This window comes from Triticum urartu, chromosome 7A (assembly GCF_056163025.1).
Source record: "Triticum urartu cultivar PI428250 chromosome 7A, HENAU_Tu73, whole genome shotgun sequence".
Lineage (NCBI taxonomy): Eukaryota > Viridiplantae > Streptophyta > Magnoliopsida > Poales > Poaceae > Triticum > Triticum urartu.
This window is the reverse complement of record NC_141879.1, coordinates 524759398-524830973: the sequence shown is the minus strand read 5'-3', so window position 1 is coordinate 524830973 and position 71576 is coordinate 524759398. Positions and strand designations below refer to the sequence as shown.

The following is a 71576-nucleotide window of genomic DNA, read 5'->3' as shown; positions in this document are numbered from 1 at the left end:
TTTTTTGAAGTATAATAAAGAGATAGATGATGGCACAAAGTTGCATTACATGCACGGGCTGTACTGACTCCCTCAGCGTGCATCCTCATACACTGCAAAATGATACATACCCCCGTGTGAGTATACAGTAAACTAAAACGAGTGTGTGAAATATTCGTGGATATTTCTCGGAAAACAAAACAAAATCTTTTGTAGATGTGCCATTAATAAGCTCAACGATCCCCACCCTCGTCATTCTTGAGCCTATGAAACAAAGAAGACGGCTTGAGGATGGAGAAAGGAACAGAGACAATAATCGCTGCTTATCCTCTTCGTCTGCACTAAACCTGAAACCAAATAAACTCCAGGTAACGTACGCACATGCAGGGGCACGCCACACGTCAAACGCACGAACACGTGTGCCCGGTGGGTGCATGCGCCAGGACCACGGCCAGAAATTTTACCAGTGCGAGGTTTCCCCACAAAAAGCAACGCGTGGTGAACCTGCGGTGTCACAGTTCCATGGGCAAAACTTTTGGATCTCCTGATCCGTGATGATCCTTTCTGAACACTGTCCCTGAGGTTTCTATAAATTGTCTGTCAGGCTTTCATCTATCACAACCTGTACGAGAAAGTAAAGGAGCAAACCCCTTTAGAAAGATCTGGGGCCACCAGGAAAATTGCATGTACACATAAAAAAAATTGGCACACAAATACATCTCAAGTACTCTAGGACGATCTTTTATCTCCACTTTATGTGTAAGAGAAATGTTTATAACCGTCCGACCGGCTACGTCTGCCGCAAGTCGCCTCCCATTGACGCACGTGCTCGGTCGGCCACAAATCACTCACATATTCCCTTCTTTTTCTCCGGTTGCTCGCTCTCTCTCCCTCCGGCAGGCAGCAGCCATGAATCTTCTCCTCTTCTCCAGTTCATCCCAACATCCCATCACGCCGCCCTACTTATCCCTTCTCCACTAGCTTAAGGCACACCGCTGCTCTCCCCTCCCCCCCACTGCGGGTAGCTCCATGAAGCGCACAGGCTACGTCGAATTTGGCACCGCGGGCAGAGTTCGCCAAGGCTACAATACAAGCGGCACACACATCTATGAGATGAGTCGTGTCCCGCGACAAGGACGACGGGGCGAGTGGTCTACCAATAGAGCAACCATCGATGATGCAACCGGCGAGGCGCATGGATGCGACCTGTTAGAAATAATCCTTTAGGATTAATATAGGATCTTGATCTCTAAATTAGAACACCTCTTATGCCAAAAATTAGAGACTGGCCTTGACTCGCATAAATCATTAGTGGATAGTCCTTGCTGGTTGCCGTGAGTCTCTAGCGATGTGGAATCCTTCGGAGGAGAAAGGCAGCAGCAGGGATGCAGGAGCGCCGTAGTCGAAGAGGAAGCCCATAGATGCCGGCAGCACTCCTCTCCTAGTGGCCACAGGTAGACATCAGTCCTCCAGCCCCTTACAACTTTAGGATCGGGCAGTTTCATCGATAGCCATAGTTTCTGTTAGTATCTCTTACGTGCTATCATTTTTAATTTATAAAGTGCTGGGTCTGGGGACCAAGTCCAAAACTATTGGTTTAGAGGCCTCCGATCAAGACTCCTACATGAAAAGTATGGGGTCAAAACCTCGTGCTTTCTCTCGGGTTGTTACCTGAGATCAAATTCCAACATTCTCGCCCTTGATCGTAAGGTTAACAAACATCATAAACCCACGCGTAATAGAAATAACATATGAAAGTAAGGTGTCACAATGACCTATCAAATGTCATTGACCTCAGTACTTGTAGTACATCATTCTATCTTGACATGGGAAACATAACACTTTATTGGAGTTGGATTATTCGATTGTCCTTATTTCCAGGTTCAACAAGACTTTCCAGCAACCCATGTTAGCAACCTAATCATTCAATTGGTTGGTAAGTCTATGATAAACGGATCTGTAAAACATTCAGACGTACTCATACGCTCAACTTCAATAGCTTGATCCTAGTTTCTATCGTTCACAACACGGAACATATTGCCAATAGTCTTGGCAATGCCATTTGACTTGTTGTTACTCGCATAGAAAACTGCATGTTCATATTGCAGTAGATGGTTTAGAAATGCTGTCTAACACCATAATTTGGGGAAGAAAACTTATTTGGCATACAACCTGCTTCGTAGCCTCTTAGCATGCCACATAATAAACTGCATCATTACTGTTGCCATCAGTGTCATTATGGAGCTTTTCCACGATATAGCTCCATATGCGAGGATGTTGATGTAACATAACATGGAAACCCTATATCCACACACCTCACAAAAACAATGTCTGAATAACCTGCTGTCGGTGTCAAAACCAGCGGATCTCAGGTAGGGGGTCCCGAACTGTGCGTCTAAGGCGGATGGTAACAGGAGGCAGGGGACACGATCTTTTACCCAGGTTCGGGCCCTCTTGATTATTCCTGATAATATGAGTAGTACAAGAGTTGATCTACCACGAGATCAGAGAGGCTAAACCCTAGAAGCTAGCCTATGGTATGATTGTATGTTGTCCTACGGACTAAAACCCTCCGGTTTATATAGACACCGGAAGGGGCTAGGTTACACAGAGTCGGTTACAAGGAAGGAGATCTACATATCCGTATTGCCAAGCTTGCCTTCCACGCCAAGGAGAGTCCCATCCGGACACGGGACGAAGTCTTCAATCTTGTATCTTCATAGTCCAACAGTCCGGCCAAAGGATATAATCCGGCTGTCCGGATACCCCCTAATCCAGGACTCCCTCAGTAGCCCCTGAACCGGGCTTCAATGACGATAAGTCTGGCGTGCAGATTGTCTTCGGCATTGCAAGGCGGGTTCCTCCTCCGAATACTTCATAGAAGATCTTGAACACGAGGATCGTGTCCGGCTCTGCAAAAGAAGTTCCACATACCACCGTAGAGGGAATAATATTTACACAAATCTAATCTGCTGACGTACCCTGTAGTGTGACATCACACCACAGCCAGGTCTTTATTCGAATCGTTTTTCATAACCTATCTCAGCGTGTTTCACGAGGCGGTTTCCTTGGCATGTCTTGTCGAAGCAGAGATCGTGTCCCCTTGTTACGGGATCCTCATTAATACGGACGTGGGTAACCCAACCGCGCCTATTAGTAGGACTCCTAAATCTTAGGCAAGTCCCAAACGGCCACGAGGAGGACGCTTGATATTCACCCTCTTTATAAAGGGGACAAGGCCTTTTCCTCTCAATTTTAATTGAATCCGCCTCTCGCATCGAGTTCCAACACCCGAAGCTCAGGTCTAGGCACTTCGGACCTTCAACTATGTCCGGATCCAACCTTCAAGGTCGGTGGATGATATGTCCATTTTGCATCATGCTTTTATATCAATATTTATTGCATTATGGACTGTTATTTCACTTTATGTCACAATACTTATGGCTATTCTCTCTTATTTTACAAGGTTTACATAAGGAGGGAGAATGCCGGCAGCTGGAATTCTGGGCTGGAAAAGGAGCAAATATTAGAGACCTATTCTGCGCAACTCCAAAAGTCCTGAAACTCCACGGAACATCTTAAAATAAATAAAGAAAAATCCTTGCCAAAGATGAAGGCCAGGGGGCCCACACCCTGCTCACGAGGGTGGCCCCCCCTAGGGCGCGCCCCCCTACCTCGTGGGCCCCCTGGTGGCTCTCCGACGTCCATCTTCTCCTATATGAAGTCTTTCAATGAGAGAAAAATCAGAAGGAACTTTTCGGGACGAGACTCCGCCACCACGAGGCGGAACCTTGGCGGAACCAATCTAGAGCTCCGGCGGAGCTGTTCTGCCGGGGATACTTCCCTCCGGGAGGGGGAAATCATCACCATCGTCATCACCAACGCTCCTCTCATCGGGAGAGGGCAATCTCCATCAACATCTTCACCGGCACCATCTCATCTCCAAACCCTAGTTCATCTCTTGTATCCAATTCTTGTCCCAAAGTCCGGGATTGGTGCTAGTAGGTTGCTAGTAGTGTTGATTACTCCTTGTAGTTGATGCTAGTTGGTTTATTTGGTGGAAGATCATATGTTCAGATCCTATATGCATATTATTACCCCTCTGATTATGAACATGAATATGCTTTGTGAGTAATTACGTTTGTTCATGAGGACAAGGGAGAAGTCTTGCTATTAGTAGTCATGTGAATTTGGTATTCGTTTGATATTTTAATAAGATGTATGTTGTCTAGCCTCTAGTGGTGTTATGTGGATGTCGACTACATAGCACTTCACCATTATTTGGGCCTAGAGGAAGGCATTGGGAAGTAATAAGTAGATGATGGGTTGCTAGAGTGACAGAAGCTTAAACCCTAGTTTATGCGTTGCTTCGTAAGGGGCTGATTTGGATCCATATGTTTCATGCTATGGTTAGGTTTACCTTAATACTTTTGTTGTAGTTGCGGATGCTTGCAATAGAGGTTAATCATAAGTGGGATGCTTGTTAAAGTAAGAACAGCACCCTAGCACCGGTCCACCCACATATCAAATTATCAAAGTATCGAACGCGAATCATATGAACGTGATGAAAACTAGCTTGACGATATTCCCATGTGTCCTCGGGAGCGCTTTTCCTTATATAAGAGTTTGTTCCGGCTTGTCCTTTGCTACAAAAAGGATTGGGCCACCTTGCTGCACTTTATTTACTTTTGTTACTTGTGGCTCGTTACAATTTATCTTATCACAAAACTATCTGTTACCACTTATTTCAGTACTTGCAGAGAATACCTTGCTGAAAACCGCTTATCATTTCCTTCTGCTCCTCATTGGGTTCAACACTCTTACTTATCGAAAGGACTACGATAGATCCCCTATACTTGTGGGTCATCAAGACTCTTTTCTGGCGCTGTTGCCGGGGAGTGTAGCGCCTTTGGTAGGTGGAATTTGGTAAGGAAAAATTTATATAGTGTGCTGAAATTTACTCTCACTTGTTACTATGGAAAGTAATTCTCTGAGGGTCTTGTTCGGGGTATCTTCACCCCGTCCAGTAGAGCAAAGAGTTGCTCCTCAACCTACTGAACCTATTGAAAATGAAACTCCTTTTGAATTTCCTTGGGGTGTGATGGAAAAACTGCTAGCTAACCCTTTTACAGGAGATGGAACAAAGCATCCTGATGAGCATTGAATATATGTGGATGAAGTTTGTGGATTATTTAAGCTTGCAGGTATACCCGATGATGTTGCTAAGAAGAAGGTCTTCCCTTTATCTTTGATGGGAGACACATTGATATGGTATAGGCTATGTGATGATATGAAATCATGGAACTATAAAAGATTGAAGTTGGAATTTCATCAAAAGTATTACCCTATGCATCTTGTTCATCGTGATCGCAATTATATATATAATTTCTGGCCTCGCGAAGGAGAAAGCATCGCTCAAGCTTGGGGGAGGCTTAAATCAATGTTATATTCATGCCCCAATCATGATCTCTCAAGAGAAATGATTATTCAAAAATTTTATGCTCGACTTTCTGAAAACAATCGCACCATGCTCGATACTTCTTGTGCTGGCTCTTTTATGATGAAGACTATTGAATTTAAATGGAATTTATTGGATAGAATTAAACGCAACTCTAAAGATTGGGACCTCGACGAAGGTATGGAGTCAGGTATGACACCTAAGTTTGATTGTGTTAAATCTTTTATGGACACCGATATTTCCCATAAGTTTAGCACTAAATATGGACTTGACTCTGAGATAGTAGCTTCTTTCTGTGAATCTTTTGCTACTTATGTTGATCTCCCTAATGAGAAGTGGTTTAAATATCATCCTCCCATAGAAGTAAAAGTAGCTGCATCTATTAAAGTTGAAGAAAAGACTGTCACTTATAATGATCCTATTGTTCCTACTTCTTATGTTGAGAAACCACCTTTCCCTGTTAGAATAAAGGATCATGCTAAAGCTTCAACTGTTGTTCGTAAAAGCAATATTAGAACTTATACACCCCCTGAGCAAGTTAAAGTAGAACCTAATATTGCTATTGTTAAAGACCTCTTGTCTGACAATATTGATGGGCATGTTATTCAGTTTGAAGGTGAAACTGCTATAATTGCTAAACCTTGTGCTAAAGATAAACATAGACCTGTGGTAGGCGTGCCTGTTATTTCTGTTAAAATAGGAGATCATTGTTATCATGGCTTATGTGATATGGGTGCGAGTGCTAGTGTTATACCGCATATTTTATATGAAGAAATTAAGAATGAAATTGCACCTACTGAGTTAGAAGGTATTGATGTCACAATTAAACTTGTCAATAGAGATACTATTTTACCAATTGGAATTGTTAGACATGTTGAAGTCTTGTGTGGGAAAACTAAATATCCTGCTGATTTTCTTGTTCTTACTTCTCCGCAAGATAGCTTTTGTCCCATTATATTTGGTAGACCCTTCTTGAACACTGTTAATGCTAGGATAGATTGCGAAAAGAATGTTGTTAATATTGGCTTGGATGATATGGTTCATGAGTTTAATTTCTCTAAATTTAGTAAACAACATCGTGAGGAAGAATTACCTAGTAAGGATGAAATTATTGGTCTTGCTTCTATTGCCGTACCTCCTAGTGATCCTTTAGAACACTATTTGCTAGACCATGAAAATGATATGTTCATGAATGAAAGAAGGGAAATAGATGAAGTATTCTTTAAACATGAACCTATTCTGCAACACAATTTGCCTGTTGAAATTTTAGGGGATCCTCCTCCACCCAAGGGTGATCCCGTGTTTGATCTTAAACCTTTGCCTGATAATCTTAAGTATGCTTATCTTGATGAAAAGAAGATATATCCTGTTATTATTAGTGCTAACCTTTCAGAGCATGAAGAAGAAAGATTATTGAAAACTCTGAAAAAGCATCGTGCTGCTATTGGATATACTCTTGATGATCTTAAGGGCATTAGTCCCACTCTATGTCAACATAACATAAATTTGGAAGCAGATGCCAAACCAGTTCGTGATCCTCAACGATGTTTGAATCCTAAAATGAAAGAAGTGGTAAGAAAAGAAATACTCAAGCTTCTGGAGCCAGGTATAATTTAGCCCGTTGCTGATAGTCAGTGGGTAAGTCCTGTCCATTGTGTCCCTAAGAAGGGAGGTATTACTGTTGTTCCTAATGATAAAGATGAATTGATTCCACAAAGAATTATCATAGGTTATAGGATGGTAATTGATTTCCGTAAATTAAATAAGGCTACTAAGAAAGATCATTACCCCTTACCTTTTATTGATCAAATGATAGAAAGATTATGCAAACATACACACTATTGCTTTCTAGATGGTTATTCTGGTTTTTCTCAAATACCTGTGTCGGCTAGAGATCAATCAAAGACTACTTTTACATGCCCTTTTGGTACTTTTGCTTATAGACGTATGCCTTTTGGTTTATGTAATGCACCTGCTACCTTTCAAAGATGCATGATGGCTATATTCTCTGACTTTTGTGAAAAGATTTGTGAGGTTTTCATGGACGACTTTTCCGTCTATGGTTCCTCTTTTGATGATTGCTTGAGCAATCTTGATCGAGTTTTGCAGAGATGTGAAGAAACTAATCTTGTCTTGAATTGGGAAAAGTGCCACTTTATGGTTAATGAAGGTATTGTCTTGGGGCACAAAGTTTCTGAAAGAGGTATTGAAGTTGATAAAGCCAAGGTTGATGCTATTGAAAAGATGCCATGTCCCAAGGACATCAAAGGTATAAGAAGTTTCCTTGGTCACACCGGATTTTACAGGAGGTTCATTAAGGACTTCTCAAAAATTTCTCGGCCTCTGACTAATTTATTGCAAAAGATATACCATTTGTCTTTGATGATGATTGTGTGGAAGCATTTGAAACACTTAAGAAAGCATTAGTCTCTGCACCTGTTGTTCAGCCACCTGATTGGAATTTACCATTTGAAATTATGTCTGATGCTAGTGATTATCCTTTAGGTGCTGTTCTAGGGCAAAGAGTTGATAAGAAATTAAATGTTATTCATTATGCTAGTAAGACTCTAGACAATGCTCAAAGAAATTATGCTACTACTAAAAAAGAGCTTTTAGCAGTTGTATTTGCTTGTGATAAGTTCAGACCTTATATTGTTGATTCTAAAGTAACTATTCACACTGATCATGCTGCTATTAAATACCTTATGGAAAAGAAAGATGCTAAACCTAGACTTATTAGATGGGTTCTCTTGCTACAAGAATTTGATTTGCATATTGTTGATAGGAAAGGAGCTGAGAACCCCGTTGCAGACAACTTGTCTAGGTTAGAAAATATTCTTGATGACCCACTACCTATTAATGATAGCTTTCCTGATGAACAAGTAAATGTTATAAGTACTTCTCGTAGTACTCCATGCTATGCTGATTATGCTAATTATATTGTTGCTAAGTTTATACCACCTAGCTTCACATACCAGCAAAAGAAAAAGTTTTTCTATGACTTGAGACATTACTTTTGGGATGACCCACATATTTATAAAGAAGTTGTAGATGGTGTTATTAGACGTTGTGTACCTGAGCATGAACAGGAACAGATCCTACGCAAGTGTCACTCCGAGTCTTATGGAGGACACCACGCTGGAGATAGAACTGCACATAAGGTATTGCAATCTGGTTTTTATTGGCCTACTCTCTTCAAGGATGCCCGTAAGTTTGTCTTATCTTGTGATGAATGTCAAAGAATTGGTAATATTAGTAGACGTCAAGAAATGCCTATGAATTATTCACTCGTTATTGAACCATTTGATGTTTGGGGCTTTGATTATATGGGACCTTTTCCTGCCTCTAATGGATATACACATATTTTAGTTGCTGTTGATTACGTTACTAAGTGGGTAGAAGCTATTCCAACTAGTAGTGCTGATCATAACACTTCTATTAAAATGCTTAAAGAAGTTATTTTTCTGAGGTTTGGAGTCCCTAGATATTTAATGACTGATGGTGGTTCACACTTTATTCATGGTGCTTTCCGTAAAATGCTTGCTAAATATGATGTTAATCATAGAATTGCATCTCCTTATCACCCTCAGTCTAGTGGTCAAGTAGAGTTGAGCAATAAAGAGCTCAAATTAATTTTGCAAAAGACTGTTAATAGGTCTAGAAAGAATTGGTCCAAGAAACTTCATGATGCATTATGGGCTTATAGAACTGCATACAAAAATCCTATGGGTATGTCTCCGTATAAAATGGTTTATGGAAAAGCATGTCACTTACCTCTCGAACTAGAACATAAGGCGTATTGGGCTGTTAAAGAGCTCAACTATGATTTTAAACTTTCCAGTGAGAAGAGGTTATTTGATATTAGCTCACTTGATGAATGGAGAACCCAAGCTTATGAAAATGCCAAGTTGTTTAAAGAAAAAGTTAAAAGATGGCATGACAAAAGGATACAAAAGCGTGAGTTTAATGTAGGTGATTATGTATTGCTATACAACTCTCGTTTAAGATTTTTGCAGGCAAACTTCTCTCTAAATGGGAAGGCCCCTATGTTATCGAAGAGGTCTATCGTTCCGGCGCCATAAAGATCAACAACTTTGAAGGCACAAATCCGAAGGTGGTAAACGGTCAAAGAATTAAACATTATATCTCAGGTAATCCCATAAATGTTGAAACCAATATTATTGAAACCGTAACCCCGGAGGAATACATAAGGGACACTTTCCGGAGCGTTTCAGACTCCAAAAAGGAATAGGTATGTGGTACGGTAAGTAAACCGACTCCAAAACAATTTTAAGGCAATATTTCTCCGTTTTGGAATATTTAGAAAAATAGAAAAATAAGTAGCAGTCCGGGAAGGACACGAGGGCCCCACGAGGGTGGTGGGCGCGCCCTACCCCTATGGGCGCGCCCCCTACCTCGTGAGCACCTCGTGTGCCTTCCGGACTCTGTTTTCTTGCACATTACGTATTTTGGTCGGTAAAAATTCATTATATAACCTCCCGAAAGTTTTGACTCCCGTATCACGCAAACCTCCTTTGTTCTTGTTTCGAGCTGTTTTTCTGACAGATCTAGGTTATCATGATGGCCCCAAGCGCCTCCAAGGACAAGTTCTTCGAGAAGGTCATCAACCCTTACCTCGCGGAGGTGCTGCAACACCCTCAAACCATTGAGTTGCGTGATGGGTTGCTGCACATCCGCGATGAAGAGGGACCAAAGGGGACCGGAAGCATGGAGACGAGGCTCGAAGCAGTGGAGCAACAAGTTTTCAAATGCCAAGGGATGGTGGAACGTGGACCCAACTCTAACCACGTGATGATCGCGGAGTTCACTAGCAACCACAAGTTGGATGCTGACAACATCGGGGAGACTATCTTCAAGCTTCATGAGAAGATCGAGCACCTCCAAGCCCAAATCTATGACCTGCAAAACCTATGAATATAGATTCAAAAGGATGAGTTTGGCTGCAGATTTGAGGATCCCGGAGACTCGATCATCTTTCTATGATGGAGAATCAATGCCTTGGAAGGTGGACGCAAGGCCCGCATCATCTACAACACCTCCACCTTCTTCACCGACAAAGGAGACATAATCACATGGGTATGGGCACTCCCCTTGGCAACTGCCAAGCTTGGGGGAGGTGCCCCGGTATCGTATCACAATCACAACTCCTATCTTTACCGTTTTTCTTAGTTCGATCCTATTAGTAGTATCTTGATCTAGTAGAATAAAGTTTATGACATGATCTAGTTTTGAGTTTGCTTTATGATCTTTCTTTGTAATCGAGACCGTGAGCTATATATAATAAAGATTAGTGTTGAGTCAAGGGCTTGATTATTTTGCCATGATCTTGGGTGAATAAAACAAAAGACAAAAATAATAAAAAGAAACAAAAAGTTCATATTGATCTTATTGAGAGTAATGACTTCACATAGAAAGAGTATGATGATTAAAAGTTGTTGGGAGTTGGCAGACATAGCTTTGGTCATTGTTGCAATTAATAGGAAGTAATAAGGAAATAGAGGTTTCACATATAGATATATTATCATTGACATCTTTTATGATTGGGAGCACTCATTAAAATATGACATGCTAAAGAGTTGATGTTGGACAAGGAAGACAACGTAATGAGTTATGTCTTTCTTATATCCGAGATAAAGTATGTTGTCATGGATCCTCTAACTTGTTGAGCTTGCCTTTCCCCCTCATGCTAGCCAAATTCTCAGCACCAAGTAGAAATACTACTTGTGCTCCCAAATACCCTTAAACCAGTTTTGCCATGAGAGTCCACCATATCTACCTATGGATTGAGTAAGATCCTTCAAGTAAGTTGTCATCGGTGCAAAGCAATAAAAATTGCTCTAAATATGTATGATTGATTGGTGTGGGAGAAATAAGCTTTATACGATCTTGTGATGTGGAAGTAATAAAAGCGACAGACTGCATAATAAAGGTTCATATCACAAGGGGCAATATAAAGTGATGTTCTTTCGCATTGAGATTTTATGCATCCAACCATAAAAGCGCATGGCAACCTTTGCTTCCCTCTGCGAAGGGCCTATCTTTTATTATTATCTTCTACCTTATGCAAGAGTCATGGCGATCTTCACCTTTTCTTTTTCATTCTATCCTTTGGCAAGCTCAGCATGTTGGAAAGAACATGATATATATATATATATATATATATATATATATATATATATCTAATTGGATGTAGGGGAGCATGAACCATTATTGTTGACATTACCCTTGGGGTAAAAGGTTGTGGGGCAAAACTATAAGCCCCTATCTTTCTCTGTGTCCGATTAAAACTCCGTAACCACAAGTATTGCGTGAGTGTTAGCAATTATGGAGGACTAAATGATAGTTGAGTATGTGGACTTGCTTTTTAGCTCTGACATAGAATCTTTCCGATGGTATGATAAATTGCAATTGCTTCAATGACTGAGATTATAGTTTGTCAGAGCCCAATAGGGTTTATGATTTATACTTTTGCATTGTGAATAGATCATCACTTGAACATAAATAATCATATGACAAAATCTATATATGTTGCTGTTGTGAGAATAATCATGATGCCTTCATGTCCGTATTTTATTTTTATCACCACCTCTACCTCTAAACACGAGGACATATTTATTGTTATCGGCTTTTCGCTTGAGGACAAGCGAGGTCTAAGCTTGGGGGAGTTGATACGTCCATTTTGCATCATGCTTTTATATCAATATTTATTGCATTATGGACTGTTATTTCACTTTATGTCACAATACTTATGGCTATTCTCTCTTATTTTATAAGGTTTACATAAGGAGGGAGAATGTCGGCAGCTGGAATTCTGGGATGGAAAAGGAGCAAATATTAGAGACCTATTCTGTGCAACTCCAAAAGTCCTGAAACTCCATGGAACATCTTAAAATAAATAAAGAAAAATCCTCGCCAAAGATGAAGGTCAGGGGGCCCACACCCTACTCATGAGGGTGGGCCCCCCCTAGGGTGCGCCCCCTACCTTGTGGGCCCCCTCCAACGTCCATCTTCTCCTATATGAAGTCTTTCAATGAGAAAAAATCAGAAGGAACTTTTCGGGACGAGACTCCGCCGCCACGAGGCAGAACCTTGGCGGAACCAATCTAGAGCTCCAGCGGAGCTGTTCTGCCGGGGATACTTCCCTCCGGGAGGGGGAAATCATCACCATCGTCATCACCAACGCTCCTCTCATCGGGAGAGGGCAATCTCCATCAACATCTTCACCGGCACCATCTCATCTCCAAACCCTAGTTCATCTCTTGTATCCAATTCTTGTCCCAAAGTCCGGGATTGGTGCTAGTAGGTTGCTAGTAGTGTTGATTACTCCTTGTAGTTGATGCTAGTTGGTTTATTTGGTGTAAGATCATATGTTCAGATCCTATATGCATATTATTACCCCTCTAATTATGAACATGAATATGCTTTGTGAGTAATTACGTTTGTTCCTGAGGACAAGGGAGAAGTCTTGCTATTAGTAGTCATGTGAATTTGGTATTCATTTGATATTTGATAAGATGTATGTTGTCTAGCCTCTAGTGGTGTTATGTGAACGTCGACTACATAACACTTCACCATTATTTGGGCCTAGAGGAAGGCATTGGGAAGTAATAAGTAGATGATGGGTTGCTAGAGTGACAGAAGCTTAAACCCTAGTTTATGCGTTGCTTCGTAAGGGGCTGATTTGGATCCATATGTTTCATGCTATGGTTAGGTTTACCTTAATACTTTTGTTGTAGTTGCGGATGCTCGCAATAGAGGTTAATCATAAGTGGGATGCTTGTTAAAGTAAGAACAGCACCGGTCCACCCACATATCAAATTATCAAAGTATCGAACGTGAATCATATGAACGTGATGAAAACTAGCTTGACGATATTCCTATGTGTCCTCGGGAGCGCTTTTCCTTATATAAGAGTTTGTTCCGGCTTGTCCTTTGCTACAAAAAGGATTGGTCCACCTTGCTGCACTTTATTTACTTTTGTTACTTGTTGCTCGTTACAATTTATCTTATCACAAAACTATCTGTTACCACTTATTTCAGTATTTGCATAGAATACCTTGCTGAAAACCGCTTATCATTTCCTTCTGCTCCTCATTGGGTTCGACACTCTTACTTATCGAAAGGACTATGATAGATCCCATATACTTGTGGGTCATCAGTGGATGCCTTCCTCCGTCACAGAGAAGGACATCAAGAAGTTGAGAGAGGCCAGATATCTGACCGCCGAAATTTCGCATCGACTGCCTGCCCGAGGGCAGGTCGTCCCTACTCCCAAACCCAACGAGAGCGTCGTGTTCGTCTCCCACTTCCTCCGAGGACTAGGCCTTTCTCTGGATCCCTTTGTTAGAGGTCTCATGTTCTATTACGGGCTAGATTTTCATGATTTGGCCCCGGATTCCCTTCTTCACATCTCGACATTTTATGTCGTATGTGAGGCCTTCCTCCGCATCACCCATCACTTCGGTCTATGGCTCAAGACCTTCGATGTGAAGCCGAAGATGATCGAGGGGCAGCACGCAGCGTGCGGAGGCGCTTCAATAAGCAAAATTGTTGATGCTCCATGGCCTGAGGATTACTTCCCAGAGTTGTCTGAATTATGGCAGCGGGAGTGGTTCTACATCACAGCCCCCCGATGTGCCAAGTGGGTAGCTGCCCCCGCCTTCCGCTCAGGCCCCCCACCACAACTGATGTCATGGATCCGCAGGGGGCTGAGCTGGGGTCCAGCCAAGGACGTGCCAATACTGCAAAGCCGTATCCGAGATCTCCTCGAGAGAGATATCGGTCTGGTTATGGTAGTGCAAGTTATGCTAGTCCGTCAAGTCCAGCCTTGCAAACGTCGGCCCCTTCGCATGTGGGAATTCAAACCGGAAGGACCACGAGCTATCCAACATTTCCTCGGCATGACGCACGAAGAGATGTACAAATTTTTCTTCGGACCACAAATAATGAGTCCGGACATCACTGAGGATGCAGGTCTGAGCTGCAATCGCCCGGATACCCAAGTAAGTAACCCTGCATCCAAACACACTGTCCATTTTATTTATAGAAACGTTGCCCTAAAAAATAAAAACCGCTCTTGGTCCAGGATTGGATAGCGAAGGCAAAGTTGATCAGGTGTTCGGCCCCCCTCCCTAAGACCTCACCAAATCCCGTGCTAACCAGGATTCTGGAGATCGCGCCTTATCAAGCGCCCTTGGGAGAAGATAAAGGTGGGAACAAGGAGGTTAGCGCCTCCGCGAAGGAGGTTAGCCGGGGAGCAGGGACTAAAACTTCCTCTCCCCAGGAAAGGAAGAGGACCGCCTCCGAGGACCCGGAGACAATGGTCTCCAAACGGGGGAAGAAATCTTCGCCGGAGGGTCCTGCCTCGGGGGCTACCCTGGCCGCACTATGCCCTCAAGGGGATCAGCCCTCCACCGAGCTGTAAGTAAAAAGGGTACTTAATAATTAAAATATCTCGCTTTACTTCTGAGGAAAATAACCGAAGCATTTATCTTGCAGTTCGGATCTTAGCCCTTCTCAGCAGAGCTCGTCTTCAGGGGATCTTCTTCAGGAGATGATGGAGAGCGAAACGCCTCCCCCTGCCACACCGCCTCACGAGGCGGGCGACCCCGAGGTGTCGTCACGGAGGGTTTCTCCTGATCCGGCAAGGCCAGAAGGTAATCCTATGGCCACCCGAAGTCCTCAGTATCCGGCTCTTGAAGAGAGCAATCAAAAGAGTCCGGCACCGTCTAGCGTGCGGTTGGACGTACTGAGGGATCTGCTAGAGCAAGCGGCTATCTCAGAAGAGCACCGTACATTGATGGTTACGGTGATTGAAAGGATTTCGTCCGCCAAAAGCGGGTTGCATGAAGCCTGACGGGTTTTGAGGTACGTGAAATGATGTACATTTTTGACAGTACCGCACATTTTTAGATGTGCCCTGTGTAGATAGTAGCCCCTGAGACTCTGGTTGTCGTCGAAAATGGCGGCAAGCAGAGGATCATAGTCCCGGTAATAACCAGACCGCCTGTATGCGCAGGTGGTTGAAGCTCCGGTGGCTAGCCGGACTGATGGGTTTGCCGAACTAAAGCGGCAGCTAGATGCAGCAGATGCCAACATCGTGCTTGTCAACAAGCGGCTTGACGAGGCACAGGGTAGGTGATTTTTCTGGTGATTGTCACGTAATAAGAGCAGCATGATGCCAGTATCTTTAATATGTTGTGACTGCAGATGGAGCTGCCACTGTGGAGACCCTTCGGGCCGAGCTTGCCCGAGCCAAGGAGCAAGCAAGGAGTAGCAATGCGGTCGCTTTAAAGGCGGCTAGAGAGTTAAGGGCCGAACAGGCCGCGCATTGCGAGAGCAAGGAAAAAATAGCCAAGATGGCTGTAGAGTTAAAAGATGCTGCTGACCGTTACCAGCTTCTTGAAGAAGAAAACCGGGCGAAGGCGATGGACCTGGAAAAGGCCCGGGGAAGCCCGCTCCCAAATTAGAGCGACGAAGGAGGAGCTGCATCAAGCTGCGGATATTGTATCCGGGAAGCCCTTCTTGTTGCGGACTATGTTCGGGGATCCGAAGTATGCACCTCTGGACCGGCTATGGAGTTCTGCGGACGCCTACGTGGATTTAGCTGCAAGTGCTGCTGATGCGGCCGAGTACTTCAAGGATCAGAAAGATCACGAAGTTGAAAATTGTTTTGGTCACAGTTTCATGCTCCAGCCCGTCCGCTGCTGTTGAATGAGCAAATGGCCGAGTGGGCCGAGCTCCATAGATTATCTGGACTTGCTATGAGGTCCGTTGTGGATCATCTGTGGCCAAGAGGGCCAAGGCCGAATAGCTACTTTAGCTTAGTGCAACAATTCCTTGGTGTTGTGCCACACATCGATGCTGTAAAGAGGTCGGCATGCATAGAAGGCCCGCGGATGGCCCTTGCCTGTGTCAAAACATACTGGGCGGAGATGGATGCCACCACTGTTGTGGCACAGGGTTCAGCCATAGGCCGAGTGGCTGCCGAGCACTACTTTGAAGAAGTTCTTGAAGGCGCTCGTTCGATAGAGGCTCAGTGCTCGAAGAATGTTATGTTTGAGTGACATGTATTCCCATTGTAAAAACAATGTTTTATTGAGTTTATCAAGGCTGTATTTATACTTTTGCCCGAAAGTACTATGATGCCTCATGTGCGGCCGTTTATGTATATATGTATATAACCTGAAAGATGGCAGTCGTCGGCTGCAGCCCCCACGCATATAATGCGGGGGTGTTCGCAGAAGACGCATGTTCACACTTGATCCAACGTCTTGGTCCATTAATGAGGTGATAGCGCAGCGAACTAGGCAATCGGACTATAATGCTTTAACACTTTCACTTAGCCAGAGGAGTTTGATAACTCATCCGAATTCGGGGTGCGTACATGCCTGGCCGGGAAACGGCCCCTCGTTAAGGCGGAGGAATCCCGAAGATTCCGCTAGGTCATCGAGTGGTTGACCAGTCTCACGCTATATCATGACAGTCAGTTTTCGGCTTTGTCTACTGAGGTGCTCGTCCGGATGAACCAGGGCACAATCGTAGTAGTTCTCCTGGTGCCGCCTTAGCCGATAGAGCGGAACGTAAGGCAGCAAAACACAGGAGCCGGGCAAACCCAACATTTGACCAAAGACATGATTCGGAGCTGATGCATATAAGGCCAAACTCGCGACGCCGAACACTCCCTAAGGTATTCGGTATTTATGATGTAAACCGGGCTTAAGCAGTGCCCTTTGTAATAAGCCCCTGGTGTCCAGGTACATGCAATATTATGACGTGGACACATGCCAATACGTCAGCATTCTTCTCAATTGTACTGAGAATTCGGGGAATGTGTATCAACAAGAGACAGTAAAAAAGGTTTACGCGGGGTCTTAATCTAAAAAGAATCTTTGGAACGGGTCCCTGCTGCACGTATGCGCCTGTGTCTCCGTTGTGCCGTATCTTGGACGGGTGTAGCACGATGGTCATCTGTAAAAGAGAGGAACTTAGTTGAAAAGTTGTCGTGCAAAAAGGTAGGTTATACTAAATAAACCATATACAGTTCAAGATGAGTAAGGTTGAGCCTAACTGCCACTTGTTTGCGCGCGTTGAGCCCCTTGTATTGTAATAGGGGTATGGCCATCAAACCTGTATCAATTACATATAGCTGCACCGGACTCGTCCAACCGCGTCCGTGGTCTTAACGACCTGTCAGATGCTTTAGTTGGTGAGGCCGTTTAGTGTGCGGCTGCCAAGGCAGCCGCACGGTCTTTCGCGCGCAAGGAGCGCTCAATATTTCCATTTACTGTAATGATGCCACGTGGACCGGGCATCTTAAGCATGAGAGAAGCGTAATGTGGTATTGCGTTAAAGCGAGCGAAGGCTTCGCGTCCGAGTAGTGCTTGATAACCACTTTGGAACGGAGCGATGTGGAACGTTAAATTTTCGCTGCGGAAGTTATCGGGAAAGCCGAATATAACCTCTAGTAGCAGGGAGCCCGTGCAATGGGCCTCTGGGCCTGGCGTTACTCCTTTAAAGGTAGTATTGCTGCAGCTAATTTTTGTTGGGTCTATCCCCATTTTGCGGACTGTGTCCTGATATATCAGGTTTAAACTGCTGCCGCCGTCCATCAGGACTCGTGTGAAGTGGCATCCGTCAATTATTGGGTCTAATACCAAGGCAGCCCATCCTGCACGCCGAATACTTTCCGAGTAATCCCGATGGTCAAAGGTGATCGGTTGGGACGACCAGTGGCAGAACTCCGCGGTGATAGGCCCTAGGGCATGTGTCTCTAGGAGTGCTGCTTTGTTTCTCCCCTTTGTCACGTGTAACACGTTTACTGTTTTGACTTCTGGTGGGAATTTCTTCTGTTCCCCAGTGCTTTGCTTGCGAGGCTCGTCCTCGTCTTCGCTTGGTGTATCCTGCCCCTTATGTTCGGCGTTGAGCTTGCCGGACTGCTTGAAGACCCAACATTCCCTTATGTTCGACATATTTTATCCAGAATCTTGTTTAGGTTGGACAGTTCGTCTCTGTTGCCTTTGGAGGGCAGCTTTTGTTGACCTGGCCGAGAGCTTCTAAATCCGGCGTTTACCGCCATGCTCTTTGGACTGTCTTCTTTATTCCGGCGCTTGTTTTTGCTGCGACGTGGTTTCCCGTTTCCGTCCCTGACTTCGGACATACTTGGGTCACTGGTGCTGCATCGGGCTAACTAGCTGTCCTCGCCCGCGCAAAAGCGGGTCATGAGGCTTGTTAATGCTGCCATTGTTCTCGGCTTTTCTTGGCCGAGGTGTCTGGCAAGCCATTCGTCTTGAACGCTGTGCTTAAAAGCTGCTAAGGCTTCGGCGTCCGGGCAGTCGACTATTTGGTTCTTTTTAGTGAGAAACCTGTTCCAAAGCTTTCGGGATGACTCGCCGGGCTGTTGAGTTATATGACTCAAATCGTCTGCATCCGGTGGTCGAACATAGGTCCCTTGAAAATTTGCCCGAAAAGCGTCTTCGAGCTCTTCCCAACTTCCAATGGAGTTTTCGGGGAGGCTTTTAAGCCAGTGCCGAGCTGGCCCTTTGAGCTTGAGGGGTAAGTACTTGATGGCGTGGAGATCGTCTCCTCGAGCCATATGGATATGGAGGATGTAGTCCTCAATCCAGACCTCAGGGTCTGTCGTTCCGTCGTACGCCTCTATGTTTATGGGTTTGAATCCCTCTGGAAATTCATGGTCCAGCACCTCGTCGGTGAAACATAGGGGGTGTGCGGCACCCCTGTATTTGGGTGTACCATGGTGTTGGGATGTTTGTTGTGTTGCATTGCATGCTGGAGCGCGCTTGCGTGGCCCGTAGATGGATCTGGTTGCGCCGTCCTTTTGATGCGAGCCCTCACGTGGATCGCGTACTGGCTTATGTGCGGTGTCGCTTGCCGCTCTATGTTGGCCACGAGGTCGTCTATCCGACCGGATGGCCGTTTTGTTTTTGTTGCGGGGGATCTAAGGCCTCCTCATCGAATTCAGGTAGCAACTTTTGCTTTGGGTAGCTCTTGGTGTGGCGATTACCGCCGTACTTCGCTGCAGTGTTGAGTACTTCACTCCATATGATTTTGAGTGTGTCTTATGCAGCCCTGAGCCTTTGCTTCTGCTTTTTCAGACTCCTCGCAGTGGCAACAAGCCTTTGATGAGTATTCTGTTGCTCTGGGTGCCTGTCCGGGGTGATGTCGTCCGGACTGTTATCTTCGACGGAGTCGGGTTGTTCGGTTTGATTCTCCGTGTTGCCGTGGTCGGGCGATGGTTCACCCTGCTCTATCGCTGGGTCTATATGATCGTTGTTTCTGCCGAGGCGGGATTTGGGGCGGCGCTTACGCCGCCGCTTTGACTGCTTCTCGAGGGAACAACCCTTCGCTGCGTCCTTCCGTTCCTTGTCGTCGTTTTCTTTGGGTGTGTCCACCATGTATACATCATATGATGAAGTGGTCGTCTGGTGCCCTGTGGGCAGTGGTTCCTGTTCGTCTCATGCATCATCGTCCATACTGTCGATGTCTTCGGAGTCGAAGTCGAGCATGTCGGTCAAATCATCGACAGTGGCTACTAAGTGGGTGGTGGGTGGGCAGCAAATTTCTTCATCATCCGCATCCCAATCCTGCCGAACATAGTTCGGCCAGGACTCTCCAGACAGGGAGAGAGACCTTAGTGAGTTCAGTATGTCGCCGAAGGGCGAGTGCTGAAAGATACCTGCGGAGGTGAACTCCATGAACGGCGCCCAGTCGGATTCGATAGGCACGGGCGCAGGCGGTTCGGAGTCCGCGGCCGGGGAAGAATCCGGCAGTTTGGCGTCACGGCTCTCGTGAAGGGTAAGGTCGATACTCGGCTCGATCACCGATGAGAGTGCGGCCTCCGTGGCGGGGTCTATCCACCCGTCACTGGATGGCGCAATTGGCTCCGATTTGAGGGTCGGAGCGGTCACCGGTGCGATCTCCCGAACACTGTCCGATGGTGGAGCTAAGTCATGCTTATCGTGACCATGTGGCGCGCTCGGCAAGGGCTCGAATCCGTCGAACATCAAGTCTCCGTGGATGTCGGTTGTGTAGTTCAAGTTTCCAAATCTGACCTGACAGCTAGGGGCGTGGCTCTCGATCTGCTCCAGATGGCCAAGCAAGTTGGCCCGCAGTGCGGAGCCGTCGAATACAAAGATCTGTCCGGGGAGAATAGTCTCACCCAGGACTGCATCGCTATCGATGATCAAAGGAGCCATCAAGCCTAATGGTGACAACACAGAGGAACTCTCAATGAAAGCACCAATGTCGGTGTCAAAACCGGCGGATCTCGGGTAGGGGGTCCCGAATTGTGCGTCTAAGGCGGATGGTAACAGGAGGCAGGGGATACGATGTTTTACCCAGGTTCGGGCCCTCTTGATGGAGGTAAAACCCTACGTCCTGCTTGATTATTCCTGATAATATGAGTAGTACAAGAGTTGATCTACCACGAGATCAGAGAGGCTAAACCCTAGAAGCTAGCCTATGGTATGATTGTATGTTGTCCTACGGACAAAAACCCTCCGGTTTATATAGACACCGGAAGGGGCTAGGGTTACACAGAGTCGGTTACAAGGAAGGAGATCTACATATCCGTATTTCCAAGCTTGCCTTCCACGCCAAGGAGAGTCCCATCCGGACACGGGACAAAGTCTTCAATCTTGTATCTTCATAGTCCAACAGTCTGGCCAAAGGATATAATCCGGCTGTCCGGATACCCCCTAATCCAGGACGCCCTCACCTGCGATATTGAGGTTACAAGACTTCTTATTAGTGAGCATGTAAAATTTATTGCCTTGATTTACTACAAGACTTTTCGATGGCCTTTCCAGTGGCCCATTTCTGGACTTGTACATCTGCCAATTATCCTGGTCATAAATAGGGAACATTCATACTTGAATACTTATATTGCTTCTGACAGCTGAAGCATAAGTAACTAACATCATATGATCATTTCATAATGGTTCCTTACACAATAAGATGTCCCTTTTATCGCTCTTAACTTTAATAGCAGGTGAGACAGAGTAGTAGTACATAATCCTTTTTTTTCTTTCGTACTCTATTGATGTATGGCATAATAATAAGACTTATACTCCTTTTGGCCCAATATCTTGATGAAAGTCAATACAAGCAAAGTATGAGGCATCACAAAGACTCATACTTCCATAAATAGAAGATAGAAATTTCTTGGCTTGCCAAAAATATTCCATCTTCACAAGGTAGTGAGCTTACTCCCCCTCGACTTCTGGTATGAGTGTCCAATGCTTGTCTTATTTCATAATTGTATTTCTTTGAACAACATGCCTCATGTCAACTTTATCTTCATAAAGAAACCATAGGGTTGAGTCACACATACATTTTTTAACTAAGCCAACACAAGAGCATGTTATAACAATAACACAAGTGTCACAACAACTCACTGAGAAAACTCTATTGAGTTATGTCATTAGATCTCATAACTTTCATCCTATATGGCAACGAGGAGCTATGATGATCACTCACACACATTATCAATCGCAGGGAAATTGTTAAGGCTCAACACTAAGCGTTGCATTAGGAATTTTTTTCCTCAAATTGCCTGATGCATATGAACAAAGATCGAATGGAGTTATCCTTAGTATTCCTATTCATATGCTCTAGGTTCCCTGATAATCACTTTGGAAGATGGAAAACATAAATCCAAAATCTTGATGACAATCATCTTAGCTCTAAACCACAACACCGTTGGGCACAAGATGGAAAAGAACTTCATGAGTTGCCACACATGATTATAAAATGTTGTTGGTCATAAGTATAAACATGAGCCACATGATACCGATAAACTTGCCACTTCAATGAAGTGTGACACATGATTATAAATGACGTTGGTAAAAAATATAACCACGAGTCACATCATAATCAAAATTAGATTAGAAAGCTTGCCACTTTAATTTTCATGTGTGCTTAAATAATTATCATAAGGGAGTAAGTGCATATAATTCTCATAAAAGGAGTGAGGACATTCATGTGATTTTGCATTCACTATAATCATTTATTCTCCAAAATAAGACTTCTCTTTGGTTCCATCCTACACGGAGAATTAATATATTCATCATTTCCCATATTCAATGAGACATTCCATTCTCTACCATGAAAGGTGGTAAATATGACCATAATTTTGACGAGGTCTCATTATTCACTTACATCTTAAGAGTGACATGTCACATATCATTATTACAAACAATTAATCATAAATATTCTCATTACATGGTAATACTATCATCGGAAGGTTGAATTAAGAAGAACAAAAGGTTCATATGAATAAACAAAATATCTTCTAATGCTTATTCTTTATTGTCCTCGTAGCAAAAACCCCTTAAATCTCATTTTCAATGGGGTAATACATCTTTAAAAATGTTCCTCAATAGAGGCCAAGTACTCTGTGGCATATACGGAGTCGGGAATTGTTTTTTATCTCAGAGGAGATGGCATGCTTCGTCATAAGAAGTGAAATAGGGTTCAATTTCTCCCACTCAATTGCTTTTAGGTCATACTTTTCATTCCCGTCATTAGAGTTCACAAAAGAAACTCTAGGAGCTTCTTCATATAGTCCGCAGTGAAGGTCTAAAATCTCTATCATGAAGAGATCCCTTTCCTTACATTTGTGAAGATCAACTCCATTGTTCAAAGAATGAACTCAACTATGTGGCCCATTGCTAAACAAGGACGACAATTTTATGAGCATCATTATTAAACGTCAAACAAAATACTTGAATGATCTCAATCAAAACAAGTTAACATGTTCAAATCCGTATCATCGTTGGGTTGAAAACGAAAAAAGAGCACTTTTGATCCAAAATGGGACATGACAATGATCAACGTTGGTCAGAATACTGTCATATACCATAAGACATATGCTCATAAATGAAATCTCCAACTAAAACTTCCTGTTTTGACTCTAGAAACTTCGAAACATATAATAATCAACAAACTTATTTGCTAAATTAATAGCCAACATTAACATAAAGCACCAATACATGATTCAATCCAATGTGTTATCAAACACATGGATTCATAATTTATCACAGATCATCTTGCATTGAACTTTAACATTATAATGTCAGTAACATCAATAGAATATGTCAAGGTTTATCATTAAAAACTTCAATGACATGATAACAAAATATCATTCATTTTGAACATTCTCATGATGTCATTTCATAGAGCAAACAATAGATTGACATCCTCTGTGTAATGACATCATAAACATTCTCCCAACAAAATTTAGATATTACACCTTGCTTTCATTGAATAATAACATTTGGTAAACTTTTAATATTTAATAAATGACAACTTATCACCATGATATGACAGTTAAATTCTCTAAATATTCTTGTTTAGTGAATCATCATGTTGAGCCTCCATCACCTTCTGTCAGTGCATGCCAAAAGACATAAAATGCACGTGACATAATAATTTAGCATTATGATCATCATCATTAGACTGCATAGTGCGGTGCGGAAAATCTGAACCACACGGTCACTAACATTCCTTATGATGGCATCAACCAATTTTAGATGATCACAACATAAACTTCATGCTCAAATAGAATCTCCAAACAAGATGTCCAGAAACTTTAGAATGTTAAGCATAATCATGCTAAAAAACGACATCATCTCATAACATCCATAATTCAATATTAAATGGCATCAATAGTGATCTTATAGCACAATACCCCTTTTAAAATTCAGAAATTTTCTGATATAAAAAATTCATAAAACATTATTTAAAAAACTCCATAAATTGCACCTAAAGACCCTAGAAAAGTCTGAATACTTCATATTACAAATGGGCCACATCATTCTCGGTATTTAAATGATTTCAACATAACATATTTTTTTATCATCATTAACATTAAAATCACATAAGTTTTCCAAGTAAAATTTCTCGGTGGTTCCATTTTACTTAGAAAACTCAAAGATAACTTCTAACATGATTTTCAGGCAATTTTAAATTTATTTAATAGGGCAAATCATTTTCAAAATAAACATATTTTTATAGATAATGCACTGAAAAATAAATAAAATAACCAAAAACTTTCTGGCCCAATAATTTACAGCAATCCGTTAACTTTCTAGCCCAGCAAGATGAAAATTTCTCCAAAAGAAAAATATTACTGGATGGCTACCTTAACTTGGGCCTAAGCCCATGACCAAATATGACCCATTAGTGCCCGAAGGTGTGCCATCCATTCAACACAACTACTAGCCACATTGCTAGAAATAATCCTTTAGGATTAATAGGATCTTGATCTCTACATTACAACACCTCTTATGCCAAAACTTAGGGACTAGCCTTAACTTGCAGAAATCATAGTGGATGGTCCTGGCTGGCTGTCGTGAGTCTCCAGCGATGTGGAATCTGCCAGAGGAGAAAAGCAGTAGTAGGGTGTGACGCCCCGAGACCAATGCTCGAGAAGACTTCCATATGTTTCGGGTTTCGCCGGTGTGTTTCATTTGTGCCTGCCCTTTTATTTTTGCATTGCATCATCTCATCATGCCATCTTCTCATAAATCTTTTGCAACTCAACTAAATAAATTGCATAGATCTTTGATCTATTTAAATTAAGGGAAGTCACCTGGTGATTTATCTATATAAATTATCCTCCCAATATTTTAGGGAGATATTATAAAGTATTCCATTAATTTGGAATTATCCGCAACCCACTTGCTAGATAAATCCTTGACCTTTCCTTCTTCCGGTTTTCGACTCTCAACTTTGTCGATAATTCTTTTACCTTATTCCGGAGCTCCACCAAAAACCTCAACATTTTTGGACCTCCCTATCACCTACTTCCTATGCAAAACTATTTGAATTAAATTCAAATGAGTTCGTTTCAAACTTCACCCATGTGTTCATTTCCATTTTTCTTGGATCAGGCTCATTTTTGTGACTCTGAGAAAATTTACTTCATGTCCAAACTCCACTGCAATCCCTCTCGGCCTTTCTTCAAGTTTATATAGTTTTAAAAAATAAGGGAGAGAGAGAGAGCTTAGCCAGCAGGCCTCTCTAGGCCCAATCCTCCACCCAACCGGGCCTCCCGTGCCGGCCCACCAAGGCCTCCCGCAGCCTAGCCACCGAACCCTAGCGCTCCCTCACCCGATTCCCACTCCCCTTGTTCTCTCGATCCCTCTCGTCCTCCCACGCCGCCGCCACACGCACGCCCTCACGCACCGTGCCAGAAGGCCGTGCTCGATCCCCTTCTCTCCCTCGCGGCCTCGATCCTCTCACTCGTGCCCGATCCCTTACCTCCTCCCGTCGACCCTCTCCCTCTCATCTCCTAGCGCCGCGCATCACGCCCGATCCCTCCTCTCACTCGTGTCGTTCTCCAGCCACGGGACAGCGTCGCCGTCCTACTGCAGGAACTCCTCCGCCGCCCCTTGTCTCGTCCACACGTCGCCCGGCGACCTCCGCCACCAGTCGCGCCTTCTTCTGCGGCGTCGCCTCGCCATGGCACCGTGCCTCGCCGCCTCGGCCTCGCCAACCTCGCCGAGACCCTGCCTCTGTCTCTGGTCGCCACCAGCGAGCAACATCGCTGGAGCCACGCTCCCAGCTCCACCACGAGCGCCCGCATCCGTCGTCCTCCGTGTCCAACAGGAGCCCCAGCAACAATCGCCATCGTCCTCGCCCTGTCGACCAGCCGGCTCCGCTTCCTGCATGTGACGCCTCTTGCCGAGCTCTCCGTCACCTACGTCATCTACATGTTGCTGCCCCGCTGCCTTTTTTATCGTTGTCAAGGTCACCGAATCCAGGGACGCAAGGCCGCCTCCAGAGATCCCTTTCGCCAAGTACCACTACGGCCGGAGACCTCGGACATGCCAAGTACCCCTTCGTTTCGACGAGACCAGCAAGTCCGAAGAACGCCAAGTTCGACGACGCTCTCCGCCCGAACGACTACCGCCGATTCGTGCCTCTCCGTCGCCGTGGGTTTCGTCAAGTTCAACGGTGAACCCTGAAGCCCTCGGATTCGTCAAGTCCGAAGATGCAAGTACCACTCCGAACCATGTACGACGACCGTCGCCGAAGACCCATGTACCGCGAACGTCAAGTTCGACTACCGTCGCGTGAACCACTACTTCCACTATGAACGTGAACGACTACCGCCGCGGAACAACTACTTCCTCTACTTCCCTCGACGAACTCGAACCGTCCCGTTTGCACGCTTCGAAGGTATAACCTCGAGACGACGTCCGTGTACGAATGCTTGCGATGTTTGAGATGCTCATGTTTGCACCGTGTCCAATTTGTCACTCGTTTTCCTTGTCGCCAACTCGTGGGACACCCGGTATCCGGGAGCGCCCCACCATCTTCGGCATGCAACCGCACACTTCTCCTTTGCATCGGTATCTCAATCGAGTTACCGGAACCGGAACGCTGTCGTGGCACCGTTTTCGTTATCGTTGCCGTGGCACCCCTTTCCTTTCCACCATGGTGACAAATGCTTCATAATGCTCTTATCAAGTCTTAATAAAAATTGCTTAAACTTGTTCATGTCATCCGCATCATGATAACAACAATTAAAATGTTTAAATTGTTGTTGCAATAAATTACTAAGGCATATGGGGATTTACCGGATTCGTTATTTGTTATATTCGGCCCCATTTAAATTGTTTAGATGGTGTAGTTTTGGTATGCCTCACCGCTTGCCATGTTTAACAACATTTAATATTGTTGGGTCCCTAAATGAGAGAGAACCAAATAATTGATGTGGTGTTCCGTCAATATGCAACCCGTTGCATATTGAGCTCCACTTAACTTGTAGTTTTGTTTGTGCACTTTGCCATGCCATGCATATTTAAACCGGACATGCATCATACTTGGTTGTGCATCATGCCGTGTTTATGTGATGGTTGATTACTATGTTGTTTGCTTCTTTCCGGTGTTGCTTCTTCGGGTTAGTTCCGATAACGTCGCGTTTGTGAGGATCCGTTCAACTTTGTCCGTTTGTCTTCTTCATGGACTCGTTCTTCTTCCTTGCGGGATCTCAGGCAAGATGACCATACCCTCGAAATCACTTCTATCTTTGCTTGCTTAGTTGCTCGCTCTTTTGCTATGCCTATGCTGCGATACCTACCACTTGCTTATCATGCCTCCCATATTGTTGAACCAAGCCTCTAACCCACCTTGCCCTAGCAAACCGTTGTTTGGCTATGTTACCGCTTTGCTCAGCCCCTCGTATAGCGTTGTTAGTTGCAGGTGAAGATTGAAGTTTGTTCCTTGTTGGAACATGGAGATGTTGTTCCTTGTTGGAACATGTTTACTTGTTGGGATATCACAATATCTCTTATTTAATTAATGCATCTATATACTTGGTAAAGGGTGGAAGGCTCGGCCTTATGCCTGGTGTTTTGTTCCACTCTTGCCGCCCTAGTTTCCGTCATATCGGTGTTATGTTCCCGGATTTTGCTTTCCTTACGCGGTTGGGTTATAGTGGGAACCCCTTGACAGTTCGCTTTGAATAAAACTCCTCCAGTAAGGCCCAACATTGGTTTTACCATTTGCCACCTAGCCTTTTTTCCCTTGGGTTAGGCCAGCCCAAGGGTCATCTTTATTTTAAACCCCCCGGGCCAGTGCTTGTCTAAGTGTTGGTCCAAACTAAAGCCCCTTGCAGCGCCACCTCGGGGAAACTCGAGGGCTGGTTTTAGTTGTACGGATTGCTTATCCGGTGTTGCCCTGAGAACGAGATATGTGCAGCTCCTATCGGGATGTCGGCGCATCGGGTGGTCTTGCTGGACTTGTTTTACCATTGTCGAGGATGTCTTGTAACCGGGATTCCGAGTCTGATCGGGTCTTCCCGCTAGAAGGAATATCCTTCGTTGACCGTGAGAGCTTGTGATGGGCTAAGTTGGGACACCCCTGCAGGGATTTGAACTTTCGAAAGCCGTGCCCGCGGTTATGGGCATATGGGAATTTGTTAACGTCCGGTTGTAGAAAACCTAAAGTTGACCTTAATTAAAATGCATCAACCGCGTGTGTTACCGTGATGGTCTCTTTCCGGCGGAGTCCGGGAAGTGAACACGGTGTTGGAGTAATGCTTGACGTAGGTTGTTCTAGGATCACTTCTTGATCATAGTTGTTCGACCGTGCTTTTGCCTTCTCTTCTCGCTCTCTTTTGCGTATGTTAGCCACCATATATGCTAGTCGCTTGCTGCAGCTCCACTTCATACCTTTTACCTTACCCATAAGCTTAAATAGTCTTGATCGCGAGGGTGCGAGATTGCTGAGTCCCCGTGGCTCACAGATACTTCCAAACCAGCTTGCAGGTGCCGAGAGTCCGTGCATATGACGCAACTAAGCTCAGGAGGAGCTCAATGAAGATCTTGTCCTGTGTGTTGTTTCGTTCTAGTTGATCAGTAGTGGAGCCCAGTTGGGGTCGATCGGGGACCTTGTCGCATTTGGGGTTCTTCTTTTATTTTGGTTCCGTAGTCGGACCCTGATGGTATTTGGATGATGTAATGCTTTATTCATGTATTTGTGTGAAGTGGCGATTGTAAGCCAACTATGTATTTCTTTCCCTTATGTATTACATGGGTTGTGTGAAGATTACCTCACTTGCGACATTGCTTTCAATGCGGTTATGCCTCTAAGTCGTGCTTCGACACGTGGGAGATATAGCCGCATCGAGGGCGTTACACAGGGTAGACGACAGCAGGGACGCAGGAGCGCTGTAGTCGAAGAGGAAGCCCATGGATGCCAGCAACACTCCTCTCCCGGTGGTCATCGGTAGACATCGGTCTTCCAGCCCCTTAGCACAACTTTAGGATCGGGCAGTTTTGTTAATAGCCATTGTTTCTATTAGTATCTCTTATGTGCTATCGTTTTTCTTCATATCAAGTGGTGGGGCCGGGGACCAGGTCCAAAACTGTTTGTTTGGAGGCCTTCGATCAAGGCTCCTACATGAAAGGTATGGGGTCAAAATCTCCTGCTTTCTCATGGGTTGTCACCTTCGATCAAATTCCAACACGACCCATAGTGTGAGATGCTGGGAATGGCGAGTGGCAGTGCTGGAACCAACCATGTGAGTGCGTCAGTCACCGCAACCTAGTCGTTATGGTCTTGCACACCCATCCCTCGCTCCTTCACCAGCCATGATCAAAGCTACAACCGATGAGCCCTGGTGCTGCAACCCACATTGGCGCTTGCTAAGACCGTGAGGGCAATTGCTACTACCATTCATGGCGATGCTGCGATCCGTGATGATGATTTTCCTGCAACTGTCATCTACTTTTGCTATGATCGACAACGACAATTGCTACAAAAATTTATGGCAATGTTGCAACCCATGATGGTGACGTCGGTGTTTTGCTGCAACCGTCCTCGGCTTTTGCTACGATTGGTGGCGACAGTTGCTACAACCATTTGTAGCGATGTTACGACCCACGACGACGGTGGCGACGATTTACTGCAACCGTCGTTGGCTTTTGCTACGACCGGTGGTGACAGTTGGTACAACCATTCATAGCGATGTTGCGACCCACTACAGGAACCATGAGATTTTGCTACAACTGTCATCGGCTTTTTCTACGACAATTGCTATAACCTTTCATAGCGATGTTGCGACCCGTGATGGCAGCGACGACGATTTTGCTGCAACTATCATGGACGAGTGATGCTACAACCAAGTGTACATGGTGCTACCATGGGGAGCACTGCGAAAATGACGATGAGCTCAAGCTTCAACAGAGGATGGCAGGGGGTGCTACGACGCGGGAGCTACAAAGAGCGCTGGCGCGAGAAGGGGTGCGGGTGCTGGTTCCCTCACCGAATGGGCACACACATGAGGGTCGGGGCACAGATTATCATGTCACGTGGGGGGGGGGGATTTTTTCCGGGTGCGGTGACCAACGGGGGAAGAGACAGTTGGGGATAAGGGTCATCCAACGTCTACAATAGGCACATATTTGGCACACAATGCTGCAAACAAATGTCTGCATCTGGCTAGTTTTGTGCATGACAATGTCAATTGTGGTGCATGCGCCATAACGTGACGTTTTTGGAAGCTTCTGCGATTGTCGGGACTCCCCTCGATCATAAATACGTCGGGTGGAGGGCTCTTTCCTAGCTACTCTCACACTGGATTTTGTTTTGTCGAGAGGAAAGTCCATGCTATCAAACTAGTTGCCCCTAGTAATGCCGAGTGCATTGCCTACTTGTGATGTATTTCAGGATTTTTGGACTCCTAGTTTCCTGTATTTTCTCTAACATTGTCTTGTCTAGGACCCTCGTTCCACTAGCAGTAGTACAGTGTAAGGAGTTTAGTAAGATCACATCGCTAGTGGACCCCTTTTCACTAGTAGTTCAAGGGTATCATAATCAATGACTTGCTTGTCGAGTGTGAAAGCCGACAAAATAAACAAAAAACTTGTCAAGTGCGATATGTAGCCACACAATCCCGATTCTAGGATTTCAGGACTCCCAATCCCTTATAGTTTCTCTGTATTGTTTCAAAATTGTTTGCCAGGCTTTATTGGCTTTCATCTATCTCTAGTCTCAAGTGTCCTACCACGATCTTATATCTCTATTTTATGAGTAATGCATATTTGGCACACAAATACCATGGTACAACTAAATAGTGTCGCAAATCACACATCTGCATCTGGCTAGTTTTGTGCATGGTAGTGTCAATTGTAGTACATACTCCATATCCGTGATGTTTTTGGTGCCTTCTGCTATTGTCAGGACTTTCCTCGGTCATAAAACGTTTGGTCGAGGGCTCTTCCCAGCTACTCTCAAATTTGATTTTGTTTTGTCATGAGAAAAAGTATGCGCTATCAATCTAGTTGTCCCTAGTGGTTGAGAGCATGGCCTCCTCTTGGTGTATTCCATGATATTCGGACTCCTCGTTTCTCGTAGTTTCTCTATCATTGTCTTGCCCAGGCCCCACTTCCACTACTAGTGCGTAAGGACTTTAGTATCATTGTCGCCAAGCGTGAGAGCGACAAAAGAAAAGAAAAAGAAAATAAAATAAAGCTTGTCAAGTACTACCTCCGTCTCAAAATGTAAGACGTCTTTGTAGGCTAGCCCACAATTCCAACACTTGTTCGCATGCTTATTGTTTTTCTTTCCTAATGAAAGAACAAGCGCCGGATAGAAAGGAAAACAAATCACATAGACACAAGTGGAAAGCAAATAAAACACCAAAAGGGAGCCTCCACAAACGACCATCTTTCAGCGAAAACCTGAGGTGGTTCGTGCAAATTGCAAGATCACCGGTCCAACGCCGACAGTCACCTGATGACCCGAGCACCACGGCGTCATTTCCCCCCACCCATCCGCGTATATATTTTCGCCCGTCGTCTCCCCGGAGGGCCGCGGATACACAGCGGTAACACACCCGCCCGCCGCGATTCACCGTGGCATCAAGATCGGCTCAGCAGCTCCTGCCCTACCCAGCACCCACCAACCACCGGCGCAGCACCACTCCACTTCACTGCGCGAGCGCGCGTGCCGAGTGTCGGCGGCGTTCGGAAGAATTCGAGGGCATGGGGATGGAGTACGAGCCGGCACCGGGGCAGAAGAAGCCGGCGGCGGGCGGGCGGGCGGCCCTGAAGCTGCTGCTGGCCCTGCTCCTCGTCGGCCTCGCGATGCGGCTGCTCGCGGACCGCTGCGCCTCCCGCCTCCTGCCGCCCCCCGCCCCGAAGGAGGAGGCCGCGGAGCTCGCCGTGACGGCGCCGCCGGCGCAGGAGGCCGACGGCGGGGACGGGGTGCCCGTAACTCCCAACGGTGAGCTGGTTCTTGGCGTGTTCTTCGTTCGTAGCCATTTTCTACTTTCCGTTTCTGCCCCCCTCGGAAAAATACCTCCCGTTTCTGTTTTGCTCTTCACTACCGACAGATAGATGGATGGAATGGACAGCGGCAGCCTTTACTGGAGAATTAACATTGCTTCCAGTACAATTAATTCCGGGTTTAGCATGTAGTGACCGCAATTTATACTCGGACTTGCAGCATAATAAAAGGGTGTGCCTTTTGTTCGTTGCTGAAAATCAGCAGTTGATTGGAAGCTGGATAATGGGGGGATATTTGCATACATATATTTTTTTTATGTGGGAGAAGATTTGCCTTTTCCAGTGAGGGATGATTTGAACCTCCAATGTGATAGTATATGATTCACATATGATCGAGTTCTTGGTTAACAAAAAGGAAAACAATGCATGAGAAAGAAAAATAGTAAAATTTACTCGGGTGAAATGATCTAACTTTCCAAGCTCAGAAAGTTCTGCAGTGTGGTTATCAGGTTCAGAAATCTCAACTTAAAATAGTGCAGTTTATTGCTACGTGGGGGGCGTGTGGATCTCGTCTCGTTCCATGAGCTTATTATTTTGTTCTGTGTTTTGACCCCAGATGCATGTTTGCTACAGTATCGCTTGATCTCCGCCATGTGGCACCTGCATTAATTTTTTGGGGGGAAGTGAAAGAAGATTGTGATTCATTCCTTCATTGATCCCTATCATTAGTTTAAGTGAAACAAACGATGCGATTGGACTAATATGGATCCTCTGTGAACTGTCGGCGTTGCCTTCAGAACAGTGTGTCAGTGGTACCAAAGGGTACTACCAGTGACTTGATTGGTAATGGTGTTCTCTTTTGTTCCTTCACAGGTGCAGGGAGGTGTGATCTGTTCCATGGGGAATGGGTCCATGATTCCACTGGCCCAGCTTACACCAATGCAACCTGCCGGTTCATCGAGACTCCACAGAACTGTATGTCGAATGGAAGGCCTGACGATGGTTATCTTTACTGGAAATGGAAGCCGTATGGCTGTGACGTGCCGCGGTTTGAGAGCAAGACGTTCTTGGAGGACATGAGGGGCAAACACTGGGCACTAGTCGGCGATTCGATCCTCCGCAACCATGTCCAATCGTTGCTCTGCCTTCTTTCCAAGGTAATTCCATGAGATTTTCTTAAGGGTGTTGCATGATTAATTCTTCGTATTGTGCACATTTAGTATGAAGAAAGGATTGCCATCTTGCATATTACCTCTGTTTGGAAATAAGTGACGCTGGTTTAGTTCAAATTTGAACTAAAACATCGTCACTTATTTCTGAACGGAGGGGGTACTAATATGAACATTTTAATTTAATATAATTGCGCGTGTTTATTTTAGTCATTGTTTCTGCTTTAGTAGTATGTGTAACTAACGGTATCAAGCTTTAGAGAACTTGAGAAGGATATAAAATGCCCAAGAATGATGTGTTTATTTTGTCGTCGTTAATAAGATGGAATACTTTGTTCTTCCGTTACCATCAGTTAGGAAGGGGCATGAGGCGACATATTAGCATACTACCCTCGCAAAAAAAAAAACTAAAGGTTCTTAGAGGTGGCATTTTTTGCTGCAGCTTTGACAGGCCTTGCGCATTGTGAATTTATCGCCTTTTGATCGGACATTTGACCTTGTTTCTTTAATTGTGTCTGTTCTTATACTTGATGAAGATCCACTGATAATTCTGGAGAATCTTTGATGAAACATGTTCTTGTTAAGGATGATGGATCAGCTATCGATGTGTCGTTTTAATACCTAGCAAGAACTACAGTTTCTAAAATCCATCATGCCATCTCCCACATTCAGATTTGTGTGGTACAATACTCTGTCTGGGGATGCTATCAGTCGTGCTTGGCTGAATTTTGTAACAACATAACAGGATTTATCAGAAGCCAAAAATCTTTCAGCAAGTAGATTGTAGATAAACAATTCTGTTACGTTTCTTCAGGTTGAAGATCCTACAGAGGTGTACCACGACAAAACCTACCAGTCCAGGCGATGGCACTTCCCGTCGCACAACTTCACGCTGTCCCTGGTGTGGGCGCCGTTCCTCGTCAAGGCGGAGATATTCGAGGACGAGAACGGGGTCTCGTCGGCGGAGCCGCGGCTGACCTTCGACGTCCTGGACGCGACCTGGGTGAGCCAGTGGGCCAGCTTCGACTACGTGATCATCTCGACGGGGCAGTGGTTCTTCAAGAAGGCGGTGTACCTGGAGCATGGGGCGGTGATCGGCTGCCACTTCTGCCAGGACAAGAGCCTGAAGGAGGTGAGCATCGACTACTCCTTCCGCAGGGGGCTCCGGGAGGCCTTCCGGTTCATCACGGCGTCGCCGCACCGGCCGGTGGTGTTCTACCGGACGTGGTCGCCGTCGCACTTCGAGGGCGGCGAGTGGTTCAGCGGCGGGCGGTGCGACCGGAAGGCGCCGTTCAAGCCGCGGGAGGCCGGCGACCGCGCGCTGGACAACCTCATGTGGCGGGTGGAGCGCGCCGAGTTCGCCAAGGCCGCCGCGGACGACGGCGGGGCGGGGCGCCTGAGGCTGCTGGACACGTACGAGATGTCGCTGCAGCGGCCCGACGCGCACGCCGGGCCGTACCGGACGTACCAGCCGTTCGCCAAGGGCGGCGGCGTCGCCGCCGGCAAGGTGCAGAACGACTGCCTGCACTGGTGCCTGCCCGGGCCGATCGAGGCGTGGAACGACATCATCATGCGGATGCTGGCCGAGGACTGACCTCGCCAGCGGGTTTTTTGACGTGCCGCGGGATTGGGTGTGGGGGGGGGGGGGGGGGGGGGGGGGGGTGTCAGTCAGAGGCTTGAGTGATGTTGTTACCAGGGGTACGTTGTGGCTTGTGAAACTGCATGTGTTGTCAGTCACCGGTTACGGCACGAGTGCGCCTGGTTTGTGCTTGGACTTCAAAATGCCGGCCTTTCTATGGACATTTTGTGGCAAGCATACATACTAGAATAATGACGCAAGAAAGAAAATCTTAGAGCATCTCTAACAGACTCCTTAAATCGCCGACCCATATCGCCTATTTACAGTTTACAGAAAACGCATTTTGCGAGCTCGCGCGGGCTGCGGCCGAGCAGACCTCGCATGGCGGAACCATAAATATGTTTTGCGGTTCCGCTATGTGGGGTTTGTTCGTCCGTAGCCCAGGCGAACCCATAAAACGCGTGGTTTTTCAGAATTTGACACATATCTCGCATACGATAGTAATATGAATTCAAATAACATAAAATGTGAATATTATGAATCCAAATTATAATGATTATTCAAGTCACTGAATTAAACTAATAATTCAATACAACAATTAGTCCAAATACAACAATGACACCGATCACACATGAATTAAATGAAATGAATGTAAGGCCTTTGCCAATGGTGCTCAATGCCTTTGGCCATGCCTCTGCCAATGATGCTCAATGAGATCCTTCTGGAGCTGATGGTGGGTGTTTGCATTTTCAATCTGCCGGTATGTCTGAAGGAATGCTTGTATGCGGTCAGGGTCTCTGGCTGGCTTCACATGGCTACCGACATTGTCATAGAAGAACTCCAAGTTCAAGTCCCCCTCATCTTCGAAGATCATGTGAAGAATCACACAACATGTCATGATGTTGCTCAGGGTTTTCTTGTCCTAAAAAACGAGCAGGACCACGACAATGGCAAATCTAGATTGCAAAACCCCGAAGGCTCTTTCTATATCTTTTCGGGCAGCCTCTTGCACCTTTGCAAATTCAATATGCTTTCTAGTTTTGGGCTTCTCGATGCTCTTCACAAATGTACACCAAGAAGGGTAAATACCATCTGCTAAATAGTACCCCTTTGTGTACTCATGCTCATTCACAGTGAAGTTGCAAGCTGGAGCATCACCACTAGCAAGTCTAGCAAACAAATGAGACCGTTGCAACACATTGATATCATTGAGAGTACCCAGCATACCAAAAAAACAATGACAAATCCATAAATCCTCGGATGCTACGGCCTTTAGCATAATTGTTGCATCGTGAGACTTGTCACAATACTGCCCGTGCCATGCCTTCGGGCAGTTTTTCCAAGTCCAATGCATGCAATCAACGCTTCCTAGAATGTTAAGCCAACCTCGCTTCTCATGCTGCCATAAATTTTATTGTGTCTTTCTTGTTGGGTGCACGAAGATAGACAGGACCGAAGACTCGGATCATCACTTTGGCAAACCTACGCACTAACTCAATTGTAGTATCTTCACAATTGCGAAGATACTCGTCGGCATAGTCAGTCGGAATACGATATGCAATCACACGCATAGCTGCGGAGATTTTTTGGTAGGCGCTAAAACCCAACAAGCCCGCGGTGTTTCTCCTTTGATTGAAAAACCGGCAATTGGCCTCGCAAGCTTGCACAATTTTTACGAAGAGTGATTGGCACATTTGATACCTTCTCCGAAAGAGGTGCGGCGGATAGGTTGGACTATTCGCGAAGTAGTCTTGCATCAACATCATATTCCCGAGATGGCAGTTGCGAGAGATGCAAAGACGGCCGACGGTCGAACCTCGTCGTCTCTTGCGGTTTCGATCCTCCACCTCCTTCACGGCTAGGACCGCCACGACCATCTGCTGACGACGGCGCTCGAGCATTCCATGTTCGAGTCATCGGACGAGGATGAATCCTCGAGCAAAAATTGCTTGCACCGCCTCAAAACCATCTACAAAGAAACCGCATTGACGCTCGCATCAACGAAATTTTTGCGACCGAGCTACAAGGGAAAGGAAAGAGGCTCACCGGGGCGGCGATGACCGGTGGCGGCTCGGTGAATCCGGGGCTGGAGCCGACCGGTGGCAGCTCGGCGAATCCAGGGCGGGTGGCGGCTCGAAGCGGTCGATCCGGGACGGCGACGACGTCGCAGTGGCTCCGCTGGGCGGATTCGGGGCGGGCGGCGCGATTCCGCTGGCGGGAATGGTCAGAATCACAGGCGGCGGGTGGCTGCGGGAGGGGATGCAGGGAGCGGGCACGCTGAAATGTTCCTCCCGCTAACCGCTTTCACAGAATACAGGGCACCCTCGGGGCAGAGGGGGGCTATGTTTTCTCGAGTCGAAGGGAAGATTTTACCGCGCCCCTTAAAAAAATTACGGGTCAGACGCTTTTAGGGTTTCTATTCGGACGCTTTTACAGTTAGGGGCATTTTAAAGGGGTGTACTAGAGAGATGCTTTTACACCCCAGTTACCTCTAGCCTTGTCCTCTTACCTAGAGATGCTCTTACACCTGAGTTACCTCTAGCCTTGTCCTCTTAACTGAGTTTGTCGGGTTGGCAAGGAGTTTCTCTCAGTTTTTTGTTGATAAAAGGGGTTCTTTATCCCGGTTACATTAGGGAAACCATGGGAATCCTTCCACAGAAAACAGACAACAGAAGAACAGATATAACAAGAAAACAGGTGAGCTGATGGAGAAACAGAGATACTGCCGACGTCGAGGGGCTTGCAGCATGCTCCTCGACCATCATGGGGCCGATGATTCTTCTGCCCACCGGCGCGGCGGCGCCCATCCACGCTCTCTACTATACAGCTTCTGTCTAGAGTATGAATATACTCCAGTTAATTTTACTAGCTTCATATCAGCACAGTTTTGTGGCAAGTTGGATGATAACTGTAGCAATTTTCTTGTTTTACCAGCAGATCCATCGCTTATGCAAAGATGCATTGCTTAGAAAAAATCCCATAAGCCTAATGAACAGTACGTACACCAAATCATATATCATGCGCTCCACGTATTATTATTTTTAACTCAAAACACACATATATGTACAACATATGAAAATTCCCAGAGAAATAAAACTTTGAAAAAGAACTCTTCTATTGCATGAAATCATCCACATCTCATCATATTTACATGATACTCCTGAGCTTGGAGTACGAAACGCACCATTATTTTGCAGACTTGATCAAAATATACTACAGCGTATGAGCACATAGCTGGTCAGTTTGGAACATGCAGAATTTCTTTTCCAGCTATCTTCTGCACAAATGGGAAAAAAGTATTGGCAGTAAAAAAAACTTTATCAATGAGATGTCAATAGAACGAAATTTATAGAATTTCAATGAGCATGCAATACAAAAATTACAGTATATGTGACAAAATGCAAAAGATAAATACATTTTTAATCATGCTTCGGACCAATTTTGACCATCCTACACAGGTCCACACACATCCATAGGGAAAAAAAACATAGCCGTGTGAAGACATCAGTTCAATATCTACATAGGAAAAAAAAAATAGCCGTGTGAAGACATCAGTTCAATATCTACATACTCTTGCTGTCTACAGACTACAGATATAGCTAGTTTCCTTTTTTATCTTAATAAGCTCAAGCAGTCTATGTTAGAAAAAATATATCTAAATTAAATAATTCCCACTGCTTTCACATGTTATAGCAGAGTCTTTTTCGCTTTGGCATAATTTATTTGGTTAATTCCTTGGCTAATATAGTGTTACCTCTTGCAGAAAAACCTTGGTATGAGAGCTCAGAGCAAGGAGCTCAGTTTTTGAATTTACTTTGGTTATTACTGACTTACTACTGAAATATATTTTTGCAGTTAACCATATGCCTCACTTTTGGTGTGAAGTCTGTATAATTGTAAGTAACTTATTCTAGTGTCTAATGTATGTGCTCATTTAGTGCTAAATTTTCAGTTATATAGAGTTTCCATGTCCATTGATAAAAGACTGATTTCAAAATAGTACAGACAGTTAGTTCAATAAGTAGCATAAGCAAACAGTACAAAATAACTTCACTAACAAATTGATTCTCATCTACCAAGAAAACCTAGTTGGTTGTTTTCCACTCCCTCCGTTTCTTTATGCAAGACATCATGCATCACAAGATTCAAGTTTGACCAACAATTAGATCAATAAAACGTGGGTTATATGACAAAGAGATAATACCATTGGAAAACGCTTTTGAGTACGAACCCAATGATATCATTTTCTTTGTCAAATAAACGACATTTCATTAATCTAATTGTCAGCCAAACTTGAATCATGAAATGCTAAATATCTCACAGAAAGAAAACCGAGTGAGTGTATCTTTGCGTTCTATATTACTAAACACTTTTGAGTACGAACCCAAGGATATCATTTCTTTCACAAATAAACAACATTTCATTAATCTAATTATCAGCCAAACTTAAATCCTGAAATACAGATGTCTCAAAATCAAACAGAGTGTGTTTTTCACTTAGTATTCAAATGTATCGAAGCTTGTTATACCATGGTGTATCTCTATGTTCCTAAGCATTAGAATAATACTAACTACACAAAGTATCATCTCTCATCTTCAGATTTAATGACAATCTGGAAAGATGAGAGATAATATTTTGTGATGTTAGCCATGCATAAACTCTCAAGGAAGAGAACAAAAAGTGATGTGCTAGTCTTCACCTCTATTGTAGACAATCTAGTCTCCTTTGCCAGACAATCTACTCTATCTGATAGTTTTGTGAAGTTATTAGAATTCACTATTAGTTGAATATGCATCTTTGGCCTAAGTCTCACCTAGAATAAACATCTCACATCTTACTGAATTATTTTCTCATTAACACATTACATGTACTAAAATGTTTTGATATTTCATCTTGGACTTGCCTATGAGATGCATCTTTGCACAAACTTTTGATAGTATGGATAGTTGTGAGAATAACAGGAAAGCTAAGGTACGCTATGTTATTTTCTTTAATGAATATATTGTGCAGACCTGGCTTTAACCAGATAAAATCTAGTACAGCAGTTAGGAAGAGAACCTAAAATAAGAATTGAAGAAAGGCTAACAACAAGGTATTCCTTCTCATTTTTCCAAGAAAAAAGTGCTTCGGAAAGATGAGGTAGATAGTACTTTGTGTACTTAGTGATACACTAAGAGCAACTCTAGCAGATACTGTAAAAGAGGCATACTGTAAAAATAACTGCTGTTTTTAGGTTTTGAGGCAAAAAAAAAGACCAGAACAGATACCATAAACAAGGGCGTGCTGTAACTTTTTTTGCAGTATACTGTAAAATGAGCCGCCTGAACATCATATATGCAGTTCCTATGACAAAATTTACAGCATACTGTATCCAGAAAAATTCTGGCACTGCCGCCGCCTCCGGCTCATGATTCCGGCCGTCCCACTGCTTTCATATGTTATAGCAAAGACTTTTTCGCTTTGGCATAATTTATTTGGTTAATTCCTTGGCTAATATAGTGTTACCTCTTGCAGAAAAAACAGGGCAACTAGGTATGAGAGCACGGAGCAAGGAGCTACCTTTTTAATTTACTTGGTTACTAACTCACTACTGAAATATTTTTGCAGCTAACCACATGCCTCGCTTTTAATGTTTAGTCTGTATAATTGTAAACGTAGTATGTTAAATAACTTATTCTACTTTCTGCTCCTTTAGTGTTAAACTTCCACAGTTATAGAGTTTCTACATGTCAGTTGATAAAATGACTGATTTCAAAATAGTGTGGACAGTTAGTTCGATAAGTAGCATCTCCTCTACCTGGCTTCAAGTTAATAAACAAAGTAATGTCTTAAATATATGTTTTATCTTGTTACCTCAATTGAACATTTAGAGCAATGAATTAATATTTCTTAATCATAACAAACAAAAGAAACTATCAGGATAGGATTTGCTCTTGGGCAGCAAACCTAGTTGGTTGTTTTCCACTCCGTTCGTTTCTTTATGCAAGACATCATGCATCACAAGATTCAAGTTTGACCAACAATTAGATCGATAAAATGTGGGTTATATGACAAAGAGATAATACCATTGGAAAACGCTTTTGAGTACGAACCTAATGATATCATTTTCTTTGTCAAATAATCGACATTTCATTAATCTAATTGTCAGCCAAACTTGAATCGTGAAATGCTAAATATCTCGCAAAAAGAAAACCGAGTGGGTGTTATTCACTTGATATACAAATCACAAATGTATCTCGTAGCATGTTATACCATGGTGTATTTTTGTGTTCTTACGCATTAGTATCTTACTAACCACACAAAGTATCATCTCTCGCCTTCAGATTTAATGACCATTTGGAAATATGAGACATAATATTTTGTGATGTTAGCCATGAATAAACTCTTAATTTTTGTTTGTAAGGAACAAGAAAAATATTGTGATTTGTTTTGAAAAACAACCAAACTAGTTTGTTATTTTTCACTCGCTCCATTTCTGTATGCAGACGCCATGCATCACAAGATTTAAGTTTGACCAACAATTAAATCAATACACATAACTTACATGACGAAAAGGTAATATCATTGGAAAACACTTAAGAAAATGAACCAATGATATCATTTCTTTGTCAAGTAAAAAGTATTTCATTAATATAATTGGCAGCCAAACTTCAACCCTGAAATACTTGACATCTCACAAAATCAAACAGGGAGTGTTTTACACATAGTATTCAAATGTATCTCAAAGCTTGGCATACCATGTGTATCTCTGTGTTCTTAAGCATTAGTATAATACTAACTACAAAGTATCATCTCCCGTCTTCAGATTTAATGACAATCTGGAAAGATGAGATAATATTTTGTGATGTTAGCCATGCATAAACTCTTAAGGAAGAAAACAAAAAGAAGTGAAGTGCTAGTGTGCACTTTTGTTGTCCTTCTTTTTCGCATCACATAGTTTCACGTAAACTGAAATGTTAACTACTACCTTTCATGTGCTAGACAATCTAGTCAATCTGATAGTTTTGTGAAGTTATTAGAATTCACTATTACTTGAAATTGCATCTAAATCTCACATCATACTGAATTATTTTCTCATTCACACATTACACGTACTGAAATGTTTTGATATTTCATACTGGACTTGCCTATGGGATGCCTATTTGCACAAATTTTTTATAGTATGGATAGTTGTGAGAATAACAGGAAAGCTAGGGTACACAGTGCACTCTGTACTATGTTGTTCTCTTTCTAAAGAATTGAAGCAAGGCTAACAACAAGTATTCTTTCATTTTTCCAAGAAAAATGTGCTTCAGAAGATGAGAGATAGATAGTACTTTGTGTACTTAGTGATACACCAATGCTCAAGAACAGAGAAAAACGCCATGGTCTAACAAAGCTACATTATAAACCAAAATATGTACTGAAAATAATAAGAATCTAGGTAAAATCTTAACTAACCAAGAGGTCACATTAAACAATATATCACCATTGCTTTGGCTATACTAACCACTCCAAACCTCAAGACACAACTCAAGATTCAATTACAGCACCTCCCCTTCGAAGCTTTCAGATGCTCAAATTAACTGGAAGTTGAAATATTTTTTTCATTTAACACTCAAAATAATTAAGTTCAAGAATACAAGTTCATGGTTGAACACAAGGTACTGGCAGCTAAACGTTCCCAATGGACTTATCAAACAACTGCTGATGTGCGACATTCCAATCATCAACAACTCAATACATTGAAACAAATATTTACAATTAAATTAGCAGATTTAACTAACTATTTCATTTAAGATCACACTTACATGTTTCCTCTATCAGATATCCATTTCACCGCCTGAATTATTTGCTCAAAATATTAAATAAATAATAAATGTCTGAATAATGAGTTGTTTCTTTATGTTTCATCTAAAGGAAGGAATTTTAATATGACATAATTTTCGGATTTTCTGCCAGACGAAAGCACAACCTTATGCAATGCATAACTGCATGACTCGAGGAGGCATCAAGTACTTGAGCAGCAGGCCTACACTCTTTGCCTACCCATGTAAGCTCATTAAAATTTGGTTGAGAACAGGGATCATAATCTCTACAGAAACATAATTATTTGTAAACAAAATACTTAAGTTTCTGCAAAAAGGATTTTTAAGTTGCACTACTAGGTAGGAACTAGAACCCTACACTTCCCTTCTACGGTTTTACACAACCAAACACCCAAACCCTGCATAAATTTTGCCCTTTACCAGTTCAATCATGATGTCTCATTCCAGCGTCAACTTTGCATTTACAATATCTACCAACAGTTAAGAGCCTGAACTCTTCTTTAAGAAAATCGAGCGGTCAATCAGAAGTAGCGTGAGATCTCACCAGTCACTTTTTCTCCTCGGCCGCGTTGGCATCGTTGGGGGAATGGGATTCGGCGCGGGAGGGAAGGGGGTTGGAACCCTTGACGAGCCAGCCCAGGGCGAAGAAGGCGCCGCCAGCGAGGATGGCGGTGCCCCAGGCTTGGGAGTACCACCGGCTGTACTGGCGCACCGCGAACCGCCACTGGTCCCGCAGCGTAGCCGCGTCGGGCAGCGCCGCGTCCGGAGGGTTAGGGTACCCGCCGCCCGCCGCGCCTCTGCCCGGCCCACGGATGCGGGGGACTCCCTCAGGCGCCGGTGGTTGCGGCGGCGGAGGAGGAGATGGCGACGGCGCGACGGGCTTCTCTTGGCTCGCCATTCCAAGAGGGATCTGTGTGTGCTTTAGGGGCCCGAGGATTGGGTGAGGCGGCCGGCGGCGAAGGTCGGCTTGTGCGACGGTGGCGGGCGAAGCGGCGGTCGAGATCGTAGCCAGGAAATGAACAGGCGTGGCGGCGACCCCCGAGTTCCGGCTAGAGAGGGGAGGGCCGGAAGAGGAAGAGTGGTAGCAGAGGAACCGCCGGGAGGAGTGTGTGAGGGGGATCATGGGAATTTATGCTTTCCTTGCCGCGATGGGATTTTGGTGGGCCAGGCTTCCGTGCCGCGATGGGCTACAAGGCTTCGATCCAGCACGGTGCGATCAAAGGCCCGCCGTTGCTCTCCTCGGTTATGGAAGGAATAGAAGTGTTATCTCTTTTTTTCTTGTCTAAAAAAAAATATTTTTTTTCTCACAAAAGAAAAGAAGTGTTATTCCTTGGCCTTATCAAAAGGACCGGCAATGATGCTAGCACCAATATTTGACAGGATAATTGGCTACCTATTTGTGCGCGGTCTAGGTTACTCAAAAAAATAAATTGTGTGCGGGTTTTTTTCTTTATTAGTAGCCAATTCAATTGATCCGGTGACCTGATTGTGGGACACGCAGATGCACGCAGAATATCTCATTACTCCCAATGTTGGTGTTGTTTTTAATATTTCTCCTAGCTCACGAATACAGGAGGATTTTTGGGCATGGCATTATGACGAACGTGTCATCTTTTCATTAACAGATACTAGAGAATCTGGAGATTGCTACCACCCATCATTTGAACTCTCATACTACTCCAGCTTCTCATCAAAAAGAATGTAAATGGGTACCTCCTATAGGTGAGGCAGCAAAATTAAATGTTGACGGGGGACTAACTCGAAGGTGTGAGACTGTCTTATGCAGGGACAATACAAGTTGTTATTTGAGACCTTCTGCTATTTTGTTCGATGGCCTTGTTGATCCATCATCCTTAGAGGTGCGTGCATGCAATGAGGGATTGGCCTTAGCTCAAGACCTCAATATCCAGCGTTTGGTTATCGCATCAGACTGCCTTGAAGTCATTACAAGTATATATCAAGAAGGGTGCAGCTTCTGCGTATGCTTTGGTGCTCAGTGAGATTAAGCATAGGAGTAATGAGTTTGCTAATGTAAGTTTTTGTTTCGAGTCTAGGAAGTGCAATTTTGAAGCCCATGCTTTAGTTAAGACAACTTCTTTAACTGCTTGCTCAAGGACCTTGGGGGTTGTGCTCTTCCAGTCAATCAAGTATGAAATTTGATTTGGACTTTCTGTTTCCATATTTAAATGGAGACATGACCCTCTTCGTTGGATTCTTGGCTAGTAGATCTTCGTTTTGCGTTGAGTTACCGTACTTGTTCAATATTTGCTCAAACCTGGTGTTGTTGGTTTCCTCAGCCGCCCACAAAGGGAATTGGAATGTACCGATAAAACATTGCTTGGCCCGACCTTCGGGGGACCCTCACGTCAGGATATCCACACGTCATATCTTTTTTTTTGAGGAAAAAGAGTAACACTCCATTACTCTTGAGCCGATTCCATGTCAGCTCTCATCTCTTCCACTAAATCATCCGGGACACCTGCAACTTTGTACGCATCTCCTTTTTTTCTCGCCCGGGCCGCCAAGCAGTGAGCCAATTTGTTCTGATTCCTCTTGACATAGTCCACCCGAGCATTTCTGAATTTTGATAGTTCAATCTTGGCATCATGTATGACTGAAAAACAGGCAGAACGATTGCTGGCTTCAGATTGGATTTCTTTTGCTAAAAAGGAGCAGTCTGTTTCCGCAATGATGGGCCCTCTGAACAGAGCCGCTAAAGATTGGAGCCCCGATAAGAGAGCTCGGGCCTCCGCTTCCTCGACCAACGAGCAACACTCGATACTTTTAGACTGCGAGAAGACCACCAGGCCCCTGTGGTCGCGAGCTACTGCACCAATACATGCCTGCCCACTGTTAGCCAAGAAAGAGGCATCAGTATTCAGTTTCACCAGGCCATTACTTGGGGGGCACCAAGCACCAGAGGACGCCAAGTTGCAGCCCGATCTCACCTCCATAGCTCCTCTCGCTGACTCCTTTCCAACAGAAGCATTCCTGAGCTGCCCCAGACCTTGCTTGTCTTTCATATCTGAAATAGATACATAGCTGTTGTCGTTTATCTCCTCTACGTATTGCTGCAGGAATAAAGCCGATCTACTAACCAACTCTTTCCCTGTACTATGAAAATAGTCGTCCCGAAGAAACCAGCAATGCCACAGCAGCAACAATACTTTTGTTCTTGTTTTCATATTGCATAGCCCTAATAAATTTTGTAACCAGTCCTCCCCAGTAAACTGAAAGAGCGTTTCGCTGGGGATGTTCCAGACCTTTCTCATCTCCGTTCTTAGGGCTCTGCTCTTGGTACAAGAGACTACAGCATGGTGTTCGTTTTCCTCTCCCATTCCACAAATATTGCAGGTACTGTCCATATCCAAAGTACGCTTCCATTTGTTCAGCTTGGTCGGCAGCGTATTGGTGGCCGTCCTCCACCCGAAGATTTTGATCTTTTCTGGTACCTTGGCCTTCCAGATGATGTCCCAAATGCTACGGTTGTGTGATGTGTTCGTAGAACTCGATGCCGCACCCTCAGACTAATCTTGAAGAGAGGCCGCCAGCTTATATGCACTCCGGACAATGAAAACTCCAGACTTCTCATAATTCCACGCCAAAGTATCCTCCGCAGCCGAATTCGGGATCCTGATGCTACATATCGCATCCGCATCAAAACCATAAAATAGCTGGTGAATCAGTTCCGAATTCCATCCACTTCCATCTGCAAGCATCAATTGATTCACCCAACGCAATCTGGATCGACGAATGAGGTTAGCAGGTTTCAGACCACTCTCACGAGGGATCCACCGGTCCCGCTGGATATTAACCTTTCTCCCATTTCCGATCCTCCAGACAATGCCCTCCTTCAGGAGCTCGAGACCATGCTCAATGCCTCGCCAAACCGGAGAAGCATCAGAAGCAAAAACCGTGTCCAGCAGCTCCCCCTTAGGATAGTATTTTGATTTCAGCACTCTCGCGCACAGACTATCGGGCCACTGAATAAGTCTCCAAGCTTGTCTCGCTAACAAAGCTTGGTTGAAGAGTTTCATATCTCTAAAACCGATACCCCCTCCTCTTTTAGGCTTGATCATTCTCTCCCAAGACATCCAGTGGACTTTCCTTTGCCCATTTTCTTCTCCCCGCCAGAAGTTCCGGATAAGTTTCTCATATTTATCGCAAAAACCTTGTGTCATCTTAAACACCCCCATGCAGTACGTTGGGAGGGCTTGAAGAACAGACTTGATGAGGACCTCTTTTGCTGCATGGGACATGAATCTTTCAGACCAATCCGAGCATCTCTTGATGAACCTCTCCATGATTGGTTGAAAAGATGACTCTTTCATATGCCCCTCTGCCGTAGGTAGCCCCAAATACTTACTCTCGAATGTAGAAGCCGTTATCTCAAGTACACTTTTGATTTCCTCCTGGACATCACTTGGGTACACTTCACTGAACATGATTGAGCACTTGTTGTAGCTTAGGAGTTGACCCGAACCCCTTTGAAACTTATCCAACACTTGCTTCACACCCTCGGCCTCCTCTTTGGAAGCTTTGAAAAAGAGTAGGCTGTCGTCGGCGAACAGGAGGTTTGACACACCCGGGCTGCCTCTAGCGATCTTAAGAGGAGTTAACCTTCCCCGCCGAATCTCTTTGTCCAGCAGGCAGGACAGGCCATCGGCGACGAAGAGGAAAAGGTAGGGACTCAGCGGGTCACCCTGGTGAAGTCCTCCCGAGGGAAGGAAAAAGTCGAGCAGCTCCCCATTATATTTGACTGCATATCTGTGACGCCCGGATAATTAAGCTACAGTGAACCTCCGCTAATGAAGCCACGTCACCTCGGTTACTGTTGATAAACTCACGTCAGTTCGAAACCTAGTTCGAATTTCAAATTTAAAACAAATGCAAACAATCAAAGTTTTCAAACGTTAAAACTAAAATGTTCGGAATGTGCCAATTAATGCCTAGATAATTATGGTGAAGAGACCACGCTTTTACAGAATGCCTAAGTACTTCAAAATGAATTAAAACAGAAAAGAAAATCAATGAAAAAAAAGAGGAAAACAAAAACCGAAAACTAACAAAAAGGAAAAGGACCCCCCCCCCCACTTGGCCGTGGCCCAGCTTGGCCAAACGGCCTTGGCCCACGAGGCCACCACCTAGGCCGGCCCACCCCGTCCCGTATATGGCCTCCCTTGGCCAAACCCTAACCCCCTCCCCCACTTCCCCCCCCCCACGATCCCCTCCCATTCCCCTCCCCCCTTATCTGGATCGGGGGGCAACGGCCCCGACGCCCTGGTCGCCCAACGCCGCCCCGCCGCCCGTCGCCGGCGCTCCCTCGCCGGTCTGCCTCTCCTACGTCGACGCCGTCGCCTCCCCGTCTCGCTCCACCAAGCCTCCCCGAGCCCGCGTTCGCACATCTGCAGGGCCCGGTGAGCCCCTCAGATCCACCTCGCCCGCGTCTCCCCGCTGCTGCTACCTTCGTCCTGCGTGCTCGCCCCGCCAGCCGCGCGCAACGCTTACGTGCGCCGCACTGCCCATGGCCATGCCCTCCCCGCTCTCCCCTGTTCCGTGCGCGCACCGGCGCCGACCTTCGCCGTGCCCAGCCCGTGTCCACCGCGCCATCTCCGGCCGCGCCCGATGCGCGCTCACCGTGCCCCCATCCGCGCACCGCCCCGATGCCGCACTGCTCCTGCTGCACTCGCCGCGCCGTCCCGCCTCCGCCGCTCTGCCTAGTGCGCCGCTGCTCCGTTGCGCCGCGCCGTCCACCGCCCGCGTCCACGGCACCGTCAACGCCCGCGCCGGCCGGCTGCATCGGTTCCCGCTGCCGGCGCTCGCTCCCGCATCGGCGCCCATTCGAACTGGGGGCTAGCGCCCCTGCGCCCGCACGCCCGACCCGCTAGGCCCCCAGGGGCCTATGACAAGGGGGCCCCGCACCAGAACGATTAAAAAAAAGGAACTTAAAAATAAATAATTAACTAAATAAGTAAATAAAAATGTTAATTAATTAATTGACTTAATTAACTTAATTAATCCTGTTTAATTAAACTAATTAAACATTAGGTACCTAATTAACTAATTAAACTGATTAATAGATTAATTAGGTTATTGTAACTATGACATACGGGACCCATCTGAAGGTTGACCTAGTCAACCTTTAGTCCTGCTGACATCATGCTGATGTCACGCTGACATCATAATTGCAATTTCTAAATTAATTTAATTATGCTAATTTCTAGAAAATGATTTAAAATCCTTAAAAATTAATATAAAATAATCCGTAGCTCGGATGAAAATACTTTGTACATGAAAGTTGCTCAGAACGACGAGACGATTTCGGTTACGCAGCCCGTTTATCCACCACACATTCCTAGCATAGCGAACACGCAACTTTCCCCCTCCGGTTCACCGGTCCGAAAACGCGAAACACCGGGGATACTTTCCCGGATGTCATCCCCCTTCACCGGTATCACCTACTACCGCGTTAGGGCACCTCTGACGCCGTTACTTGTCATGTCATGCATCACTATGCATATGCTTGCATTATATTTATTGTTTCTTCCCCCTCTTCTCTCGCTAGACACCGAGACCGACGCCGCTGCTACCCAGTACGACTACGGAGTTGACGACCCCTCTCTCTTGCCAGAGCAACCAGGCAAGCCCCCCCTTTTTGATCACCAGATATCGCCTACTCTTCTCTATACTGCTTGCATTAGAGTAGGGTAGCATGTTACTGCTTCCCGTTAATCCTATACTGATGCATAGCCTGTCCTTGCTACTACTCTTGTTACCTTTACCTGCAATCCTAATGCTTAGTATAGGATGCTAGTTTATCATCAGTGGCCCTACATCCTTGTCCATCTGCCATGCTATACTATCGGGCCGTGATCACTCGGGAGTTGATCACGGGTATATACTATATACTTTATACATGATACATGTGGTGACTAAAGACGGGTCGGCTTGAGGAGCACCCGCGAGTGGATCTTTGAGGCGGAGCGACAGGGCAGGTTCCGACCACCTAGGAGAGAGGTGGGCCTGGCCCTGGTCGACGTTCGCGGATACTTAACACGCTTAACGATATCTGGATATTTAATCTGAGTCTGGCCATTTGGTCTATACGCACTAACCATCTACGCGGGAGTAGTTATGGGTATCCCGGCGTCGTGGTATCAGCCGAAGCCTTCGTGACGTCAGCGACTGAGTGGCGCGCGCCGGATTGGACTGGAACGCCACTAGGCTAGGTCTGCTTTCGGCCGCGTACGCAACGTGCAGGTGTGCTAAGGGCGATGGGCCCAGACCCCTGTGCGCATAGGTTTAGACCGGCGTGCTGACCTCTCTGTTGTGCCTAGGTGGGGCTGCAACGTGTTGATCTTCCGAGGCCGGGCATGACCCAGGAAAGTGTGTCCGGCCAAATGGGATCGAGCGTGTTGGGGAATGTGGTGCACCCCTGCAGGGAAGTTAATCTATTCGAATAGCCGTGATCTTCGGTAACAGGATGACTTGGAGTTGTACCTTGACCTTATGACAACTAGAACCGGATACTTAATAAAACACACCCTTCCAAGTGCCAGATACAACCGGTGGTCGCTCTCTCACAGGGCGACGAGGGGAGGATCATTGGTTAGGGTTATGCTATGCGATGCTACTTGGAGGTCTTCAGTCTACTCTCTTCTACATGCTGCAAGACGGAGGCTGCCAGAAGCGTAGTCTTCGAAAGGATTAGCTATCCCCCCTCTTATTCTGGCTTTCTGCAGTTCAGTCCACCGATATGGCCCTTTACACATTTACCCATGCATATGTAGTGTAGCTCCTTGCTTGCGAGTATTTTGGATGAGTACTCACGGTTGCTTTCTCCTTCTTTCCCTCTATCCCTTCTACCTGGTTGTCGCAACCAGATGTTGGAGCCCAGGAGCCAGACGCCACCGTCGACGACGACCCCTACTACACCGGAGGTGCCTACTACTATGTGATGCCCGTTGACGACGACCAGGAGTAGTTAGGAGGATCCCAGGCAGGAGGCCTGCGCCTCTTTCGATCTGTATCCCAGTTTGTGCTAGCCTTCTTAAGGCAAACTTGTTTAACTTATGTCTGTACTCAGATATTGTTGCTTCCGCCGACTCGTCTATGATCGAGCTCTTGTATTCGAGCCCTCGAGGCCCCTGGCTTGTAATATGATGCTTGTATGACTTATTTTATTTGTAGAGTTGTGTTGTGATATCTTCCCGTGAGTCCCTGATCTTGATCGTACACGTTTGCGTGTATGATTAGTGTACGATTGAATCGGGGGCGTCACAATATCGCACTGACGTAACACATCACATAACCCACTGAACCCATTTGTGATCAAAACCCAACTTCAATAGAGCCTCTTCCAGGAAGCCCCAATCCACACGATCGTAAGCTTTCGCCAAATCCAATTTAAAGGCGCAATGAGTATTCCTAGGCAATTTGCTATTCTGGATCTTATGAAAACACTCAAAAGCGATTGTAGCATTATCCGTAATTAGACGCCCTGGGATGAAGGCACTTTGGGTTTCCGAAATGAGCTCATCCAGGAAGGGTCTTAGGCGATTCACCATACACTTAGAGATTACCTTGTATATCACATTGCATAGACTGATAGGGCGAAAGTCCTTCAATTGCTCCGGCCTGTTTCCTTTGGGTATGAGAGCTATGACTGTATCGTTGGTACCCTCCGGCATAACTCCCTCTTGAAAAAACTTCAGGACCGCGTTCACCACATCTCTCTTAACTGTGCCCCAATTCCTTTGGTAGAATCTGGCGGGAAAACCATCGGGTCCGGGAGCCTTTAAATGGCCGATCTGAAAAAGTGCGTCACTAACTTCCTTCTCTGAGAACTCTTTAACCAGTGCGGAATTCATGTCACTTGACACTCTGTTAGTCAAGCAATCTACAATGACTTTAGGGTCCACTCCACTTTCTTTAGTGTACAGATTTTTGAAAAAGTTTGTTGTCATCTCCTGAAGCTTGGCCCCATCCTCTACCCAATTCCCATCTCCATCCTTTAATTTACTGATGTTGTTTTTCTTCCTCCTCCACGTAGCTTTGCGCTGAAAGTACTTTGTATTTTTGTCTCCCTCCTGCAACCAAAGAGCTCTCAACCTTTGCTTCCACATCATTTCTTCGCGATGCAACAGTTCGTCCAAGTTCTTAGCCGCCACTTTAATTTCTTTATCTCTGGATGCTGAAGCAGGTCTAGACCAAAGATACTCCAGCTGCTTCCTCATGGCCGCGGTTTGCTTAATTATGGACCCAAAATTTCGTTTTGCCCAATCATTCAGAGTCTTTTGCAAGACTGACAGTTTTTGTGATATCTCAGACAAATTTTCAGCCGGTTTATCCTCATTCGACTTGCTCACTATAGCTTCAGTCAACGAGTCCATTCTTTCCCACATGTACTCGTATCGGAAGGTTTTGTTAATAGGACGCCATTCCTCTCTCTGACCAAATCTGAGCAATAAAGGAAGGTGGTCTGATCTGGACGTACATAAGTGCTCGATTGAAGCATTTGGAAAAATTGCATTCCACTCTTGATCAGCCACCCCTCTGTCTATCCTTGCCTTCACATTGTCCGCTCCGCTCTGTTTATTGTCATATGTCCATTTCGGGCCTTTGAAGTCAAGATCCAACAAATTACAGTCAGCAAGCACCTCCCTGAAATTTGCCATGTTCCTTTCGTTTCGCTGAGATTGGGAAAAGTGCTCATGTTGCCAAGCTGTCTCGTTAAAATCTCCTATCATGAACCAAAGTTCATTAGACCTCGGTTTGATTCTACGCAGGAGATCCCACATGTGGTGCCTCTCACTAGCTTTAGGTTCTCCATACACAAATGTACCCCGCCATAGCCGGCCATGGGGATTTAGACGAACCAACACATCAATATACCGCGGGCCAACAGCGAGTTTCTTTATTTCAACTTGCTCATTATAGAAGAGAGCTATACCTGCACCTTTTCCTATTCCGTCATGGGAGATGCAGTGCTTGAGACCTAGTCTCCTACGCAGTTTATTGACATAATCCTCGCTCTTTCTAGTTTCCGAGATAAAGACTAGAAATGGGCGGTACGTGCGCACCAAGCACACAAGCTCTTGAATTGTCCGGGGCTGCCCGAGACCCCGACAGTTCCAACTTATGACCGTCATGACTCCTGGTGGGTGCTAGCCATTGCACCCACCAGTACACCGGGAGCCCCAGGCCCGGTTACTTCCTGTCCGCCATCTTTGCCAGTATTGCTCTTGCCCTCTGGATTCCCCACACGTCATATCTTGAAGCTAAATCCCTTCAGGTCTATTCTTTGTTAGCTTGGCATACCGTATCCTATATCGTATGCCGACTCTCGCATGGACTACGTCTTTTTGAAAAGCACCTCTACCTTGGAAGATCAAAGATCTTCGTGTAGCGGCTTCTGCATGATCGATACTAGAAATCAAATCTGTACAACAAAGGTGTCTATCCGCCCCGACGAATGAAAATCAAATACAACTTCTTTGTACGACCACACCTTTTTCCTGCAAACATTTTCATATATAGTAGTGTAATATCACTAGCCCTCGTACTACTCCCTTCTATTCAAAATAAGACACTTTTTTAACACGGTCCAGACGCAAAGCGCCTCATATGCGCATACACTAACCTCTACTAACATACACAAGCGCATTAATCCAAAACAACACACTTTTTTAAACACGATACAGACGCAGATGCTCATATATACGCACATACACTCGTCCCTACTAACATAAGCACGCGCACCCTACACCTATGAGTACATTCGAAAGACCAAACCGGCATATCATATTGAGATTTTACGAAGTCACCATAGATGCCTCATAGTTAACAAAACGCCTCTTTCCACTGAATGTGCATCGCGAAAATCCTGAAATAAATCCAGGATAAATACGAGCACCGGGGCTTGAACCCTGGTGAGCCGGGAATAACACTGTCCACCTAATCATTCAACCAACGTTTGGTTTACAAAATAAAACATTTTTCTGCAGACACGTACGTGGCGCTTCACAGGAGATCTCACCGCCGGGTCTCTGCCTCCTGCCGCGAATCACCGGACGCAGCCAGAGTAATCTCGCCGCGGGGCCTCCGCCTCTCACCGGGAATCATCGGGCGGCACTGTGGGTGTCGAGGTGCTATGGGAGGTGTGGCTGCGAGTGTTGGGGGAGGTGGGGGAAAAAGTCCATTTTAAACCTTGAATTCGTACGGGGTCGGCGAAATGAACCCCAAGTCGAAATCCCGGCCGATTGCACCCTCAACTATGCAATCCCAGTCTAAATCAAACCTTCGGGTCGTTTGGATGGCCGGGATTGGAACATTTCGCTGAGGGCGCACACCAGCTCCCTGCTAGGCCAGCCCGCTTTAGTATTTTTTTTGTTAAGAAACAAAATTTTGCAAAGGGCGCTACACCCTGCTCCCTGGTGGGCCGGCCCGCATAATTTTTTCATTAAAAAACAAAAACATAAGCGCCTGGTCTGGCTCAAAAACAAAAAAAGTTCACAAATTTTGAAAAAAAAGGTTCACAGATTTAGAAAAGGTTCAACAATTTTGAAAATAAGTTCACGGATTTTCAAAAGAAAAGTCCACGGATTTGGGAAAAAATCCATAGATTTTGAAAAAGAAACTGTAAATGAAAAAGAGTTCGTGGACATTTTTCTTTATTATGTCTTTTCTATCTTTTCTTTTTTTTCTTTTTCATGTATATATACAAAGTTCATTGCGTATATTAAGGAAATCTTCATGCTAATTTCCAAACTTTTCACTCATTTATAAAAATGTTCATCTTGTATTAGAAATTTGTTTAGTGTATATCACACAATTGTTGAATATTTAATCAGAAATTGTTCAACATATATTACAAAAAAAATATTATATTCATATTTTATTCAATAGTGCTATCACATATTTTCCGCGAGTTTGAATTATCTTCCACGCACCTTTTTCATTTTTTCTTGAATTCGTGAAGTTGCATATTTTCAAAAAATGGACGTACAAATAAGAACCACGTGAACCAGATTTTGAAAATAATATAAAGTTGTTCATGGACCAGATTATAAAATTGTTCAGAATGTTTCCGTTTCAAAATTGTTTGTGAATTTTAAAAACTTTTATGTTTTCAATTTTTTTCAGGAGTTTTATAAAATGTGCATGTTCCAAAAGTTTGCTTGAATTTCCTAAATTTAGTTTCGTAAATTTGTTCACAAATTTGAAAGGTGGTCGCTTTTCATAAACACTAAAAAAATAGCAGTCGAAATTTAAAAAATATTCGAATCTGGTATTGATTCTTATTGCTTTTGTGTTGCTAAATGAACAGAGTTGGTCGCTAGTTCTACTGGTTGTACCAGCGCATTTGTTTGTTGCAGATCTCGGTTTGAAACTTGTAGAGTGCATATTATTTTCAGCATTTTCTGCCTATGCGTGCAAGAGAAAAATAAAGACACTTTTTTTAGCTTCGAAACTAAAAGCATATTTTTTTAGCGTTTTCCGCCTATGCATGCGAGAGAAAAATAAAGACACATCTTTTTAGCAAATAAAAAAACAAATGGGTTGCGTGCACACGCCATGGTCAATATGCCGCTCCTTGGCCCACCATTTAGACAAATCCCAGTTGACTCTTGCCAGGGTTTGATTTAGACCGCAATTACAGAGTTTGGGATGTAATTGATCGGGATTTCATTTAGAGCAACTTTAGCAGTCTCCACATCCAACCAACTTGCAAAACGCGTTTGCAAGTTGTGAAAAACTATTTTTACGGGTTAACTCGGACGTCCATAGATACAAACTCCTAAACGGACCTGTAAGTGAACAGATTTGGTCGCTAGTTCTACTGGTTGTACCAGCTTATTCTTGTAAAGTGCATATTATTTTCAGTGTTTTCCGCCTATGCGTGTCAGAGAAAAATAAAGACACTTTTTATAGCTTCGAAACTAAGTGCGTATTTTTTTTGCGTTTTCCGCCTATGCGTGCGAGAGAAAAATAAAGACACACTTTTTTAACAAATAAAAAAACAAATGGGTTGGGTGCACATGCCATGGTCAACATGCCGCTCCTTGGCCCACTATCTAGACAAATCTCGGTTGACTTTTTGTCAAGGTTTGATTTAGGCCGCAATTGCAGTGTTTAGGGTGCAATCGACCAGGATTTCACTAGAGCAATTCTAGCGGATCCCACATCCGGCTGGCCTGCAAAACACATTTGCAGGTTGTGAAAACCCGATTTTAGGGCTGATTTGGACGGCCACAAATGCAGACCTCCAAACGGACGCGCAAAAAAGTATATTGCGCGAATATACTTTTTTACGGGTCGGCTTCTGCGGGTCCTGTTCGAACACCGCCGTGACAATCCGCAAACAGAAAACAACAATTATCACATTTGACATAGGTTTTCACAAATAAGTTCAAATTCAAATGAAATAACACAATTTTACGCGTAAATAAAAGCCAAGTTCACTACGACAGCAAAAGAGGACCCAACAAAAGTTTATGCCCATGTCCGGCACCATCTTGATCGATCTTCACTCCGCACCATTTTGGTCGAGTCCATCTTAAAGTTCATCGCCACCAACGAATCCACCTCCGACGCTTGTTCCAACTCCCACACCCAAATCATCGACATTGCCACCATATGGAGCAGAGAAAACATCTCCGGAACTGTAGCACGCACCGGCCGACGCAACCATTCTCCTCTTCAAGAATTCTCTTCTTGCCATATCATGCCATGTTTGGGTGAGATCTTCCATGTCATTGCGGTTCATTGACATGATCTTGTTCTCTTCGGCGAGCAGTTTGGACATGGCTTTATTTTCTGCAGCGCGTGCTCTTCTCTCCTCAATGGCAGCTTTGCGCAACCCATCTTCCTTGAGCAATTGCCACTTTTCTTGCTTCTCCTTTGCCTTCTTCTCGGCCAACTCTTTCTTGATCTCCAATGACTTCAAAAACATCGACTCGTTTGATTGCACCATGGCATCAATCTTCTTCCTCAAGTTCGGTGCTTCTTGCTCTCTTTTCATCTTCTCTTTAGTCTTCTTGTCGCCATCGGGCTTGTGCAAATTTCTTGGACCATAATCATCCTCATCTTCATCCATGTTTGTAAGTGAGCCTCTCTTTGGTGGGTATTTTTTGTCAATCAACTTCCACTTCTCGCACTTTTGAAGCAACTCCCAACAATGCTCTAGTTTGAAGAATTTGTCTTCCGAAGCTTTCATCTCCTTGTATCTATGTTGAGCAATCTTGTCCTACACAATATGAACAAAGTGATGCAATCATTTCCCATGATGCAAATATGATGATGCACAACTTGAACAAGGGCAAAACAAACTCACATAATCGGATTCCACGGTTCCACTTGGAGGTGCATTGCGTACTTGCTCCAAGCAAGCTGCCCAACGACTGCACATAGGCTTGATATTCTCCCAACGCCCATGAAGCGACCGAAATGTGTGTGGAGTCCTATTGGGATGGTTTACCATAATGCGGAAGTATTGATCTTCGATCCTTTGCTTTTCCCAGTTCTTGTTTGCGATTGCTCATACGCTTCCGCTTCGATCTCCTCCAATTCTTCCTCACAATTATGATCGTCCACGCCGCCCTCCGTTTCATTGTAGTCGAATGCGGTGAACGGGGCTTGATCAATGTCAACGGCGTTGGTGTCCAACAAGTTCACGAACTCGGCAGTTGCATTGTTTAAACCACCGCTATAGTGAACGATAACAAGTCACGAGCTATCGCAAAAAAGGCGAAAAATGAAAGGAAATCGCCATGACCGAAGACGCATACCTTCCGGCCATTTCGTCGAGCACCTCGCTTGCGGGGGAAGCAACACTGTTGAACAACATCGCTGGGGCACCTCTTTCCGGGATGGTGTGAGAGGATGAAGAAGGCGGCTTCTTTGTAGCAGGAATCTTCCTCCGCTTTACGTCGGCGACCTTGCCGACCTCCTCCGCCGCCGGCCGGGATTGCGCTGCGGCGTTGGCGCCTAGAGCGCATGCCTTCGCGGCGGGGGCAGCCGGATTCCCGCCCTGCACGACCATGTTGCCCTGCCGCTTGCGGGCAGGCGCGGCGTTAGCTTGGGCGGCGGTGGGGCCAACATGGCCGGCGACGAGATCCGCCCGAGGGGAAGGAGCGTGCGCGACCTCGACGGTGACGGGGGACAGTAGGGAGTCGTCCATGGCGGCGAGGGACGACCGGGGAGAAAGCACCGGAGCATGGGAAGGCGGGGCAATGGTGATGAAGGGTGAGGGGAGCGGGAAAAGGCGCGCGGAAATGACCCTCCCGCCAAATCTCGCTACGGATAGGGGCTGAGCTCGGGTCGGCCTCCCAGCCCGTGAAACTAGAGGTTGGGGGAAAAGATTTCCCGCGTCCCACAAAAAAATTTGCGGGCCGGGGCAGAATGCGGGGTTTGATCGGGCAGGTTTTTCCGTCCCGACCCGCACTTTGACGGTTATTTTATGATCCGGGACGGGATGCGGAGTTCATTCCGCCTGATTTTTATGAGTTTAAGGTTTAAAATGGACCTTTTTCGGGAGGTGGGACTGCGAGTGGATAAGGCGTGGTCCTTTTCGTTCGGTCAGTCGCAATCCAGTCCGAACGCTTGCAAACAATGACGTGTCAGCCTACGTTCAGTGATTCGTGCAGGAACAAAATAAACGGTGATGAAGCAGTTCGGCCCGAGTTGATATGGGAATCCCGTCGCCGCCGAACCCGACCTGATTTGGTATTGGAAGCACGGCCTACCGATGGAATCCATCAACATAAATAGCAACGAGGTGCCATACAGAAAAATTGCACAAACAAGGGTCGACCACCGATCGACTAGTCGCGACACAACGATGGCAGATCAAGCGATCACAGAGATGTCCGTCGAGGCCAAGCGAGCGGAATTCGAGTCTGGCACGGCGGCCGACCCGGGGAACGATGAGCTGTGGCGCCGCTTCGTCAAGTTCGAGCTGGAGGAGGGCGGCGGAATCGAGGCCGCCCGCGCCGTCTACGAGCGAACTCTCGCCGCACTTCCCGACGGAGAGGCGCACATGTGGGGCTGGTTCCGGACGGAGCGCGAGTTCGGCGACGTCGACAGCCAGCGGCGCGCGCTCCAGCGGTGGGCGCGGTGGGCGCAGGCCCCCTCAGGTCCAAGTTAGGCTGGAGGGCTTACATGGAGTTCGAGATCAAGAACGGCGGCGAGGTGGAGCGCGTCCGGGCCGTCGGGGAGGCGCTCCTCGCCACCTTTCCCATGGATCCTTTTGCGTACCTGATCTACATCAGGGCTCTGGCCGCTCTATCCCGGCACGTTGAAGCCGACGCGCTGGCACGCCGCGGCGTCAAGGAGCTGTCCGCCTGCTGTCGTGCGCATGATGGGTATATTAGGATGTTTATGCCCAAGTATTTGAAGAGGCTCAGGGAGGGGCGGAGCACCGCGTGGGAGGAAGATATGCTTAACGATTAGCTTTTCTTGTTGTTGAGATATGTTGAATGGTTATTTCTTTTAGGAAACTCTTGAATAATTAGCTGTTGCATAAGTACGTACTATCTTTAAAAAAAAAGCTGTTGCATAAGTACGTACTATTATATTGTTGCTTGTCACTTCTTTTTCTTCACGATCTCAATGTATCGCTATTGACAGACTGAAGCAATTGGAGTCGAGAAAACATTTCTTTTCTCAACCTTTCACACCATGAAACATAATTCGATTTGATTCCATGTTTTGATCGCCCATGTTTTGATCAGTATTGGCAAGCAAACTTAACTTGAGTAATAAGTTGTGTAAAGAACATATGCATGGCCAACCGCAAGAGCGAAGTTTGAGTCATGACAAAAAACAATAGCATTCGTTTTCGTCATCAACCGAACATACGCTTTGCCATCACTAGTTCACCTCTTCGTCCTCACCGTATCAAAAAAAACCCAGAGATGAAAGGAAGGAGAAAATAAGCTTAGAGCATTATGCGTTTCTAAAGTATAGGAAAATAAAAGTGCGGTATGCTGCTCTTCACTCGTTAAATTTGGATTTCAAACTTGGAAGTATCTCTGCTATTAAAAGGGATCTGCCGTCGTCGTGATGGTTCAACCAGCATCCTTTTCACCTCGTGCGACCCCGCAAAAATAATGCCCTACGATTTCGTAAGAGAAAAAAGATCTGGCCCTGCGCATGCTGTTGAGCGGAATACGGACGAGAGAAAAGAAAATCGTAAAACAAGCCCACTTACGGATGCACGACTCTGCCAAAGGGCAACTGCCGATTTGCCGCGATCCACTCACGCACGCATAGACGCCCCTCGCGGCATCTCCTCCCAATTCTCTATCCGGATCCTGTCTCTCTGACGAGAATGTCGCCGCCGCATGTGCGCCCGCCACTCCGGCGCATCCACCGCAACCTCCCCTCCTCTCTTTGCATGATGCCGCCGCCACCCGCGCCCTAGCCTGCCCCATCTTCCTCCACCACGGCGCCACCTCGCACCTATGCCCGCCGCCAGGGGCTGCGCTCGGATGCCCCGATGGCGACCACGACGACGGCCTATGCCCTTGGCAAGCTCAACCCGGAGCACTCCTCCGCCATGACGTCTCTGGGATGGCAACCCCGTGGCCAGTTCCCCTCGCCGACTACCACATCGCCCCCTTTCACCCGCGGCAGAGACAATGACACCGATGTCAGGATCAGGATCTATGCTTGCGACCGCGTCCGTCATGACCCACAATGCTCACATGGGACAATTGAGCCGGTGGTGTCAAGGAAAAAAGGTGAACTCCGTTCTGGTCCAGACGTCCAGTTCAATGACGATCAGCCCCTCAATCTCTTCTCCCCAGCAAATTAATATCCACGAGGTTTTGAACCCCAGCAAATTAGTATTGCGTATGTATAGTAAAAGACAATCTCAGACTGGACTCATAGTTAGTGAAAAAGAAGTATTCGTCATTTTCAGGAAGGGAAATCCATAAAAAAATACACCATATCAATCAATCTCCCGGTCAAATGTAAGATGTTTCTTTTCCTTCGAGAGATGTGTTTTCGAATGATCATGGTATTTCAGCCGTAAACTTTGATCATGGTGTAGTGAGGCAAGTCACAACATAAGGCTTGATGTTCATCTTGGGATGGTGCTTGACCTGACGCTAATTGTTTAATGCTGGATTATGTGCAGGACAAGGAGCATACTGATTTTTCTTTACACCCCGGCTTCTTCTGCGAGGAATTTGTGTTCACTTTATGGCTGGTCGTTGGGGTGCTGGATGATGCGCAGGCGTAGGTGAACGAAGAATTTGCAAGATAGTTAGTGTAGATCCTTTTCTCAATCACTTATACACGAGCAGCCTACATATCCAATATTGTGTAGTTTTGATTTTTGTGTGCTAACAAATTAGGATGAAAATTCCTCCATTGAAAGTGTACATTGGTCGAATACTAATTTCGACCAATAATTTGTAGCATATATTATTGAAAATACAACGGCAAACATATTATGAAGGTTACGTAGTTTGGTGAGGCATGTATCATTAGTACTAAATTGTCAGTGAGAGCTACCTCTGTACTGTAGTATTTTTAACCAAGATATACTTTTTGTTCCATTACCAACTAAACATGGGTTCATATGTTACTAGAAAACAAAGATGCAGCTGAAAAAATCAGGAAACAAATATGTGTTGATGAGATATCGTGACACATATATAAATATATTGCTTCTGTATTATCTCCAAATAGTTTTATGATTTCAATGTATGCCTATGCCTATTTCTACCAGTGCCCTTCGAAGTTCTATCCATAGCTGAATCTAAAGGATACATGAAATGAGAGTGCTGGTGCCTGGTAACTAACAGTGATGCATGAAGTTACTTGATAAAACCATAAATAGGTGTGTAATCCTTCCCTGTATCCATGCATTTCCATGCTGAAACCAGCTTCGAACGGGTACATTTAAATTCACAGTATCCATGCATGTCTCAGCTGAATCCAGTGTCATTAATTGGTTTGGACTTGGCCATATAATTGGATGTCAGGAAATATCCTTCCCATCGATCGGAATACTTATTGTTGACATGACTGTTAATATTACCGGTTTCTATTGTTTCTAGGAGCTGCAAGGCGGCGGTCATTCTGAAATATCTAGGATGTTTGTACTCTTTGTAAAGAGGCAATACCTGACAGTGTTTCGATAATTCATTTTGGCCTGACCATGTATCCTGCTACCTGTTTTCTGCAGGTAAGACAATAATCTGAAGATGCGTTCTCGCCTTTTGCCTAGGTCAGGCTTACGTTTTTGTCCCTATGACTCAAGATTGTTGGAGTAGCCATCTGTAGATAAGAATGTAAAATGAATGTGCTGTACATGAAGGCGAAGCTAATGTTTGCTTGCTACTTTTTTTTTTGCGAATGTTTTCTTGCTACTTCAACAATGTGTTATGTAGCATTCTATTTGTTGTGTATTCATTGAAAAAATTTGATGGCACAATTTTTGTATTTTGATCCTTATCATACCGGACCAAATTATCTCGTCAATGCTCCACAATTCAGAACTTGTGATATGACATCAAATTGGAAAATGCTCAGCAAATTTATGATCTCCTTTTCCTTGTCTTGATTGGCAACAAAACATTTGTGTGTTTCTTGTGATACTGCACACAGGTTCATCCTTCCAGTTTAACCAAAAATAGATTCCTCTCTAGATGTACAATTCTGTCCGATGAATAAAATGTGAGATGACGAGGGTAGTGGAGCACAATTGTAAGATTTAAATGCTGCCTACGGGTGTGGTGTAGCGGCTCATTGCCGTTAAATGTCATAGTGTCAATCTTGTTATCGTATAATGCTCATCTCATCGAATTGTATTTGTTTTCATTATATTGATGCGTTAGGGCATTGCTAATTGTTGCCAAGTGACATCTATGGTGCCAAAAGGCACTTGTAGTTTGAGAAACGAAACAAATAAGGTTGGACGAAGAAGGGACACATCAGAGAGAAATGCGAACATGCACAGCGGGATGGAGATATATAGGATGTGATGAATAATTGCTTGCTATAGCGGAGAGACGTGGAGTGGAGCGGAGCCAAGTGATGAGCTGAGATGAGATGTGAAAGAAAGATGAAGATTTGCAACCGAAAATAACATGGCATGATTTGAACTGCACGTGCATGCACTGCAAAATGTAAACAACGAACTGATTATATGTTGCACTGCAAAATGTAAACAACGAATTGATTATATATTTTTATTGTCCGTGGCAACGTACGGGTATTGGACTAGTATAACATAAAAACAGAGTAGCTTGCAGACAGACGTCTACACGCACATGCCAAGCCTGTGTAGACTATTGCTTGGGTTCCACATCGCGCGCCCGTCGCCTCGATACAAAGGAGCACACTACCAGGGAGACGATGGCGGCGGCGGCGGCCACGGACCCGATCACCGCGATCAGTATCACCCACCACGGCGTCCCCTTCTTCTTGCCGTCGGTGTCGAGCCTGTCCACCGTGAGGTCCCAATCACGAACACCGACGAAGATGTCGCGGACTCTGGCGGCGAAGAAGCCGACCAACGCGGTTTGCGTGGTGCCTTGGCCAGCGAGGGAGAGCCGCGCGTCGAGGAGCGCTCTGGCTGGCCTCGGTTCCCCACCGGCGGCGACGTACACGCGCACTACGTGCTCGACGGCGTTGTACTCGACCCACACGGCGCGGCGGCCAGGCGCCGCGGTGCCGTTGGGCGTGACGGTGACGTTGAGGCCGACGCTCGGAGACTCTGGCGCGTACGACCTCACCGTGCCGACCTCGACCGCGGCGAGGCCGTCCGTGGCGTTCGGCGCGGCACCGGCGGCCGAGCCGTTAGCGCCACGGAGGCCCAGGGGGTTGTTGAGCGTCGGGAACCTGTCGAGGAGGAGGACGAAGGAGACGGGAGGGGCGGCGCTTTCCACCGTGAAGCTCGTGTTGAAGGACGCCTCCCGTGTCGGCAACCCGCCGGCGCCGGCGCGCCAGACGTCGACCATCTTGGGGAGCAGCAGAAACCCCTCGGACACGTTGACCTCCGGAAACAGCTGCTCTGGCCTGAAGAGGAGCGCTGCCGGCATGACGACGGACATGTTCGTTGCCACCCAGAGGCTCTCGGTCGTGGTGGCGTTGAAGACGGGGAAGCTGTGGGACTCCACGTCCGCCGCCGCCGGCGCCGCCATGATCGTGGCCGAGCAGAGCAGTACTAGTACTAGAGCTAGAGCTGACATATTTGCAGCTTATGGTGATACGTGTACGTCTGTTGTTTGTGATTGGGTACTTGGGTATTCGGGTAGAAGCATGCACGTTGACGTTGTGAGGGGTTTTATACAGGTTAGGCCTAAATGCTGACAAAGTCAAGAAAGGACAACAGGAGCAGTATACTGGTCAAACATAAAGAAGAAAGGTCATGTGTTTCCAGCTGAAACGCAGGCGATGTACACAGGCGTTAAGAAATCATCAATCAAGATAGGAGTACACTAGTGGACTAGCTACAATAATTTTACAGTTTTACTATTTTTCAGTCATCTGTTTTTAAATTCGTCTCATGTCGTTTTTCTGTCCGTCCGATCCACGCGAATCTCCGCGCGTCGTACGCCCTCAGTCTCGCGTGAACCGGGTCGATGTGTCGTGAATTTTATTGTTGTTGTTGGGTTTTCGGGTTCACTGGTTTTCCGCCCTCAGTCTCGCATAAGTGTTTTTTGAATTTTCTATTCAGTCGATGGGGCGAAGGGCGGCGGCCTTTGTCCTAGCCGGGGAGGGGATTGGAAGGGGTTGGCCGAGGCGGGCGGAGACGGCGGAGGGAAGGGGCCTCCTCACCGGTGATTAGCGGTTGGTCGGCCAAGCGGAGATGGAGCGTGGGGCTTGATTGCTGGAGGTGTGCGTCACAGAGATGGCCGCGGGCTGGAGAGGAACTCAGCGGAGCTCCCCGTCATGCTCGCCGCCAACAAGCACCCATGCTGGGGGAGGTAGTATTTGCCGGCGTCGGTGGGGCGCAAGGTATACTTCCGTCTCCCTGTTGTCCTAGGTTTGTCCAATTTTTTGTTTGTTCTATCTGATCTGCCTCTTTCTGTGTTTGATTCAGTTCATCGTCGTGGTCGCCGGGCATAGAGCCATGTCGCAGGGGTTGTTCAATTAGCTGGTTTTTGGGTAGGAACGTTTTGCGATAGCTTAGTTCACATCTGCGATTTTGAGTGGTTCATGAGAAACGATCCTAAATATTTTGCAGCCACCTATGCGTGTGTGTCAGTCAATCCCCAAATTTCATCGCCAAGTCTGGCTCGTTGTTTTTCTAGATCTAGATCTCCGGTTCAAAGAAGTATTGAGTGTCAATTTCACCACTAAACAAAATATTCCACTAAGGGCATCTTCAACAGTTTGTATGTTAGTCTGTTGGCAAAATATTCCATGTCATCAACCAACACCTTAATATACAACAACTCCAATGAGTTGTATGTAGTTTGCCCAATAGGATGTGAAATAACAAATAAGGTGCTCTCTCATTCTACATTGGAGCTTGTGCAAAGGGTGTTAGTTCATGTACATACAATATTTCTCTCTTCCCTCATTTATTGTATGACACATCATCAAAAATCATATGTGGCAAAATCTACCAACAACTATCTTACAACCATTGAAGATGCCCTAAGTTGACTACGAAGTGTTGGATGTAGATCTGCGGTTCGGCTCCTCTGCATCTTTTAAAAACTGCACAGGTGTTGCATGTGTGGAAGTAGGTATTTGAGTTTTTTAGGCATTTGCTGGTGATTTTATTTTTTTGTGGGAGGGTCTATGCAATGTTCAGTAATGGTTCAGGCAGCATTTTCGTCTGCTTTCTGTTGATGTAAGCATGGACGAAGGAATGTTCTGAATCCTATTTTCTTCGGTAGCATCTTCCATGATGAAAACATGTTACATGCGCACAATCTATATTTTCTGTACTTATCATTTTTCAGTTTAGTGAATGAGAGCTAGCTTTTGGTACTATATTATTCATTTTTTTACCATGTTCTATACATTATTCAGCTTAAATATTTCCTTCATTATGGAGATGGTTTTGCTTCTCACGCCCGATTTTCGTGAGCAAGCTCACGGTTATTTTATGGCGTGATTTATTCACGCTAAAACAAACAGATCTGAATTTTCCCCGTTACCTGTTATGTATTGGCTATTATAATTTTTCAGTATGCTTTTTGTAGGTTTAGGCCTTTTTCCTGCATGAACACTGGTTGCTTTTCGGTGTAGGTTTCTTTTTTGCTGTAGTGCAGGTTCATGGGTGTTCATTTTTCAGTAGACAACGATTTTTCTTTCATTGCAGTGCCTCCAATTAAGGTGTGTTCGAAGTCAATTTTTTCAGGGGTCAGCCTAACAGTAAAAAAACCAGAGCACCCCTAAATTAGTTTCTTTGAACACACGCGAAGAAATCAACATCTACCAGGAGACGGGTCGGCTAGGTTGCGCGCCAGTTGTGAAAGATCGATGTGTCTCAAAGGCGAAAGGGCCTACTTTTTTGTTTAGTTCTTCTGGCAATGGCTATTGTTTAAAATGAATTTCAACTGCTGCAAACTTCACTTCATATTTTTCTTAACTACAATGCCTGAAAATCACTTATCCAATCAGGAAGGTTAGACAAATTGTCAGGCTATAGCAGGATTCAATAGCTCGACAGTCAAACTGTCACCTCCACTCTGCGCCATATAGTGGTCAGGGTCCCTATTGTCCTGTTGGAATTGCTTCATTCCTCTGTTTGCATACCTTGCCCATTACATCTCTTCTTCATCCTGTCATCAGTAACTATTTCATATATATTTTCAGTCATCTTTCTTCAGTCTTTAGTAATTGTTTATTTATTCAGATTTCTTTTCTCTGTCTTCAATCCTTCACTTTTCAGTGTTTCTTGAGTCACCTTACTATTCAACCACCTTTTTTGTCTTGTTTATTCAGCCCTCTTTTCTCTCTATCTCTAGTTCTTCAGTTTTCTGTGTCTTTAGAATCTTTGTTTTCAGTGTTTTTGTAGTCTAGTCTTCCGTTTTCAGTACCTTTCTATAATTTTGTTCCAACCATTGGTGTTTTGTTCCTCAGTTTGTAAGCTTGCCTTTTCAGTCTTATGTTAGTTTTGGTAATAGTATCAGTCCTCATTTTTATCATATTTAGTTATCATTTGCATCTTTATTCACTCCTCTCTCTCATGAGTCTTGTCTTTTAGTAGATGATTATTTCTGTTTTGAACCTTATGTTCCTGTAAGTCCTATGTTTTTAGTTTTCGGTTTTCAGTTTTTTGCACTGGTTTTTTTGCTAGATTATTTTTAGTTTTTAGTCATCAGTACTCTAAAGTATCAGTTTTAGTTATCTTCAACTATATATTAAGTGATTAGTTATTTGGTCGGTGTTTGTTTAGTATCTTAAGTGTCTCATTTTAGTTCTCTTCAGTTATTTGGTCAGTGTTTGTTCTAGTCTATCAGTTTTAAGTTAAGTCATTTATTATTCTAACTAGTTAGTTTCCATTCAGCTTATTATTTTCAGTTTATGATGTTATTCCTGTATTTTCAGCATTCATTTTAAATTTGTTAGACTTGATATGTGTTTATAATTCCTGTAGTTTAAATTAGTTATCTGGTGAGTCTCTGTTCTTAGTTTTTCAGTCATCTTTTTGCTAACAAATAGTTTTTTTCTCTGCTACATATGTAACAGGGATGGCGTACCCAATCTGCAGGTCCGACTGCGCTGACCGTCACTCATCGCGTCTAAATTTTGGGGTTTGGTTGTCTAAGGATTTTGAAAGCTGAGTGGTAACTTAGTTTTGAATATGTTCAATTTATCACTATAGTTCTGTTTCAAAAAAAAATTATCACTATAGTCTAGTTCACTGTCATGGTCAGCTATTCAATTATCACTACAATCTAGTTCTTGTTATGTTTCATTTTTCATTCATCACTCATTTTTACAAGGCTATGATGTGGATATTACCAACACCTCCATGTATGTTTTATGATAACATGATAGTTGTCCTGTTGTTAAACATTTCATTTCTTCTTTAGTTTGTGTATGAATTCAGTTTTTCCTACTTCAGATACAAACTTAGTCCTTTTAGCTGATAGAATTATATAAACTTTAGCTTTTTCTTAGATTTCTTTTTCTCATTTAGTCATTACTTGTTGCATTCATTTCCTTTTTTAGTCTATCAGTTTTTAGTCAATCAGTCTGAGTCCCTAGTGCTTACTCACTCTGTCATTTTCCAATGAGTCCTGATCATTTTCTTACCTTTATTTTTGTACCTGTATGTTATATTTCACATCTCCGAGCCAAAGTTGTCCCACACTTACTCAACAAGTTCTCCCACACTAGTGTCATTTTAAGTACTCTCAGGGGTTAGTGTCATTTTTAATTATGTTATTAGTTTCAGTGTTAGGTGTCATTTTGTTCAGTTTTGTGTGTTACCACATAGGTAGGTTAGTTAGTATTCACTGTTCAGTCTTAATTTACTATTCATTGTTTCAAACCTAAGTCCACCACAGCCTACAACCACGAAAAATTTGTTCTGCTTATCTAGATTGTTTTCTTATTTATGAGTATTCAGACCTTCAGCTACTTCAGTCCTTGTTCGATCTTCTCGAATAAAACCGTCCATCCTAGTTGCTTAGTTTGTCAAGAAATCCCAGGTAGGTTCGCAAGTTTGTTCATACAGTTTTCAGTTTATCTGCATTTTGTCATCTTATTAATTTGGCCTTCATATTTATTGCTTCACTTCATTTTTTACAGATCAGATACACGTTGGAAATGGACCAAATGGGGCGTCAGTGGTGTCGAATCCTATCACAACAGATACATGCTTTTGACGCTCAAAGATACAACTCTCGGAGGAAGATCATTTTTTGTGGGTCTACGCTAATAAGCCTACTGACACCTGTGTCGCTTCCAGCGGCTGTAGCAGCCAAGGAGTGGTTGTTTTACGAGGGCGGAGTTTAAGAAACAACTTTTCGAAGATCATTGTTGTCGTATGCTATTCTGGCAAGATCTCTGTTCCCATCATTGTTTTTTATTGAAGGTATTGTCAGGTTTTATGTGCGTTTTCATCAGTCTTCAGCACAAGTAGCATCAGTCTTCAGAGTTGTTTCTTCATCCTAATTTTTGACTTTTTTCTACATTTTCCTATAGGGGAACGACAAGATGTTTCTTCTTCAGTCTTATTTTTAAGGTATCTAATTCTTCCTTACGGCAAATGTATGGTCAAGTTCTTTTTTTTTCAGTTTTTGTTTTGTAGTCTTAGACAGTACATTTTTTCTAGGTAAAATATGTACACAGCAGCAGGATATTTCTCTGAATTCAGTTTTTATTCACAACATGGGAAAATTGTAGTATGTGGAATATTTTAGTGTGGGAAAGTATGCAGCTGGGGTTTAGTTTGAGCCAGGGCAGTAAGCTACGGCTCCAAGTCGCCCCAATCTGGGTAAGATCGAGGGCTACCCCAGCGTTTTTGTGTGTTAACGGGTTGGCCAGGCGGCCCGATTAGGGGAAAGGAAGGATGATGCGCAAACCATCAGAAGGGCCAAAGAGGCTGGCGCATAGTTTTTGACCTGAACCCAGCGAGAAAACAGATGTTTTTTTGTTACTAACATTTTTAGACTGAGTAGTCACTGCGGCAAGACGCGTGTCAACCCTCCATTGGAATAAAAAACAGCCTGAAGCAAATTAAAAAACAGCCGTCTGATGATTAGTCACTCCCTAATTTTATTATTATTACGAGGTTGAAGACTTGACACGTATGCATTCTGCTCTGCTTGCGTTCTTTCGAGTTGCATCGTCGTGAGCTAGTTCGTGTACGAAACGTGCGTGCTGCTCTAGCTTCTAGGTCGGCGGAACTGATCAACGATTATGTTCCGTAGCTGATTAAATTACAATAACTTTTTGTTTGATAAGAGCATCTTCTTGGCTAGGGTCTGGTCCAGTAGAGGTTTTGGAACTAGCTCACGGTGATTGTAAGGACATTGTAATTGAGTAATACAAGTTTTGTTGCCGCAAAAAAGAAAAAGAAAAAAAAAGATAAGAGCATCTTCAACGCTGACCCCGAACCGCTCTTATCCATTGAGACACAATTTGTCTTCAACGGAATACATCATCGATCCAAAGACTTGTCGGACATCTGTTTTTCAAAAACCAAAGACAAACCATGGGGATTTGAGAGCGTTTGGACTACCCGCGCACGTCCGACACCCTGGACCCAGCCAAAACCTCTCTCACGCACGCGTCCGTGCACAGTCATGCCAGCCTGCGCTGCATTGATGCCGGCTCAAAACGGATGCGACTTCTCACTGGAGCCGACATTAACATGCTGCGCCGACCGAGAGCGCCACCTGGTCTCAGTGCTTGTTTTCAATGCGGGAGACACGTGAACAAACGGGACTAGATGGCTCTGTACCGCATTCAATCCCGCTCCCGTCCGTCCGGTTGCCGACATTAAATAGGTGCGGCAGACGAGAAACCGACTCCCATGCCCGTATTGACACAGCCCATCGCTTGGCCTGGCCGTCACTCACTATTTAAATGGTGTCTCCTCAGACTAGCACCGCACCATATTCACCATGACCGTCCTAGAGATGCGGGAGACGGTCTCGACAAAGCAGAGGCAAGTTTGTCGGCATAGAGGTTGACGTGTCGATGACCCCGCTGGAGGGAAGTGACGCGGATGAGAAGACGGACGAGGCGACGCCACCATCCTCGTCGGTCCATGCCGACATCACCTTGGAACTAGTGCACGTGCACTTCGTTGCCATAAAATGGCGGAAAAGCTGCAGGCGCTTGAAAGGACATGCGGTGCCCCCATGTGTGGTTTTGGTAATTGATGACATTCTCTATGGACTAATGGTTGCATTGAGTTATATTTAAAGGATTTTTTCACAGGCATTTCTTGAAGTCCATGTGTTGGTTTTAAGGAGTTTATGGGTTGACCAAGGTGCTATTAAGGAATTATTCAAAGATTGGTCATGTGAGTGTTGAGCTTATTGTAGTCATGTCTTGAAGAAGAAGATTGTGTGATCATTCATGTTTACCTTCAAGACATCATCCAAACGAAAAGAGTTGGAAAGATTCAAGATTGATCAAGACTAAGTCAAGAGTGAATCAAATTGATCAACTCACAAAGAGTAGAAGATGTACCGAGAGGGATCAAGTGATCCCATAGTATGGTAAACATTGTCCATTGCACTTTGTGTACTAACCCATGGTCTATGTGAGAGTCTATGTGGGGTTAGGTACGTGTCCATGGGCTTGCGTTAAGAGGATGATATCATACAACCCATGGGAAGGATGACATCAAGTGGTGATCGTCATCAAGATTGCCGTGTGCAAGTTCAAGTGGAGAATCACGAAGAGGTCAAGTGCTTGAAGCTTGCCATCCATTGTGGTGTCAATGGACTTGTGAAGATGTGCTGAAGAGTGGCTCATCCATAGTGGAGTATGGGGGAGCAATCATCTAGTCTCCATCGACCCAACGCAATCAAGAAAGGTGGTCCATCTTGAGGAGGACAAGATCGTCATCATCTATAGCTCAAGTGGATCATGTGCAAGGCAAAGGTTTGCCCTTGATAGGTTTTTTATTTTACCGGTCTCATGGTGGTAGTTGGGAGACCGGGTTATAGGATCGATAGCCGTAATATCAAGGGGGGCTCTCAAGTGAGTAGCTTGATCGTATCGTTCGTCGAGAGCTCAAACCATTGCATCCTTGCATCATGTTTCTTAGTTCTTATTTGGTTCTCTTTGTGAGTCTTAGAGCTTATGGTCATCTTGATGACAAGCTTGGGTTCATCGAAAATGGAGTTTGCATGCGTC

The 71576-nt window shown here is 44.9% G+C and overlaps 5 protein-coding genes across 5 annotated transcripts; 2 read left to right on the top strand and 3 right to left on the bottom strand.

Annotated features, from left to right (window-relative positions):
* The first annotated feature begins 31737 nt into the window (after positions 1-31737).
* Positions 31738-35251, top strand: LOC125522153 (protein trichome birefringence-like 24). The gene is made up of 3 exons (XM_048687232.2): positions 31738-32215; positions 33091-33374; positions 34201-35251. Exons 1-3 carry the CDS (start codon positions 31975-31977, stop codon positions 34978-34980), a joined length of 1305 nt encoding a protein of 434 aa, XP_048543189.1. The 5' UTR covers positions 31738-31974; the 3' UTR covers positions 34981-35251.
* A 2726-nt stretch (positions 35252-37977) lies between these two features.
* On the bottom strand, positions 37978-43892 carry LOC125520622 (uncharacterized). The gene is made up of 2 exons (XM_048685586.2): positions 43318-43892; positions 37978-38242 (listed from the first exon to the last, which is right to left on the bottom strand). The coding sequence occupies exon 1, from the start codon at positions 43669-43671 to the stop codon at positions 43321-43323; it is 351 nt and encodes a 116-aa protein (XP_048541543.1). The 5' UTR covers positions 43672-43892; the 3' UTR covers positions 37978-38242; positions 43318-43320.
* A 1301-nt stretch (positions 43893-45193) lies between these two features.
* Positions 45194-46045, bottom strand: LOC147960259 (uncharacterized). Its single transcript, XM_087533238.1, has one exon. It carries the CDS (start codon positions 46043-46045, stop codon positions 45194-45196), a length of 852 nt encoding a protein of 283 aa, XP_087389364.1.
* A 14002-nt stretch (positions 46046-60047) lies between these two features.
* Positions 60048-61432, top strand: LOC147960258 (uncharacterized). The gene is made up of 4 exons (XM_087533237.1): positions 60048-60582; positions 60700-60751; positions 60832-60835; positions 60919-61432. The coding sequence occupies exons 1-4, from the start codon at positions 60274-60276 to the stop codon at positions 61025-61027; spliced, it is 474 nt and encodes a 157-aa protein (XP_087389363.1). The 5' UTR covers positions 60048-60273; the 3' UTR covers positions 61028-61432.
* A 1534-nt stretch (positions 61433-62966) lies between these two features.
* LOC125523496 (uncharacterized) lies at positions 62967-64163 on the bottom strand. The gene has a single exon (XM_087536114.1). It carries the CDS (start codon positions 63980-63982, stop codon positions 63080-63082), a length of 903 nt encoding a protein of 300 aa, XP_087392240.1. The 5' UTR covers positions 63983-64163; the 3' UTR covers positions 62967-63079.
* Between the last annotated feature and the right edge of the window lie 7413 nt (positions 64164-71576).

Bases quoted from the DNA above. Each gene is read 5' to 3' on its own strand.
- LOC125522153 (XM_048687232.2), top strand. From the start codon at position 31,975: ATGGGGATGGAGTACGAGCCGGCACCGGGGCAGAAGAAGCCGGCGGCG. The intron at 32,216-33,090 runs GTGAGCTGGTTC...GTTCCTTCACAG, and splicing joins GGTGCCCGTAACTCCCAACG to GTGCAGGGAGGTGTGATCTG. The intron at 33,375-34,200 runs GTAATTCCATGA...ACGTTTCTTCAG, and splicing joins TGCTCTGCCTTCTTTCCAAG to GTTGAAGATCCTACAGAGGT.
- LOC125520622 (XM_048685586.2), bottom strand. From the start codon at position 43,671: ATGGCGAGCCAAGAGAAGCCCGTCGCGCCGTCGCCATCTCCTCCTCCG.
- LOC147960259 (XM_087533238.1), bottom strand. From the start codon at position 46,045: ATGAGAAAGGTCTGGAACATCCCCAGCGAAACGCTCTTTCAGTTTACT.
- LOC147960258 (XM_087533237.1), top strand. From the start codon at position 60,274: ATGGCGACCACGACGACGGCCTATGCCCTTGGCAAGCTCAACCCGGAG. The intron at 60,583-60,699 runs GCAAATTAATAT...CGTCATTTTCAG, and splicing joins CCCTCAATCTCTTCTCCCCA to GAAGGGAAATCCATAAAAAA.
- LOC125523496 (XM_087536114.1), bottom strand. From the start codon at position 63,982: ATGTCAGCTCTAGCTCTAGTACTAGTACTGCTCTGCTCGGCCACGATC.